The sequence below is a fragment of the Oryctolagus cuniculus genome, chromosome 2, assembly GCF_051225735.1.
Source record: "Oryctolagus cuniculus isolate XC-2025 breed Fujian yellow rabbit chromosome 2, ASM5122573v1, whole genome shotgun sequence".
NCBI lineage: Eukaryota > Metazoa > Chordata > Mammalia > Lagomorpha > Leporidae > Oryctolagus > Oryctolagus cuniculus.
In genome coordinates this window covers 663,876-730,141 of record NC_142868.1, presented here as the reverse complement: position 1 = coordinate 730,141, position 66,266 = coordinate 663,876, and the positions used below count along the sequence as shown (strand labels likewise).

Here is a 66,266-nt window from a genome sequence, read left to right as displayed (position 1 = left end):
GGCCTGCAGCCCAGGATCTGGGCCATGCGGCTGCCTTGGGCCAGCAGCAGGTGTGGGAGAGACCGGCTGAGGCCAGGACCAGCTCCGAGTTGGCGCCCTTGGTCAGCCCCGGGGAGCACAGAGCTGGGCCTGTGGCTGGACCCACGCCGAGGCTGAGCCCGCTCTCCATCTGCAGGGCTTGGGCGCTGGGGGCGGAAAGCGGGCTTCCCAGGGCAGGTCATAGCCTAGCTGGGGTCCGAGAGAGCAGAATGGCGAGTGAGGGGGCCACAGGGGGCAGGGGGCTGGGCACATGACACTGTCCAGCCCGGGCAGGGGCACAGCTGGGAGGCCCGGCAGCGTCTGTGAGCTGGCCCACGCAGGCAGCCCCTGGGGACCCTTGGGCCCACAATGCCCCAGGGAGGCAGGTGTGAGAACAGGTAAGCCAACACCGGCACACCTCTGTCCCCGTCCCGTCCGCCCCTCCCTGTGCTGACCCAGATCTGCTGTCATCCGAGCAGGTAGGGAGCTGGGATCTGAGATCGGCCCCCAGGCTCGGATGCTGAGGGCGGGCACACAGGGGCCTGTGGGACCCTCCGGGGTCCCCCTGGCTGTGGAAGCGGCTCCAGGCCCCCATCCGTATCTGGGGCAGATCAGCTGGGAAGCGACAGGGACAAGGGTGGCACTAATCTCTGTGTCCCCAGGGACGGCCCTGGCGGGGACAGGGGCAGGAGGTGGTTGGATGTCACCTTGGCCCCCTCCCAGGCGCCGACACCTGCTCGGGTTTCGCAGCCATCCTGCGGCTGTCACAGATAACACCTTGGGCGCTCACCGGCTGTCCAGGGAACAAGGGCTGGCACCATTCGGCGGCAGAGGTGGGCCCGGGGCTGGGCTCAGGGGAGGGCGGCTGGAAGGGAGAAGCTGGCCGGCCCTCCCCTGTCTCCCGTCAGCTTCTCTCTGTGCTCCGGCTGCTCCTGTCTCATGGGGCAGGCAGGCACGAGGACCTCCCCAAGCTCCAAGGCACCACAGCCCAGTGCCCTGGGGTGCAGGTGGCCCCTCACTCCATGGTGGGACCCCAGGCTGTCGGCTGCCCCGGAGGGCCCATGGGCACCCCTCGGTGACTGGGACACCTTCTGTGGCCTAGGATTTTTTTGCAGTTCAAGAAAGATTGATTGGAAAGGCAGCATGACAGAGGAGGAGGGAGACAGATTTTGTATCCACTGGTTCACTCCCCAAATGCCTGTAACAGTCAGAGCTGACGCCAGGAGCCAGGGAGCCCACCCCACCTCTCACGTGAGTGGCCAGGTCGCCCCTGTACCCCGGGAGCCCGTCCCCCAGGCTCTCCCAGCAAACTGGATCAGCATGTGCTGAGTCCCAACCCTGCCCGGGCCAGGTCTCCATCTGTGTGCACACACGGCCACACGCATGTGCACACACCCATGCCCGCAGTCTGTACGGAGGACCCTGGCACTCGGGTTCCAGGCCACGTGGAAGCAGTGACGTCGGCAACGTCGGGGGTCACGACAGGCAGTGCCGGTACCAGGAGGGAGTCCCCCACGGCCTGCCTGCGCCCCACGGCCGCCTCTGCCTGCCAAGGCCCGTTCACCCCCCTTCGAAGCCTGGGGCCCCCAAGCTGTGGTGCATAACCGGAGGGACTGTGGGGGGAAGGCACCACAAGCCAGACCTGCAGGCCCCAGCAAAACCACAAGGCCCCAGCACTGGGCAGGCGGGGGGTGGAGCAGGAGGGCCCCCTCCCCGCCTGTCGTGCCAGCCCCCCGCCCCCCGGTTCCGCACAGCCGGCAGCCAAGTGAGCAGAGAGGGGTGCTCGCAGTAGGCATGCCCGCCCCCCAGCACCCAGCCGGCGCCCTTCCTGGCCCTCTGAGCCCCCGCCCAGCTTCCCACCCAGGCTGGGGGAGGTGTGCAAAGCCCCCGGAGCCCCAGCACCCGAGAAGCTGCTGCTAAGCCCTCGGTCCTGCCCCTACCCTGCCCTAAAGCCCCCAGAGCTGCAGAGTCTGGGACCCTCTCTGCCTTTCGCCCCAGGCCGTACCTGAGAGAAATGGGAGGGGCACCCCACCCCACCCCCACCCCCGTGCCCCTGCGGGTATCCAAGCCCCAGCTGGGAGCCAGGACAGGCTGCCTGGTAGGCTCTGTCCCCTGGGTCCCCAGGACAGCTGCTGACCACTTCTGTTCAGGTGAGAGGACCTTGGCCCGGCTCCAACCCCACCCCAACCCCCTGGCCCTCACCCGGGCCCTGCCCTCCATGGGGGCGCCTGCACTGGGCAGGGGGCTTCCCCAGCCAGGTGTGCGTGTCTCCTAAGGAGGAGCTGCAGAGCCCGCGTGGCAGGTGGGCACAGAGCTGGGAGCCCTGCGGGCCTGTCCCCGGGAATGGTCCCAAGGCCCCCCCCAGCCCACTCCTCCCCCGCCCCTGCCCCCTGGCGTGGAGCCCAGCTGCCCGCAGAGCTCATTAGCGCCGCGGCAGCCCCGCTGAGCTCGCTTTAATTGGGGCCGGCGGGACGTGAGAACCCGGGGACCCCGTGCCCGGGCCGCAGGGGGAGGGGCGCCTGCCTGAGCTGCCCGCGGAGGCCCCAGATTAGCGCGAGCCTCAATGGGCCCAGCGAGCGGTAATTAAAGCTGCCCGCCCGGCCCCCGCGGGCCAAGGGAGGCCCTGGCGCTAGCCCCAGTCCCACCCCAGAGCCTGCGGGCCTGGCTTGTGCCATGCGTGCCCACTGGCCCCAGCAGTCCCACCCGCCGATGCCCGCCTCAGTTCCCCCTTCTGAAAGCTGGGCTGACCCGGCCCAGGCAGGGAGTGTCTGGGGGGATGGCCTGAGCACCGGTGGGCCTGTGGCAGGACCAGCGGCTCCAGGACCCTGGGGGCAACCCTGCAGGCCTGCCCTGGGCTGGGCCTCCGAGGCCCTGGAGCTCTAGCCCAGGAGGGGCAGGCAGCCTCGCTGGGGTGCTGAGGCTGGCCGGGCACTGAGGCAGGGCGCCCCGGGCCTGCCGCCAGCCCTGAGGTCCATTCGGAAGAGCAGGCCTGGCTGACCCGACACTCCAGGAACTTCCTGGAGGGGAGCTGGGATGGGCTGATGGGCGGGGGAGGGGGGTGAGAGGCTGGGGGCAGGGGTGGCTCGGGAGACCTGGGGGCCTGGCCCCACGAGGGTGGGGTGGCTCCCGCCCCGGCGGTCACCCCCATGCCCACCCTGTCATTATTTGATCAGGTTTCCCGCTGCAAACCTCAGGCTCCTTGTGGCTTCTTCCAGTCAGGGGATCGGCTGGGCCGTCCTCGTCCTGGCCAGGAGGGTGGGGGCCCGCGGGGGCCTGGGCCCGCAGGCTCTGCTCCTCCAGCTACCCAGGAAGGACCCCGGGACAGAGGGAATTCCTGCCTCAGGCCGGGGAAGGCCCGTGGTGGGAGCATGGGTCCTGGCACAGTGGGGGGGGGGCTTTCAGGCCCCATGGGCCCCACGCCGACCCAGGGCACGGGGCAGGGGCCCCAGGAGTCCCTGGCAGAGCGGCAGGCACACGGGGCGGGGGGCTGTGGGTGGGGCAGCCCAGGCTTCTCCCAGGAGGATGCCAGGGGTGAGGGGAGGGCACAGTGCAGCCCCAGGCCCCCTGCAGACGCCAGGCCCGGGGGTGGGGGTGGGGCACTGTCACTATTTTACCCCCAAGCTGGAGAGGCCACGCGGCTCTGGGTGGCAGCAGGCATGGGGCTGCCGGGGGCAGCCGGCTCCACACAGCCCGCCGGGGTCAGGTTTGGCCACATTTTTTTCTCCTGTTTCCTCCAATGAAGATGTTTAATGTTTACTCTCCTGGGGCGGGGGCACTGCATGCCCCATGTGCATGTGGGTGCATGCGTGTGCGTGTGCCCAGGCTGCTAGGGTGGGGGGTCCAGTCAGCCCCTGGCGGGACCTGAGGGGGACACCCAGCCCAGGACGCACCGAAGATGTGTGGGGTCCTGGAGGAGACTCCCACCTGGGTTCAGGGCACCTGGAGGGAGGCAGGAAGACCTGGTGTGGGGGTGGGGCTCCAGTGCCCTGCACCTGCGCGCCTGCGGGCAGTGTGGCCCCTCTGCCTGACGACTGAGGAGCCAGCGGTCGCTTCGAGAGAAGGGCATGGCTGGAGCCCCGAGGGGAGCGGCCTGGCGCGAGTCTGGGAGAATCCCGGAGGGCTGCTGAGAGGAGGTGGAGCTGCGAGCGGAGCAGGGTCCGCAGGAGGCCGCGCGGCGCGAGAGCGCACCGAGGGCCAGCAGCGCCCAGGACGCAGCCCGGGTCTCCCCACAGCACCTCTGGCAGCCCTGGGGCCCGCCCCCCACTGCCCCAGCGCTGCCCCCGAGCGCGCGCCCCGGGGGCGGCGGCGGGGTCCCGAGAGAGGCCCGCCGCTGGGACGCCGTCAAAGGCCGCTAATGTTCGCTAATCCCGGCCTTTCAGGCGGCCGCGGCCCGGGCTGTTGGCCCAACAACCGGCGGCTGACAAGGGGCGCGCGGGCGGGGGGCCCTGCCCTGCCCCGCGGCCCCGCCTCCGACCCCGGCGGCCTCCCCGCCCCCGCGCCCCGCCGGGACCCAGGGCCGGAGCCGAGCCGCTCCGACGCTCGGAGGGGAGGGGCGAGGGGAGGGGGCGTGGGGAGGGCAGAGGGCGTGGGGAGGGGGCATGGGGCGAGCAGGGCTTGAGGGCAGGGCAGGGGAAGGGCAGGGGTCTCAGGGCGAGCGGTGCGGGGCAGTGGGGGCGCGGGGGGCGCGGGGATCCCCGGCCGCGCTGCTGTTCCCAGGCCCGGGCGTGCGCAGTGCGCTCACGTCGCGGACCGGCCGGGGCCCCTCCGGAGCGTGACCCCGGCTTTCAGCGCCGCCTCTGGCCCGGCCCCAGCGCCTCGTTAGGGATTTAATTAAGGAGCCTCCGGGGATTTGCATAATCTCCGGGCCGCGGCTGGGAAGCCCCGGGAGGAGCCGGCGGGCGGCGGGCGGGGGTGCTGGGGGCGGGAGCCTGGCCACGCGGGCGCAGGGGTGGCCTGGAGGAGGCCGGGGTGCAGGGGGGGCGGGAAGCTCCCCAGGCTGGAGGGCCCTTCCCCCAGGCAGGCAGGCAGGCAGCCAGGAGGCAAACAGCCCTGGGGTCCCTCCTGGGGGAGGCGCTGACTGTGCCCAGGCAGGGCACCCCGGCTGCAGGCGCTGCGCTGACCGCTGAGTAGTGGGAGTAGTGGGAGTAGTAGAGACTCCCATGCCGGCCCTGTCTGTGGGGGCTGGGGCGGGGCCTGGCTCTGGGGCCGGCGGTTGGACACTGCAGGGAGGTACCAGGGGCTTCCACCCTCACATTCCCAGAGCCATTGGGGCCCAGGTGGGGCAAGCAGCGGCGTGAGGGGGTCGAGAAGGGTGGTAAACACCCCCCACTGGCATCTGACGTGGCAGAGTGACAGTGTGGCCTTGGGAGGCTGTGCAGGCCTGGGCAGCCCTCTGGGCCCCAGCCCTGGCCCCGCCCCTCCCTATGCTGGGCACCCGCCTTCCCGGGTTCCCACAGCCTTCAAAGGGCCCCATGGGGCCCGGCTCTCACCTCCTGGCGTGGGCAGGGAGGGGCCTGGATGCTGGGGGCACAGCCACCACCCAGCTCCCAGCCGGCCTGGGGTCTGTCCGCATCGGGGGCTCCCGGCACAGGCCACAGCGCCTGGGGCCCACCTTCCCCGACACAGACCCTGGCCCCAGCCCTCTGCTCAGAAGCTGCCCCGGCACCACGCCCACCTGCAGCGGCTCTTGTGGTGCCCATGAGACTGGGGGGTCCTGGGCCCTGTACCCCCAACCCCTGCCCCCTCCCTGCGGCTGGAGCCCCGCGTGCCTTGTCAGGGCTGGCTCTTCTCTGCTTGGATCTCAACCCAGGAATCCCCTCCTCTGGGAAGCCCTCCCTGCCACCCGGTTCCCACACTACCGGGATCGCAGGTGGGTGCCATCTCACGCACATCTCCGAGGGGCACCGGCCTGTCTCAGTCACAGCACCACGCCAGAGCAGGGGCAGGCCCTTGTGCCGTGGTGGGCTGTCATTCAGAACCATGTGAACTTCAGAGCCCACTTCTTCACCTTTATCCAAAAAAATTGTATTTTGAAATTTTATTTTAATTTTATTTGAAAGGCGGGGGGGGGGGGCTTCTGTCTGCTGGCTCACTCCCCACACGCCCTCAGGAGCCGGGGCTGGAACTCCATCCGGGTCTCCCACGTGGTGGCAGCGGCCCGAGCACCTGGGCCGTCACTGGCTGCTTGCCGGAGTGTTGGCAGAGAGCTGGATGGGAAGCAGAGGCCGGACTCGAACCCAGGCCCTCTGCCGAGGGATGCGATGTCTCCACCTCCCTAAGCTGTGTTTCCGCACCCCCGTACCGGGAGGGACACAGCCCTGGACCAGCTGGTTCTGTGGGGTGGCCTGGACAGGGGCTGCGGGTGGCGCCTGCCTGCTCCTTCTCCCGGAGCCCAGGGGCAAAGCAGAGGGAGACCTCAGGGCCTCGTGAGCCGGGCGGCCCCTCCGGCTGGGCGGGGTGGGCACGGCCGGGCGGCCCCGGGCCCTGGGCCTCAGGGTGGTTCCTGGAGCTTGCCCCAGAGACCCCGGGGACAGGAAGCAGCCTGGGACGCCGTGGGTCCCGAGGCCTCTCCTCGCACCAGGCCCTGACCCCTGCCCTCCGATGCCCTGGGGACATCCTTGAGCCCTAGGCCTCGGGAGAAGGGGCTGCGGGCGGCCAGGGGTGACCAGGGACAGGTCGCCGTGGCCGCAAGAGAGCAGGAGAGGGTCGTCTCCAGCACAGGAGGCTGGGTGGAAGGGGCCGGAAGCTCCTGCCACGGAAATCAGGTGTCCTGCCGGCCTGGGGTCCCTGCCCCGCCTCTACCTGTCCATGACCGTCGCTTGGTCTGGAGGGTGACTGCAGATGGATGCCAGTAGCCTGTGTGACCCCCCGTGGCCCGGGGGCAGGGACAGGCCCCAGGGACTCTGGGGGCGTGAGGGCGAGTGCTGGTGCGGGGCTGTGGGCTACCAGGGGCTCCTATAGGGGCGAGTGGGCAGCTGAAAGCCAAAAAGTCCCAGCCAAAAAGTCCCAGCCAAGCCGTCGGGGCGCACAGCCCCGCAACCTGGGCAGGCCCCAGAGCCCGTGGCCGCGTGGCTGCGTGGCCACAGGAGGAGGGGGGAGAAACTGCCTGGCTTTCGCTCACTCCCACTTGCATCGTCTGTTAGCCCAGGCAGCTCCCAACCCCCGGTCTCCCCTGACCCCAGAGTGGGCGCCGGCCAGGGCCCCGGGGGACCTTCCCTGGACCCCCGCTCTGGCCCTGACCTTCAGCCTGGAGGCTGCTGGGCAGGCCCGCCGCAGCAAGCCCCCGACCTGCCGCCCCAGTGGCCTGAGCCAGCCGCTCCTGAAGGGGCCTTTCTCTGAGCCCCCGCCTGCCCGGTGCCCAGCCCCGCTGCTGGCGCCTCCCAGCTCGGCAGCCACAGCCCCGATGTTGCTTTAATAAAACAAAGTTTTTCTTTCGTGCGCGGCCTCCAGCGGTGAAAGGGCCGATTTACGGAGCCGGCGCGCGGGCCGCCCCACCCGCCCTGCGGTGGCGCTGGCCGGGGCGCGGGTAATTTATAGCTTCAACTTCGCACACTCGCGCTGGGCCGGCCCCCGGCATGACTGGGCCCTTTATCCCGGCCGGGCCGCCAGGACGCTCACAGGCCGCTTTCAGAGAGCTCTCGCTGCCGCCTGGCCCCGTTCCCTGCGCACACCTCCGAGCCCGCGGCACCGGGCCGCCAGCACACCGGGCTGTTTGTCCTTGGTGGCAGGCCCCCGGGCCACCGAGCCACAGGGGAGGAGATCTGGGCTGGCCCCAGCAGGGGCAGTTCCAGTCCTTTCCTGCCAGGACACTGGGGACTTGGGGCGGGCGCCAGCCGGCACAGCCTGCGGGAGCCCCTGTGCCCACAGCCGGCAGTGCTGCCCGCTCCCGGGGGATCTGTGAGCAGCCAGTGGGGGTCCCGCCCCTGCCAGCAGCCCCACCCCAGAGCAGAATGGGGGTGGGGGCTCCTGGGAGAACCTCAGAAGAAATCAGCTGCAACATCACCCATGTGGCACCTACCCATGAGACCCGCCCTGGTGGCAGCCACAGGCTCACGGCACCCGTGTGGCCGCACACGCACACGTGCACAAGCACAGCACACTGGGTGCACACGCAAGGGGGTGTGGTCTGTCCTCAGCGGGGCTTCCTGACCTGGACGGATGCCCTGCCACTCTGCTCTGACCCCCAGCCACTGGGGTGGGCTCTGCCCAGGCCAGCGGAGCGGGGATCAGAGCGCCCCCTTTCCCAGAACATGTGTGTCCCCACCCCCCAGCCCCGAGGACCCCTGACCAGGGCCCGTGGCTCAGGCCTCAGCCTCTGTGTCTCGTGCTGACCTTGGGGGCTGCTGGGTCAGTCCCGGGGGAGCTCGTGGTCCCCAAGGGCCCTTTCTCTACCCCTCCCAGCCCTGCGCCGCGTCCACCTGCTGCCTCTGGGGTCTTGCACCGTCCAGTGTGGCTCTGACTGGAGCCTCTGTCTGCTGTCCTCGCACACCAGGACCCCCCAGGGAGTGAGGCTTCTAGCACCCAGAGCACCGCTAGGCCAGAGCCCAGCCCAGTGTCTCTGAGAACCAGAGGGGCTGGGGGGAGGAGCCGGGGCGGCAGGCGGGGCTGTGGGGTCACCCGGCTCCGTCCCCCCATCCCTTCACCAAGGAGCCTCAGAGGTGCCCCCAGCCCACATGCGTCCTGGAGCCAGTGAGGGGGGAGGAAGCGGCTCCAGGCCGCCTCGTGCTGCCAGCAGTGCCCTGGGCAGGCAGATCGCTGCGAGGTACTGGGGGGCGCAGAGGCCCAGCCGGCAGGCACCCGGGGCTCCCCACCCGGCCGAGGGCGACACCCCAGGCTGGGGTTCAGTCCTCGTCCAGGGTCAGGGAAAGAAATGACAAGTGCCAGGGGAAGAGACGGGGCAGGGGGGCTGCAGGCCCCCGCCTCACCCGCAGCCCCAGCAGGTCACCCGGGGGCCCCGGCCCTGTCTGTCTTCACACGGTTCCCAGGGTCTCTCGTGGGAGGCCGGGAGGGGCCCAGTGCGAGGGCCCGACAGGGTTAACACCGCTTGCTGCCACCGTTGTGTTGGCCGTCATTAAAACCCCATCTCCTGCCTGTGTCCCGGCCCTTGGGGCCTCCCGGGGCCTTTGTCTCACTTTCTAAGGCTCTGACAGGATCGGCTGGGTGGGGGCCCCAGGAAGAGCGGGGACTGCGGCATACAGGCCCCCCCACCCCCCAGTGCTGGCGCCTCCTCTGCCAGGATGCCAGCCCAGAGCCCCGCCCAGCACGCCCTGGCACGGGCCAGGCTGGGCGGGCGTCCCCTAAGCCCAGCCCAGGACAGATCCGCCCCGGCCGCACCCCGCGGCCACCCCCGTGCGGCTCCCGGGAGTGGGGCAGAGCCCCCCCACATTTGCCCACGCTCCGGTGCAGGTTGCTAGGAGCTGGGGTGGGGGTGCCGGCTGCGGAGGGCGGTGGAGGATGCCGGCAGGGGGCGGGGTGCGGGGGACAAAGCCCGCCTGTGATTAAGTCGTCTGCCCAGCAGCGCCACGCACACAGCCCTGCCGGTGGAGGGCTGCCCTGCCCACGCTCCTGGGCCGCTGCCGTCCCCGGATGCCTGTCCCAGCCAGGTCCCCCACGGCCAGGCTGTCCCCAACCCCGTGGCCTGCACTGCCTAGGCCGTCATGCTCTTGTCCCTCTGGCTCTGCCCCGGGCCTGGAGGTGACCACGGAGGACCCAGGGCCTTGGTGGCTGCAGGAGTGTCCAGCCATCCCCGCAAGCTCCTCTGCAGGCCTGTGCCCCACCCCCAAGCCCGCCAGGGCCCGGCCGCTCATCACGGCGAGGGCCGAGGTCTGCTGTCCCTCCGTCCGGGGGGAGCTGGGGCTCTGCAGCCTCCCTGCTGGCCTCCACCCTTCTGCAGGACCCTGGCCTGGCTCTCAGTCCCCTCAGCCCTGAGGTGGGGGCGTGACCCCAGTGGCTGGTCGGGGAGGGGGACTGGGGGGATGGGGCGGAGACTTCCTGGGATTTGCGGCGGGTGGGGGGCAGCCCCTATCTCTGAGCCTGTGCTCCGGGCAGAGTCCTGGGAGGCAGGGACAAGGTGCCCACCCCGCAGCGGGCAGTGTGATGGCTTGGGGGGAGCCCCCAGGCAGGACGGCGGCCAGTGGCCAGCTCCCCGGGAGGTCTCGTGTGCGGAGCCTAGCCTGCCTCCCAGGGTTCCCTGCGCCCCCTGCCCCGTGTCTTCTCTGTGGTCTTGGGCAGGCGGGCATGGACCGGACGCACAGAGAGAGCACGAGCTGGGACAGGGAGGACTTGGCCACAGCCCCTGCTCAGGAAGGAGGCACCCTGGAGTCACCCCAGCTTTCCCGCCTTTTCCCTGCGGGCCTGGGGCCTACAGGACAGCCTGCACTGGGCCCCCGTGGCCAGCACATCCAGCCTAGGCGTGCGTGCCCTGCCGGCCCCTCCCTCAGAACCCTGGCCCCCCCCCCCCCGCGGCACGGGCCACAGTCAGCTGCCCCCAGCGGACAGTAGGTGGGGCCTGTGTCTCTGCTCTCAGGTGTGAAAGGGGTCACCCCCTGGGCAGGGCAGGAGGCCAGGCCCTACCCGGCCAGGACCCTCCACTGGGCCTGTGGGGTCCGTGGCTCCCCCAGTGCCCCTGACCTCCCAGCTGGGGGCTCGCCTGGGGGTGTCCCACCCAGTGGACCTTCTGTGGCCTGTGTGCAGCTTACAGAGCTGCGCCCCTCCCTCCTGGGGCCGGTGGCTGTGGGGCTGGGGTGGGTGGGACCCTGGGTGTGCCTGCCGCCTGCCAGGCCCCCTCCCCCCAGGCCCGCCTGCTGCCTGCCCACCCTGACGCCTGCTGCCCCTGCTGGCTCCTCTTCATCCCCCCACGCCACACCCCCCAGAGGTTACGGGGACACACTGATGGGCAGTCTCCCCCTGCAGGTGGGGACTCCTGGCCCTGGGCTCGTCCCCAGCAGTGCAGGGACAGTGCTCGTGGTCAGCGTTTGCCAGATGGACAGAGGGGTGGGCGGGCAGTTCCGTGGGTGGGAGCTTACATGTTGGGCTCCTGGTCGGCTAGGGGTCCCAAGGTGACTGTGTGGGCTACACAGCTGCAGGAAGAGGGGTGGGGCCGTGGGGGGCAGAGTGGGGGAAGGGAGCGTTGTCTCCCCAAATCCCGGGAGCACCCAGAAGTGTGTGAGGGGAAACCCAAGGGCAGGTGTGGCACCCACAGGCTGACCCCTCGTGCCCGGGTGCTCCTGGCACTAGCACTGTGGGACCCCAGAGTGCAGCCCAGGGTCAGCCCCATGGGGGTGCAGCCTGGCATTGTGGGGGCAGGGAGCTGGGGCGTTAGCGCCTCGGGGAGCCTGGCGTGCACCCCCATCCCTGCTGCTTCCAGTGGGCGCGAGGCCTAAGGATGAGGTCACGTCTGCTGTGGGTGCCCCAGGCCTCCAGGGGAGCCGCAGGTGGGCACTGGGCCCGGGGTCTTGACCCTGCCAGCCCCCACCCCGTCCACCCGCTCAGGGCATCCCAGGGGCGCCCCCTATACCCCGTGGTCAGCATGGCTGTGTCTTCACGGGTCTCTCCCCTCAGGCACCTGCGGGTCTCTGGCCGTGCGGGGAGGCAGGATGGAGCCCCCCAGGAGCAGAGCCGGGAAGCAGAGAGAGCCGCCACCTGGGCGGGCAGCCGGGACGAGGTGAGCTGGCCGCCCCGGGCGCTGCCGCCTGAGGGCACTCCCATTTGCTCTGTCCTGTGCCCACTCTGCAGGTGGACACTGAGGCCAGTGTCTGCAGGCCAGGGCCAGGGTCTCTGGCCGAGCCAGGGCAGCACCAGGGGCCCGGCTGCCGGCCCGGAGCGGTGGGCTTGCTGCGGCCTGTCCTGCCCTGGGCAGGGGGAACTGGGGAGCCCAGGCGGGCGCAGAGCCGGGGATGGCCCTGTGCCCACCGCATCCCTTGCCTGCACGGGGCCGCGCCCCACCTCACCGCTCCCACGGCTGCGTGGCAGGAGTAGGCGGGTGCCGGGCAGACATCAGGCCGCCGCCGCCGCCACAGGGAAGGCCGGGAAGCCAGAGGGGCAAATCTTGTTAGCAGGCGGACTTCGGAGCCCACGCCGCTGACCGCCCGGCGACCTTCCTCCTGCCCAGCCGGGGGCACCAGCCGAGGCCCCCTCCCCTGCCCCTCCCCATGCTGCCCCCACACGCCTCCCTGTGCATCTCGGGTGCCCACCTCTCCACAGCTGTCCCTGTCCGGAATGGTGTCCACTGGCCGAGCAGGCTCCTGGGGCCCTGGCTGAAGCGGGGCGTGGCGGTCCCGTCCCCTCCCAGCTCCACTCGCAGCCTGACCCGGGGGCCTCTGGGCCAGGCCCTGGACATGACGGTGTCATGCTCACTCCTTCGCAGCCAGCGGTTCTGTCCCGTGCTGCAGGCGAGGACCTGCCGGGCCCGCACGGGGGACGCTGGGCTCCAGCTGACCTGCTCCAGAGTCCCGCCGGGCCCCCGCACAGGAGGCTCCCAGCCTGCAGGGCCCTGAGCCTCAGCCTTCAGGTCTGTAAAGTGGAGAAGTGTGAGACCAGCAGCCTCCCCCGCGGGCCACCTCCTTGGCCGCGCGCCTGTGCCCACACCCACGGTCGGCCGCGAGTGGGCCGTGGTCTGTGTGCCTGGCCCAGGCTCCGTGGGCAGCCTGCCCGCCAGCAGGGCCCCATCTGGAAACGATCGTGCTCGGCCCTGAAAGATATAATTAAAATATACTGGGCTGGAGGCTCCCGCGGCTGGAGCACGACGCTCGCTGGTGAAGAAATCGGATCACGCGGGCTGGCGGGCGGGGGCGGGGGTGGGGGTGCTGTCTTCGCGGCTTCAGGGCCCCAGGGCTCCGCAGTGCCACTGCCCCTTGTCCCCGAGTGATCCCGTTCTCAGGAGCGGGGGGTGGCGAGGGGCAAGGAGCGGTGCCCAGGGCAGCCACGCAGGCAGCCGCGTGCCTGGGGTGCCCGGGCCTGCGGTCTGGGGCTCGCACCTGGGCGGTCAGCAGGGAGACCCCGGCTTCACCCTGCTTGGCTGGGTGTCCCCACCAACCTCAGCCCTGGGTGCCAGTGAGATCCAACCTGGGGCGGGGGAGCCTCCGGATGTGGGAGCCGCGGCTGGGGGAGCCCGGGGGCTGGGACGGGGCCCGGGCAGCAGTGGTCACCTCTCCCTGCCCGGGGGTGTCCACCCTTGTCCTGCGCACCTCTCTGCACAGCACCTCCTCCTCCAGGAAGCCCTCCTACCCCTCACCCCATCCTAGGGTCAGGCTCCAAGGAGCCGCTATCCCTTCCCTATGAAAAACAGTGGCCTCCACCCTGCCCAGGACTGTCAGCCTCCCCTGGGGAGAAAGCGCCCAGGATAGGGCTGGCGCTGTGGCTCACTAGGCTAATCCTCCGCCTGCGGCGCCGGCACACCGGGTTCTAGTCCCGGTCGGGGCGCCGGATTCTGTCCCGGTTGCCCCTCTTCCAGGCCAGCTCTCTGCTGTGGCCAGGGAGTGCAGTGGAGGATGGCCCAAGTGCTTGGGCCCTGCACCCCATGGGAGACCAGGAGGAAGTGGCTGGCTCCTGGCTTTGGATCAGCGCTGTGCGCTGGCCACGGCAGCCACTGGAGGGTGAACCAACGGCAAAGGAAGACCTTTCTCCCTGTCTCTCTCTTTCTCACTGTCCACTCTGCCTGTCAAAAAAAAAAAAAAAAAAAAAAAGCGCCCAGGAGCCATCCCGAGCACCCCCCTCCCCCGACACTGCTGTTCTGGGGCCCGAGTGCCTGCTGTGACAGATCTGCTGCCCGCCCGCCTGAGTGCCCCCCTCCATGTCCTGGCAGCCTGGTCAGGACCCCCAGAGCAGGCTCCACAGCCTGTGCCACCTCGAAGTTGGAGACAGCTTCGCCGGCCGTGTCCACAGGGCCCTGGTGCCAGGCTGCCCCAGGGCTGGCCAGCCGCCACCCGAGGGCCGATGGGTGAACGGGGCTGGACTTAGCCTAGGGTTCAGAGCTCAGAAGTCACACTCCGGGGCCATGGTAGTGGCTGGGTCCCCAGCCCAGGCTCGCCCCGGCTGAGGCTGCTGCTTCTCTGGACTTGGGTCCACAGGCCAGGGCGCCCGCTCCAAAGTGGACCCATGTCCCGATGGGTGGCTGGCCCGAGAGCCTGGCTCTGGGTTCTGGTGTAGAGAGGGAGCTGGGCAGAGGGTCCCTGGGCTCGTGAATAGGAAGTGCTTGGGTGGGCATGGGGGCACTGGGCCAGACAACCAGGCTGGGGCGTGGGCACCTCCCGGCCCCCCAAGGGCCCCTGGATCGCCCAGGGCCTGCCGGGTGGCCTGAGGCAGGGCTGGGCCCCAGAGCTGTTGTCCCCTGTACTGGCGGTGGCCCCTGGGGGCAGGGTGTGCTGGTCTAGGGGCTGTGTCCTTCCACAGGTGGAGGGGTGGAACTTCGTGGGAAGTCGGGCGGGGTGGCAGGGGTGGGGCGGGTACCCTCGGCCTGGGGCCCCTCTCATCCTCTCCTTCGCCTGTGCTCAGCCCCTGCCTGGCACCCTCACCCAGCGGCCCCCCACCCCACGGCCCCAGGCCCTACTTCCTCCTCCAGGAAGCCTTTTCCAGTCTGGGCGGCTCTGGCCTCACCCAGCTGTCCCCAGCCCAGCAGGGGCGCGTCAGGCTGGGCCCGATGGGGCACCTGGGCCAGACAAGCCTGGGCTGGGAGAGGGCACATTCCTGCATGCTGGGTGTGTGGGGAGGGGGTTCCTGGGAGCACAGAGAGCCCCCGGCACTTCCTGCTTGCAGAAACAGGACAACACACATTGCCTGGGCCCCGGGGGCCGCCCTGGGCCTGGCCATCGAGGACTTGGGCTCCCTACCCAGGGATGCTGATGTGCTGCCGGCACCCTGGCTGCCCTGAGCCCCACTGTTCCATCAGAGCCAGGTGGGGGCACGGCCATGCAGGCCAGGGGACTGGGGGGGGGATGGGTGAGCTGGGCGCCACGGCTCGTGACCCCCAGGCAAATCTCGGAGCTGTGGGGCGGGGTCTGGGAGTGGCCCGCCCCGCCCTGCCCGAGGGGTGAAGTGAGCTCATGTTCCTGGCAGATCACCCGGGTTGGAGGGAGCCGACGCTCAGTGGGCACGTCGGGGCAGCACTCATCCCGCCCCAGCCCACCTGGCCGGGTGGGGCCTCTGTCGACCCCCTTGGCGGGGGAGAGGTCAGGCAGCCCTGCCGAGGGCGCCCTCCCCCTGCTCAGAGAAGTGGCTCAGGGCACACGGCACCATGGCCAGGGAGCAGGTGAGCAGCAGGGCCCGGTCCCCAGCGCTCCGGCTGCGCCTAATCTGGGCGCGGGGGCGGCGGGGGGGGCAGTGAGGGGAAGCGGCTGTGAGTCAGGTCCTGGGGGGAGGGGCGCCTTGCCTGTGAGCAGCCCTCACCTGGTGGGGGCATGATGCAGGGGCTGTCCCTGGCAGGCTGCGGGGCAGGGCCCCCTGGCATCTGGGTCGCCCTGGCTGCCTGGACTGGTGCAGGACCCCGTGTGGCCTCTGTGTCCCAGCAGGGGTCCTGCTCAGCCACTGACCTCTGGAGGGTCGTGTGTCCCCCGAGCAGCTGAGCCTTGGGCAGATGCTGGCACAAGGGAGGCCCTGAGCTCTCCAGCCCAGGGGCATAGCAGAGGGGGCTGGGCCGCCCAGGGGGCCGTGCAGATAGGGGTGAGAGGGCACGAGACCCGCACAGGATGCCCCCGGCCCGCCTCCCCTCGCCAAGCCCCAGGCCTGCTCTGTGCCACCCCAGCAGATGGCCTGTCCACAGCCACACCCCAGGGGTCTTCGCGCCTCTGGGTCCTGTCCTTTACTGAGTGGCGGGAACCCTGGGACCGGGCTGGTGGGGCTCTGCCCTTGCCTTCCGCAGTCAGCTCTGGGCCCTGGGTGTGCCTCAGTGCTGGGGCCTGGCCCAGGGGCGGGGCGTAGGGAGGAGGGGTGCAGGGCTCTGGGCAGGGGCAGGCAGCTCTGAGCTCACTGGACACCCCAGGCAGAAATGCTGGGGCTTGCCGGGCTCCGCGGGACCCTCAGGTTCCAGCTCAGGGCGATGTCCAGCGCAGGCCCCCAGCTGTGCTGGCCGAGGGTCCGTGTGTCCCACACTCCATGAGCAGCCCTGTTCTCGCCATCTCTTTCATCAAAACCAAACACAAGGGGGTCCTGCAGGAACCTAGCTGCACCCCAGCCCCCTCTTCCGTTGTGTGTGGGGCTCTGGAGTTCCCTGGGACCACAGCCAGGGGTCAGCAGCGGGGGCAGGCAGGGAGGACAGACGGCAAGGGCCACGCAGGGGACGTGGGGTAGGCAATGATGGCCTCGTGGCCGCCGACACTGCTGGCCTGGAGGAAGCCGCGGTGGGGCCAAGTCTTGCAGGGACCCCTTGCAGATCCCCACCCCCAGGCCGGCCTTGCTGGGGCGGTGAGTGGTGTGACCACGTGGCCATGGAGGGTGGCTGGGGCGGTGAAGCTGTGTGGGGACAGACACGGCCCCTCAGCACCCCAGGGTGTGTCCTGGAAACCTGGGTGAGGACCCAGGGTTGGCCATCCCAGTCAGGCCAGCAGGAAGGGTTCAGGCTGTTCCAATGGCGCCCCCTGCGGGCCGCCTGTCTCAGCAGCCTGGCTGGGTCAGGGCGACAGCAGGGAGCACACGGACAGAAGCTTTGGCCGGCTGTCCCCAGGCACACCTACTTCTCGGGGGGCTGCCCGCTGGGCCCCGAGGCTCCAGTGATGGGGGTCAGCCTGGGCTGGGGGCAGCACCTGATGGCTGGGAGGAGAGAGCTGGGCCTGCATTTGGGGGAGCACTCACGCTGTGGCCAGCCTGCAGGCTGGGCCCTGGGCAGCCACGTGGCCCCTGGTGTCCACTCACCCACAGCTGGTGGACCCTCAGAAGGGTACGGGGTGGGCTTCTTTGAACGTGGCTGCAGCTGCCTGTCCAAGCCGTGGGGGCTGGGGTCAGGGGGTCGAGTCCCAGGAGGCCCCTCCTGGTATCACTCTGCAGCTCGGCCCTGGGGTCTTTTTTTTTAAGACGTTTTTATTGTTTCCATTTGTAAGCAGAGTGAGCCCCTCAGTGCACTGGTTCACTTCCCAAGGGCGGCAACCTTGTAGCCAGGCCAGGCCAGGCCAGGCCCCAGGAGGGGCTGAGCACTCGGGCCGCCTCTGCCGCCTCCCAGAGGAATTAGCAGGGAGCTGGAGCTGGCGCTCACCCTAAGCAGCCACCGGGCCCCCCCACCTCGGGGAACTCATTCAGGCAGCCGCTGGCATCACAGGGCAGGCTGGCAAGGCCCGATGCTGGCCCACGGCTCCACGGCACAGGGTGGGTGGTTCAGGGACCCTGTCTCTGGCTGCAGGAAGGGGCTGCCCCCCAGCACCCCAGGCCCTGCCGCTGTGCGCCTCCAGGAGACACCCACTCAGCCACACAAGGCCCTTCTGTGCGGCCAGCGTCCTCGGGCCAGGCTCCTGCCCAGACACGTCCTGCTGTCCCACGGGGCCTTCCGCATGGACTCCAGGCACAGCTCAGGAGGCCCCGGCAGCTTGGGGCGGGGCGGGAGGAGGCCCAGCCCTGCCCCCTGGCTGGACAGGTGAGGGTGCCGAGGACCCACCGCCTGCCCGAGGCTCTCGAGCCACGGGGGCCAGGCACCCCGACTGCAGCAGCAGACACAGCCCACCTATGGCGGCTCCGGCTCTCCCCTGCTAGTGGCCACTGGTCGCGCACCCGTGAGGTGGGTGCCCAGCTCCCCAGCGCCTCCTGGGGGTACTGAGCAGGCCGGCTGCGAGGTGCCGGGCTGGGACCGGGGGCTGAGGGGGAAGGGGAGAGGCCTGAGGCCTGGGCAGGGTCCTCCCAGCACAGCTGCCAACAGCTCGGCTCCTGTCCCCGCTCAGGCCGAGCGCCTGCTGCTGGCGGCTCGGCTGTCCCGAGCTCCTGGCCCACTCCTGCCTCCTGGCAGCCACCAGATGACCCCGTCCCCGCGCCACGGCCTCCGGAGGCAGCAGGGTCACCGTGGGGCTGTGAGGCACGTCCAGGGCCCCTCCCAGTGCTGGGCCCTCACCACGGCCATCAAAGCCTGCTGTGGCCCATGGTCCCTCCCCAGGCTGCGTGGACAGCGAAGCCCCCGCTGGCCTCGCCCATTTCACTGGCCGCTGCCTTTGCCTGCTTCTTGGGGATGTGGGGTCCAGGCCGGCAGCACCAGCCCCCAGCACGGGGCGAAGGCCCGTTCTCAGCCTCGCCCCGGCCAAGGGGAGTCAGGGCTGAGCCGCCACCTGCTGGGAAGGGCTCCTGGGGCTGCCGAGCCCCCTGCACCTGTCCCTGGGGCTCAGCGGAACCCCCTCAGTGCCCCCAGGAGCAGGGCTGCTCCGGGGTGAGGCACGAGCGGGGGCCTTGTCTGCAGCCAGCCCCGACTATCACTCGGAGACGCTGCCGCTTGTCTACACTGGGCTTTGGGCAGCAGTTCTACCTCCTGCTTCTCTGGGGACAGCAGAGAGCCGGGCCGCGCTGGGGGCAGGGGCGGCCACGGGGCTGCTTCTGCAGGGACACACTGCTCTGGGTCCTCCCCGCCACCCAAGTGCCGCACGCGCTGGCCGCCGGGTGCCGTGGCCGCACCATGTCCAGCGTCTGGGGCTCCCCTGGCCTCCCGGGGCCACCAGCTTGCCCTGCCCGCCCAGCGGTGCCCTCACTGCTGGGGACACTGCACAGTCCAGACGGCGACAGCCCACGGCAGCCTAAGGGGAACTTTATTCAGCAGCCAAAGAGAGCGGCTGAAAGCAGCAGCGAGCTCAGATCTTCTCCATCTTGGAGATGAGGTCGTCGCAGATCCGCGTCAGCTCCTCGTTCTCCTTCACCTGGGAGGAGGGAAGCGGCCGTGGCTGGGGGCGGGCGGGTGGCGGCTAGGCGGGTGGCGGCTGGGGGCGGCCGGGGGCCCGGGCCTCACCTTCTGCTCCACGGTCTTCTCCAGCGACTGGATCTGCATCTGCGCCTTCCTCATGCTCGCCTGGAAGGCCAGGGCCTCCGCCTGGGCCTTGCTGCGGACCTGGGCGATCTCCTCGCTCGCCCTGGGCGGACAGAGGGCAGCGGCTAAGCCCCGCCCTTCCGCCCGGCCCCGCCCTTCCACCCGGTGCCCCCCCCCCCCCCCCGGCACTCACAGCTTGAGCTTCTCCTCCGCGTGGGCCTTCAGCGCCTGGTACCTCTGGGCCTCCTTCTCCACCCGCGCCGCGTAGTCCTCCACGCACTTCTTCAGCGACTCCTCGTTCTGGGGGGAGCACCCACAGCTGCCCTCTCTCACGCCACCCAGCCACCCCTGCGAGCTGACAAGGGGTGACGGCAAGGCCTGCCTGGTGCCTGGGCACGGTAGAGGGGACGGGCTGCAGGCTGGCAGCTGACACCAGCATGGTGGCCCCGGCGTGGGGGCCGCCTCCCCCAGGCTCAGCAGGGCCCAGCGCCTGCCACCCGAGCTCCCCTGGCTGCCCCGCCCACTGCACCGACACTGACACGCTCGCCTCTGCACAGGTGCTGCCCCTCGCTGGCTGGGAAGTCGCCACTGTGCGCAGCGGGCGTCCCCGCGGGGGTCCCCTCCCCGCCACCTGCTGCCCGCAGCCATGGGCAGCACCCGGTTCCACGCCCCCTGACCCGAGCTCCTCCCTGCCCCCGGCGTCCAGCCCAGCGCTGCCTCTGCACACAGGACAGTGGCTTCTCAGTGTGCCGTGGAGCTCCCCGACACGGACACGGGCACGGGCACGGGCGAGGCAAGGGAGGCAGCGTCTCCGGGGCAGACGGCCCTGTCGGAGGGCCCCGTCTCCGGCCCCCGCCAGGACAGCCGATAGCGCGTCACGTGCCGACAGGGCTGGGGGCTGCTGCGGCCCCTGGGGGTGTCTCCTGCCCGGCTCTGTGCTCACGACCCTCCCCGACTCGCTCTGCAGAGCTGCCCCCATGGAGTACCCACTTTACTTCTGTGGGCGGCTGGGGACCAGCCACTGGCCTGAGGATGGACACAGGCAGCTCACCCTGACCCCAGGCACCCACGGAGGCCCCCAGGCCAGCGGTCAGCCTCGCTGTCCTTGCAGCCGGCAGAGCCGCCCCCGTCTCCGACCCCGCGCTGCGGCCCCCCGGGCACGGCTGCCCCAGGCCGGGCCGAGGAGCGGGCAGCCCTACCTTGCGGTAGCCGCCGATCACCTCCTTCTGCTTCTCGAAGCGCTTGAAGAGGTCGGAGAAGGACTTCTCCGTGGAGCTCAGGTCCGCGGCGAGCTGCTCCCTGTCCTTCAGGACCTTCTGCACTTCCGCTCTGGCAGCCTCCTTCTGCCTCTGGACCTCCTCTGCAGAGCGAGCAGCCGGGTCGGGGTGCCGGCATGCCAGGCACCAGGGCGCTGGCAAGCGCGGGCCCGCCAGATGGCCCTCCCACCGCATGGGCCAGGCCGGCACGGGGCCAGCGGACACCCGCCCTCACGCAGTCCCATAGGGGCGAGTGCAGCGGCCCGAGCCCAGCCACCACAGGAGCTGCTGGACGCACTCAGCCGGTGGGGACAGGACGGGGCCCAGCACAGCTCTGCCCAGAGCCCCGTGGCCGTGGGCGGACGAGGCACGCGGGGCACTTACCCATCGCCTGGTACACGATCCCCTCAAACCCGTCCATGATCTTCCTGCGGGGGAGGGCGGTCAGTGCTGCGCCCCGCCGGCCCCACGAGCCCCGGGCCCCGCCAGCCCCGCCGGCCCCACGAGCCCCGGGCCCCGCCAGCCCCGCCGGCCCGCGGCCTTACCCCATCTCCAGGTTCTTGGTGTGGAGCTCCTCACACCGGCTCCTCAGCTCCAGGTTCTCCTGCTGTGCCGCCTGCACCTGGGAATCACACACACGCGGGAGCTGCACGCCCCGCCCCTCCCCACAGCAACGTCAGGAGTCACGGGCTCCACGGGGCTTCAGGGGACCCCGGGGGCCCTGGCCAGGCCGAGGCCACCTGCCTCACATGCCTCACACGCTGGATCGTGACACCCGCCACGGCACAGCCCAGCAGAGGCCCCGCAGCGCCCATCCTCCCGGTGTGCCCGTCAGCCCCACGTGACTCTAGCCGGGCACACCAGGTGCCAACGGCCAAGGCCCTGCGTGTCTGAGGGCAGAGGCTGGGGTCCTAACCCAGAGGATGGTGCAGATGGACTTTGGCCTGGAGGAGGCTCGGAATGGCACAGGGCAGGGTGGTAAAGGGACAGAGCTGCCCTCCACGCCCCAGACGGACACCAGGCCCCACTGCCACCTGCTCAGGTGTGCCCCGCGGCTGCGCCCGCCCCGCCGAGCCCCAGGGCGGCCTGCCCCTTACTGCGGCGTCCAGGTCTCGCTGGCTGTACCGCAGCACGTCCACGATGGGCCCCACGGGCAGGGGTGGACAGCTGGGCTCCAGGACACACAGGGGTTGGGCCGGCACCTGCAGGGATGAGAGACGCGTCACAAGGCTCTCAGCCTCGCCTCCTCCCACCCAGCACCAGCGAGCAGCCCCCACCATCAGCGACCTGCGGCTCCAGGGGGCCCGACGCGCTCACAGGGACAGGCAGGGCTCCCCCGAGGTCCAGGTCCACGAGCAGCGTGTCCAGGGGGCCCCCCGAGGGCTCAGCGGCGACCTGCGTGCTGGGGGCCGAGGAGCGAGGCGGCTGGGTCAGCCCACACGCGTCTGCTCGCACGGGGCCCCCCCGTGCTGCTGCCTGCCCGCCCCTGTCCACCCCGCCCGCACCTGTCCGCCTCAGCGGCCGTGGCCAGCGGCACGAGTCGCACAGGACTGTCTCTCAGGAGAGGATCGAACTTCAGGTACAAGGACTGCTTCCTCAGGGCCGACTCCTTGAACTGGGGGAGGCGGGGCACTCAGCGGGTTCCACGCGGCCCGGGGACGCCCTGGCCACACCGGACAGCCCCGGCAGCACAGGGAGGGCTGGAGCACGGGCGTGGCCAGGGTGCCGGGGGACACACACTGGGGGGCGTGGCCAGGGTGCCGCGGGACACACACTGGGGGGGGCGTGGCCAGGGTGCCGCGGGACACACACTGGGGGGGGGGCATGGCCAGGGTGCCGCGGGACACACACTGGGGGGGGGGCATGGCCAGGGTGCCGCGGGACACACACGGGGGGGGGCGTGGCCAGGGTGCCGCGGGACACTCACCGAGGAGGTCCCGAACTGCTCCAGGTAATCGATCTCGGCCCCCGTGCCTAGGACTGAGGGGCAGAGGTCAGGGGGCCCGGCTGGGCCCTGGGAGCCAACCCTCCTCCCGCCCTCCGCCCAGCCCAGCACCGGAGCTTTGGCCCACGGCTCAGGCCTCTGCCACTTGGGAGCCGACTGCTCTCACGGGGCGGGGGCACCGAGCGCGGCACCCGAGGCACTGCTGGGGTGAGCACCCGTCTACAGCTGTTCCAGAACAAACACCTGTCACGTCATCCGAGGCTGGAAAACCTCGAGGGGCCTAAACCATTCACAAAATCAACTTATCGGGGCCGGCGCTCTGATGTAGCAGATAAAGCCCCAGCCTGCAGGGCCGGCATCCCACATGGGCGCCGGTTCGAGTCCCGCTGCTCCACTTCCCACCCAGCTCCCTGCTGTGGCCTGGGAAGGCAGTGGAAGATGCCCAAGTCCTTGGGTCCTGCACCCACGTGCGAGACCTGGAAAAAGCTCCTGGCTCCTGTTTCTACCTGGCCCAGCTCCGGCTGCTGTGGCCATCTGGGGACTGACCCAGCGGATGGAGGACCTCTGTCACTCAGCCTCTCGAGTAAGTAAACGAGTCTCTGAGGAGGGAGACAAGTGGGATGGCACCCACACCAGGAGCTCCTGCGGGGGCCGGGGTGCAGACCGCCGACTCCAGAAACGGCACCGTGCCTCCCGGTGTGCAGCACCGGCCATCAGGGACTGCCGAGGACAACGCGTGCACACATTCCGTGCGAGCGCCCCTCTCCCCGGGCGTTCAGCCAGCAGGCGATGACCACGGAGAAACCGACGCCACATCGCTCTGCACACGGTGCACAGATGGCCCCAGGACAGCAGACCACGGCTCTGCCCACGAACACACACAGACAGACAGACAGACACGGCTCTGCACACGCACACACACACACAGATACCGTTCTGTGCATGCGCACACAGACAGCTCTGCACACACACACACACACACACAAGGACACGGCTCTGCACACACACACACACAGAGACATGGCTCTGCACACAAACACACAGACATGGCTCTGCACATTCACGCACAGATGGCCCTGGAGCACGTGACGCCCACGTGTGTCAGGGAGGGGCAGCTGCACCACAGGCAGCCCCGCCACACCACTGGGCCGGTGCAGGGACGTGGGGACGCAGCACTGTGAAGGCCCCCAGCCCTCAGGAGGGAGGCAGTCGCCCCCAGCCCGGGCGCGGGCAGGACAGGCAGGGCGCGGGGCTGCCCAGGGCCCACGGGGTGGGGGGCCTCTCCAGCTGAGGCCCCTCCGTTCCACTCCCAGCCTTCCACGACCGAGTTTCTAAGTGACCAAAACCGAGATGACGCCTTCTCAGCCCCAAAGGTCACCGCATGCCTGCCGGCTTCCGGGGCAGCCTTCTGGGACCTCAGGTCTGCACTGCCACCGCCCGTACCCGGGGGCGAGCTGTGCGCTCGGCAGGGCTCCCGCCACCAGGGTCCCCGCTCCCTCCACTCCTGCCCGTGACACTGTGGCCACAGCGTTAGCCTGTGAGCGCGGCCCAGGACGCACCCTCGGCGGGGTCTCTGAAGCTCTCCTCCTCCAGCTCCAGGGCCACAGGCCCCCTGCCCGGACAGCTCCTGGGCGTCGGCGTGCTGGGGGACTCCCGGGTTCCCTGCTGGAGAGGAGGTCGGAGTGGGCGGTGTGCCCCAGCCGCCAGCGACAGCGCCTGTGGCCTCTCCCGCCCCGCTCCCCCTCACAGGGCACATGGCAGGCGGCACGGGGTGGGCGCCACACCTCGTCTCCTGGTCCTGGGGTCTCGGCCACCGTCTGTACCTCAGGTGCGTCGCCCACCGAAGCCACACACGGCTGCCTGGAGAGGGGCAGCAGAGGGCTCCGGCACGGCCGCCACCTGCCAGGCCGAGCCGGCTCCGGGGAGGCGGCCGGGGAGGTGACCCAAGGAAGCCCCCCGGGGAGCGGCTGCCCCCACCCAACCGCCCCATACTTACTGGCTCGGGGGCGAGGGCTCGGCAGCCACAGGCCCCACACCCGGCTGGCCAGCCTCAGGGCTTTCTTGGGGCAGGGCCTCTGTGCCATCAGCCTTGGGGCCAGCATCACGCGGGCTGAGGTTCGGGCCAGGCGGCTCCTCCCGGCCGAGGTGGGGAGAGCCCGGGGGTGCAGGCTCGGCCTGCCCCTGCCTCCCCTCGGGCCTCTCTCCTTGCAAGGGCACCATGCTGCTGGCCTCGCCAGGGAGGTTCCGTCCCAGTGCGCCAAGTGCAGTCCCAGGGGCCTGTCCCTTCTGAGGACTTGGGGCTGCGGCCCCGCTGGCCTGCAGGGGGTCCACCGGGGTGGAGCCCACAGGGGGAGGGGCTCCGTCTTCTTGGTGAGCCGGGGCCCCCCCAGGCAGGCCTGTGGGGGAGACGAGCAGCACCCCGTGTGGTTCTCTAGGACCTGTGCCGAGAGGCGAGGCAGCTGTGGGCCGCGGCGTGCAGAGAGCGTCGTGGGAGCCTCCCTGTGAGGCCCTGGGCGGAGTCTCTGGCGCGGGTTGGGCCGCCACCCCCGGAGGCTGGCCTGGGATGCTGCTGGGTCCCGGCCCTGGGGACAGTGTCTGGCTTTCGGAACGTCCCGGGCTGCGGGGGGGGCTCGAGGCACTGCCCCGCAGGACGGCTGAGCTCACGTGCCCCGCAGGAGTGGCTGTCGCGGCTGTGGCGGCCACTGCTTGCCTCTGGAGAGGTCCGCTGGCTGTGCCGGGGCCCGCCTCCTTGGGGAGCTGCTGGCTGCCCAGAAACAGTCGCGGTCACCACTCGGGAGCCTGCCAGCCCCGCACCCCCGCACCCCCGCGGACAGCCTGCCGCGGGCCCCCCTCCGAGAGCCCTGGGGCGGGAGTGGAGTGGGCCACGCTCACCGCCCTGCTCCGCCGACTCTCCGAGTCTGAGCGTGGCAGGGGAGGGGCTCTGTGCCCAAGCGCTCTGCTCCCCCTCGCCGACACCCGGCCACACGCGCCTCACAGGGTGACGCGCAGGGCCCCCCACCCCAGGCAGGAGGTCAGGCCCACAGCAGCTGGGAGCCTCCTTCCCCGAGCCGCCCCACGCCCTCCTGGGCTGTCGTAACAACAGCGGTGGCCTCTGCTCCCTCGGCCAGTTCCCCCAGAGGACAGGGAGGCTGCAGGGCAGCAAGGCGGGGGTGGGTGCTTACTGGGGGCGCTTCCCTCTGCACACCCCAGATCTGCTCAAGAGAACGCTCTGGCCCCTTGGGCCAGCCACAGCCGGCACGAACCACGCCAGGGAGACCCCGTCCTGGGCCCTGGTGTCTAGACAGCACACGCCGGCACACAGAGCCCCGGCGGCCACCGTCTGGGCGGTGAAGCTTCGAGCCGCCCCCCCACCCCCGACGGTCACACGCCAGCCGCTCTCCGCCTCCACCCGCTCAGAGCGTGGCGGGCGGGGCGCAGACCCAGGAGCCAAGTGAGCACGGGAGACCGGAAGGCCCAGAGGTGGGGCCGGGACAGCCCGCCACGCAAGGAGCGAGGGCTGAGGTGGCCAGGGCATGGCCACCCAGCCAGCCAGCAACTGCCATGGACCAGTGTCCACACGCGCTGGACCACGCCGGGCAGGGGCCACGCGAGGCAGGCAGGGCCGCGGTGGACGGCACCCACACTCACTTCTCTTTCTGCGTCCCACTGAGAGGGTTCTCAGGTCCAGCGCCGCCATCCAGGGCAGAAAGGGCCTCCAGCTTACTGGTCACACTAGGCGTCAGGACCCTGTGCGTCTGTGGGTCCCGCGCAGGTGTCTGGAACGTCACCTGGGGGAGCGGGCAGTGAGGAGAGGCCCCCAGCCCAGAGAGCTGAGAGCAGACCCCGGGTGACCCCCAGCCCAGAGAACAGGCCCCCGGGTGACCCCCAGCCCAGAGAGCAGACCCCGGGTGACCCCCAGCCCAGAGAGCAGACCCCGGGTGACCCCCAGCCCAGAGAACAGAGAGCAGACCCCGGGTGACCCCCAGCCCAGAGAGCAGAGAGCAGACCCCCAGGTGACCCTCTGCCCAGAGAACAGAGAGCAGACCCCCAGGTGACCCCCAGCCCAGAGAGCCGAGAGCAGACCCTGGGTGACCCCCAGCCCAGAGAGCAGAGAGCAGACCCCGGGTGACCCCCAGCCCAGAGAGCCGAGAGCAGACCCCCAGGTGACCCTCTGCCCAGAGAACAGAGAGCAGACCCCGGGTGACCCCCAGCCCAGAGAGCCGAGAGCAAACCCCGGGTGACCCCCAGCCCAGAGAGCAGACCCCCAGGTGACCCTCTGCCCAGAGAACAGAGAGCAGACCCCGGGTGACCCCCAGCCCAGAGAACAGAGAGCAGACCCCGGGTGACCCCCAGCCCAGAGAGCAGAGAGCAGACTCCCGGGTGACCCCCAGCCCAGAGAGCAGAGAGCAGACCCCGGGTGACCCCTACCCCAGGGTCAGCAGAGAGCAGACCCCCCAGCGACCCCCAGCCTCGCACGCCAGCGCCCGCCCCGACCTTCGCGGCCTTGGCCAGGCTCTTGGGCGGCACATTCTCCTTCTGGGACAGGCGGAGAACGGACGACCTGCCGGTAACTTCCGGAGACGAAAACAGGAAGTGGCAGTTTTCTGGGCTTTTGTCGCCGGCGACGTTCTCGTCAGCTAAGATCTGCAGACTCATTCTGGAAAAGCAGAGCGTGCCACGTCGGGGAGGACAACCACGGACGGGCAGACACGGGCCTGGACGCCCCTGCTGCTCGGGCGTGCCCACGGCCCAGCGGCCCCTTCCGGGGGGCTCCGAGCCCGAGCCCCACGGCCCGGGGTGGGGACACAGCTGCTGCAGAGGCCGGGGAAACCCTGCCAGGAGGCCCCAGGCTCCCTCAGAGCTGCCAGTGGGGCTGCACCGGGCGCTTGCAGGGCCCCGGGCAAAGCAGACCCAGCTGCCGGGAGGGTGTCCCGGCGTTCACACACGCGGACCTTCAGAGGCCAGAAGGTTCTAGAAGACTCCGCTCCTACCAGCTCCATGCGGGTCACCAAGAGGACACACTTTTTACTTTTTTTTTTAAAGATTTATTTGCTTGAAAGTCAGAGTTGTACAGAGAGGAGAGGCAGAGAGAGAGAGAGAGAGAGAGAGGGAGGGAGGGAGGGAGGGAGGGGAGGCAGAGGCAGAGAGAGAGAGGTCTTCCATCCGCGGGTTCACTCCTCAACTGGCTGCAATGGCCGGAACTGTGCCAATCTGAAGCCAAGAGCCAGGAGCTTCCTCTGGGTCTCCCACACGGGTGCAGGGCCCAAGGACCCAGGCCATCCTCCACTGCCCTCCCAGGCCACAGCAGAGCCGGAGGGGAAGTGGAGCAGCCGGACCTGAACTGGTTGCCATTGAGGGTTGCCGGTGTTGTAGCGAGGCTGCCAGAGACCAGGGCATCACCGGCCCCACCGGACACCTGGGACGGGGTGGGGGCGGGGCCGGAGCAGGCGCTCACGGTGGTGCTGAGTGGACGGCCGGGGCTGCTGGACCTGGCCTGGCCAGCGGGCTCAGGTAGGCAGAGCAGCTGGGGGCAGGGGGCCCAGCCTCTCTGGGGGGCCGTGGGAGGGGCACTGCATTTTTAAAAGGAAGATGTACTGGGGACAGGGTTAAGCCACAGCCCACATGGAGTCCCTGCTGATGGCCTGGAGCGCAGTGAAGACGGCCCCAGCGCCTGCCCCGCGCGGCCCCGCCCGGGGGGTTACGGTCCCCTGGGGAGTGAAGCCGCGCAGACGACCCCTCTCTCTCTGCCCAGATCACCTGCTGGCGCACCCGATGCCGGCAGTGGCCAGGGCAGGCACAGGGCAGGGCCAAAGCTCCAGCCTCGGCTCCCACGGGTAGGGGGCGGGGCCGAGCGCTGAGGCGCGTTAGCCAGCAGCTGAGCCGTGGGGCCTGCAGGCTGACCAGCTTCCCCGTGGGAGCGCCGCGCAGGCAGGGCAGGGCTGGGGGCTCCGCTTTACCCAGCTGCCCTCCCGCCCATGCGGCCAAGGCGCAGTCACCTTGGAGTCAGGGCGCAGTCCCTGGGGAGACCGGGCACAGCCCCCCGTGGGGGGGGAGACCAGGATGCAGCCCCGGGGGGAGACCAGGGCGCAGCCCCGGGGGGAGGAGACCAAGGCGCAGCCCCGGGGGGGAGGCCAGGGTGCAGTCCCGGGGGGGGGGGGAGACCAGGGCGCAGTCCCGGGGGGGGGAGACCAGGGCGCAGCCCCGGGGGGAGGAGACCAAGGCGCAGCCCCCCGGGAGGGGGGAAACCAGGATGCAGCCCCCAGGGGGGGAACCAGGATGCAGCCCCCAGGGGGGGAACCAGGATGCAGCCCCCAGGGGGGGAACCAGGATGCAGTCCCCGGGGGGGGGGAGACCAGGGCACAGCCACCAGCACCCGCCGGGCTGCTCTGGCCATCGGGGGGCGCCCCGGCTGTCGGGGGCCCTGTCTCTAACCCAGCCCGAGACACCCCGGGCGCCAGGCGCGTCGCCCTGCGGGGGCGCGGAGCCGAGGACACGGGCCTGCGGGAAGCGGCAGGGGTCGGGAAGGCGTCTCGGAGGCGGAGGCGGAGGCGCAGGACGCGGCGGGAGGAGCGAGGCTGCGGGAGCGCGCGCCCCGCCCCCAGCCAGCCCGCCCGCGCAGGGCCCCGGCGAAGCCCCCGGGCCGGGCCCACGGCCCCCTCAGCCCGGCCGCACGCCGTGCGGGGCCCGGCAGCCGCAACCTACCTGCCCGCTCGCTGCCGGGCGCCAGGCCCGCGCCGCCGCCGCTAGCTCCGCGCCGAGGACTCGGATCAGACGCCGAGGCCGCCGCGCTCCCGCCCGCCGCGCCGGCGGATTCAAATACTGACTGTTGGCTCCACGCGGCCAATCAGCGCGCGGCCGGGGGCGGGACCGCAGGGCAGCGGCGGCCAATGGAAGGCCCCGCCGCACGCCCCGCCCCCGAGCGGCGGCAGTTCCGCTGTGGGCGCGGCGCGCGGGGCTCTGGGGCCTTGGGGCGCTGACGAGGCTGGGCAGGCCTCGGGTCACCTTCGGGGGGACAGTGACTGTGGGGCCCGCCATCGCCTGCGAAGCCGCCTGGGCCTAGGTTCCTCCAGCGGTACAGCGGGACCGGGAGCAGCGCCACGTCCGGGGTCTGAGGTTGAACGTGGCCGCACCCCGGGGCGCCGTCGCTGCGGCCCCCCACTTCCGTCTGGGCGCGGAGCGCCGAGTCCGCCTCCCAGGGTGCCCCGCGGGAGGGCCGAGTGAGGACTGCATCTCCCATAGTGCCCCGCGGGCGGCCCGATTGGGGCTCCATCTCCCAGAGTGCCTCGCGGGCAGGCCTGGCCGCGGACTCCATCCCCCAGAGGGCCTTGCGGGAGACGCGGCCTGGGACTCCATCTCCCAGACTGCCCCGCAGGCGGCCTGGTCACGGACTCCATTTCCCAGAGGGCCCTGCGGGCGACCCAGTCTGGGACTCCATCTCCTAGGGGCCGCCGCCGCGGACGTCCGGCTTGTGTTGGCCACGACCGAGTGGCCGGGTTACCGGACTCGGCAGCGGCGCCCGTCCGTGGCCGCTGCGCGCCGGCGGCACGATGGACAGCCCCGAGGTGACCTTCACGCTAGCTTACCTGGTCTTCGCCGTGTGTTTCGTGTTCACGCCCAACGAGTTCCACTCGGCCGGGCTCACGGTGCAGAACCTGCTGTCCGGCTGGCTGGGCAGCGAGGACGCCGCCTTCGTGCCCTACCACCTGCGCCGCACGGCCGCCACGCTGCTGTGCCACTCGCTGCTGCCGCTGGGTGAGCGCCCCGCCCCGGCCAGGCCGAGCCCGCACCCCGGGGCCCGCGGGGGGCCCAGGCGATCGGCCCAGCCCCGGCCCCTGCCCAGCCCGGGCCGGGCCGCTTGTGGAGCGCGCTCGGCTGGCACCGGGGTGCCGGCTGGACGGGATGGGCAGCGGTTAGCGCGTGGAGACGGCGGCCTTGCCGCGGGCCCTGAAGGCAGGCGTGGGGTGCACGGTGGGCACTGGGGGAGGGGAGGCCCTGGGGGTCGGGCGGGTGGCGGGCAGGTGCGCGCGTCCTCCCAGCCCAGGGCTGCGCCTCGGACACCTGTAGGCTTGCGAACCTGCCCGCTGCTGGAGCGCGCTGCGCACGGCCCTGCGGCTGGCCAACCAGAGGCCTTTAGCCACCGCTTTGCGGACCGGAACCTGCCCGTGCGGCCCATGCAGGACTCACGTGTTTCCCTTTCGTGAGAGCGACAGAGCCTCGTTTGCTGGTTCGCCCACAGCAGCCGGGAGCCGGGGACGCCCACGCAGTGGCCCCGCCGTCCGCTCCCGGTCCGGTCAGTCTCAGGTCTGTGGCCAGGGCCGCGAGACCGGGGGTCAGCGCCGTGCGTCTCTGGGTTTTTGCGGCGTTAGGCCTGCGGAGGTGACCAGGGCGCAGGGCCAGGCCGAGCCGCGCGGCTCCCCTACCCGAGCGCAGTCCCCTGAGCGCGTGCCCCCTGCAGGCTACTACGTGGGCATGTGCTTCGCGGCCTGGGACAAGCGGCTGCACTCCCCGAGCCAGGCCCCCGAGGCCTGGCGGCTCTTCCTGCTGCTGGCCGTCGCCCTGCCCTCCGCCGCCTGCGCCGTGGTGTGCTACTGGTCCCGGGACCGCTGGGCGCGCCACCCCCTGGCCCGCTCCTTGGCGCGGTACGCGCTCCCGCGCTCGGGCTGGGGTGCCGTCGCCGCCTCCGTCGACACCGAGTTCCGGCGCATCGACAAGTTCGCCACCGGGGCGCCGGGCGCGCGCGTGATCGTGACGGACACGTGGGTGATGAAGGTGACCACGTACCGCGTGCACGTGGCGCGGCAGCAGGACGTGCACCTGACCGTGACCGAGTCCCGGCAGCACGAGCTGTCCCCGGACTCCAACCTGCCGGTGCAGCTGCTCACCATCCGCGTGGCCAGCGCCAGCCCCGCCGTGCCGCCCTTCGACATCCGGTAAGCGCGCGGGGCCCCGGGGTCCCCGCCCTGCCCCTCCGCGGGCCGCTCTGCCGCCGCCCCCGGCCCAGCAGGCCTGGCCTCCCGCAGGCTGAACTCGGCCGAGTACGGGGAGCTGTGCGAGAAGCTGCGCGCGCCCATCCGCAGCGCCGCGCACGTGGTCATCCGCCAGAGCCTGGGCGACCTGTTCCTGGAGACCTTCGCCTCGCTGGTGGAGGTGAACCCGGCCTACGCGGTGCCCAGCAGCCAGGTGGGCGGCGCGGGCGCGGGCGGGCGCGGGCGGGGGCGGCGCGGCGCGGCGGCCCGGGCTCCCTGCCACCCCCGTGTCCCCAGGAGCTGGAGGCCTGCATCGGCTGCATGCAGGCGCGCGCGGCCGTGAAGCTGGTGAAGACGTGTCAGGACGCGGCGGCCGGCGAGTGCCAGCAGTGCTCCTGCCGCCCCATGTGGTGCCTCACCTGCATGGGCAAGTGGTTCGCCAGCCGCCAGGACCCGCAGCGCCCCGACACCTGGCTGGCCAGCCGCGCGCCCTGCCCCACCTGCCGCGCGCGCTTCTGCATCCTGGACGTGTGCTGCGTGCGCTGAGCGCCGCGGGGCGCCCGGGGCTGGCGCAGGCCGGTTCTCGGGCCTGGGGGAGGGGCGCGGGCGCTGCGGGTCCCCGCTGGGTGGGGAGGGGCGGCGCTGCTGCCGCAGGGCCTGGGACCCTCACAGCCCGGCCCCCGGCTCCGGCTCCAGCGGGGCGAGCTCGGGGACCGGGACGCGGCTGCCCAGGGGCACTCTTTCTAGAGAGTTCGCTGGTTGTACGCGGCAGGGCACGGCCTAATAAACCCTTAGCCGGAGGTGGCTGTTCGTCTCTCTCCGACGGAACGCGGCTCGGGGACCCCCGCCCACCAGTGCGCCCGGGCGAGGGTGCGGGACGCGGGGACACTGCCCCGGGCGAGGGTGCGGGACGCGGCGACACGGGGCCCAGCGCTGCGTGCGGGGTGGCCGGAGGTGCCGAGCGCAGCCGGGGACACGGGGGGGGCGTCTGAGGTGGCCGCCGCGCGGTCGACGGTCGCCGCTCCGAGACGCCCCGTCAAGACGCCCGACACCGCGCCGAGAGGGCGCTGTCCGTGCCTTCCGGGTTCCCGGTTCCCGCCGGTGCCGGGACACGCCCCCCGCGAAGACAAGCCAATCGGCAACACGCCTCGCCCGGGTCCGGACCAATCAAAGGGGCGTCCACGCCCAGGGGGGGACCAATAGGAAGCGCGTTCTCCTGCCCCCCCTTCCATGGGGGGGGCCCTCGTCGCGCACGCTACTGAATCTCCCGCCAATAACACTGCGCCCGCGAAGGCGCGACCAATCAACGTCCGAGGGGTCCGCGGCGGCCGGCCGCCTCCATGTCGTGGCGGGGCAAGCTGCTCCTCAGGGTTCTCCTCAGTGGCCGGGCCGACGCGTCTGTCCAGGTGGCGGTGCCCAGCCGCGAGGTCTCCAGGCTCCCCGCTGTCCGGGGTCCGCAGCCCAAGCAGTGGGCCCGCGAGGCTCCCCCGCCGGCGGGCCCGATGGTTTCGCCCGTCCGGCGCGCGCGGGAGCGCCGAGGGGCGGGGCCAGCGGCCCCTTAAAGGCGGTTGGGGGCGGGGCGCGCGCAGAGTGTCAGCGCCGCCGCGGGAGAGGCCGGCCGTGCCGTTCCCGCCGCCGCCGCCCCGCGCGCCGCCCGCCCGCCGCCGCCGCCGCCGCCGCCGCCGCCGCCGCCATGGCCTGCCAGCCGCGAACGCCCCCCAGGTACGGCGGCCGCTGCGACGGGGGCGCCAGGTGAGGCAGGCCGCGCGGCCGCGGGGCTGGGGGCTCGGGCGGCCGGGCCGGGGCCCTGCGTGCTGACCGCAGCCTGTGTCCGCAGCCCGCCGTCCCCCGCGAGGTGGAGCCTCGGACGGAAGCGCAGAGCCGACGGGAGGCGCTGGAGGCCCGAGGACGCCGACGAGGGCGAGCGCCGGGGCGCCGACCGCAGACCCGAGAGGTGCGGCCTGGGGGCGCGGCGCGCCGGGGTCGGGGCCGGGGCGCGGCCCGAGGCGGAAGCCCCCCGGCCCCCGTGCGCGCCCCACGCCTGGGGCTGCTTCCGGGCGGAGGGCGAGGCCGGGGGCCGCGGTGCCTCGGGGGCCCTGGGAGGCTGGGGTGACGCGGAAGCCGTGAGGCCCTCGGGCGGGGCGGGGGCGCGGGGGGCGTCACGCCCCTGCCAGCGCGCGGGGCCCGTGGAGCCGTTCGCCCGGGGCCGGGCGGGGCAAAGCGGCTTTAGCCTCGGTCCCCTGAGAGCTGGCGGGGCGCGGTGCCCCTGCGCCCCCCGTCTCGCTCCGCGAGAGGCCGGGGCGGGCCCTCGGGCGGCTGCAGCTGCTCTCCCAGGCCCGCGGCGCCCTCGGGATGCCGGGTCGCAGGAGGCTCCGTGGGCCGTCGGACTCCGGGCGCTGGGGGTCGTGGCTGCAGGACCCAGAGCTGAGCCTGAGCACACGGCGGCGGGGATGCGTGTGCCCCGCTTCCCGCAAGCCTCCCCGCATCGTGCCTGCGGCGGAGCTCCCTTTTTTTCTTCCTGAAGCGTTTTGTCTCAAAGGCAGGGCAGCGCAGGGGTCGGGTGGCCGGCGGGAGCACCTCATGGGGGCGCCGATCAGGCCCGGCTCCCTGCTGTGGCCTGGGGGGGCAGTGGAGGACGGCCCACCTACAGGGACCCCTGGCGAGGGCGTGGAGACCCAGGAAAGCTCCTGGCTCTGGCCTGGCCCAGCCCCGGCTGCACGGCCGTTTGGGGGGCGAGCTACTGGACAGGAGATCTTTCAAGTAAGGCGAGGGGTGGGTGCTGTGGCGTGGTAGGTGGGCTTCCGCCTGCGGCACCGCCGTCCCCTGTGGGTGCCGGTTTGAGTCCCGGCTGCGCCACTTCCGACCCGGCTCCCTGCTGTGGCCTGGGAGAGCAGCGGAGGATCCAGGTGCTTGGGCGGGAGGCGGGAAGAAGCCTGGCTCAGGTAGCCAGCGGGGGCAGTGGCCCAGCGCAGGGGAGGCCTGTCAGTGACTCCCCTCTCCAGTGAACGAGCAAGTCTTTATAAAAGGGGCGAAGTGAAGAAGCAGAGAGACGTGCTCACCCCCAGATGCCTGCGCCAGCCCTGCGTGGGTCAGGCCGGAGCCAGCTGCCCGCGTGGACGGCGCAGCCCTGTGCTGCCTCCCAGAGCCCTGGGCGTTTGGATGGGGAGCGGCCAGGCCCAGGCCCAGGCCCTCTGGCGCGGGGACGCGGGCTCCTGAGTGGCCGGCTGGGCGCGTCCCCAGTTCCGCCGCCAGTAAGTCCCGAATTTGATGCCAGGCCTTTCCCGCCGTGTTGGGACCTGGAGTTGGACTTGTGGAAATTCCGTTTCGGTGTGTGGTGAGGGGAGACGTTGCTACGTGAAGGGGTTGTCCGCCGCTTGAGTCGAAGCTTGAGGCACAGCGGCAGAGGTCGGAGCTTCCTGGTCACGCGCGAAACGACGCCAGCAGCCAGGCCTGGGCCAGGCTGAGCGGGGAGACCGGGTCTCCCGGATGGGCGGAGATAGGCAGAATGACAAAGCTCTCCCGTCCACCAGGTCTCCCCAGATGCCACAGGAGCCAGGACTGGGCCCCCCTGCAAGTCGGAGCCGGGAACCCAAACCCTTGGCTCTTAGCTGCTTCTGGGCGTGTTGGCAGGAGGCTGGGGGAAGCAGGGGTGGGGCTCGGTCCTGGGCACCCACGGTGCCCCCTGCCCACCCGTGGCGGCAGGTGTTGGGTCGCTAGTGGCCATAGAAGAAAGAGGAGGAATACAGAAGTGCGCGGTCACCCCTGCTCTGGGATCTGTGAGGACACACGTGGCGATTCCACCCGCCAAGACTTGACCCGTCGAGGCTTTTTTTTTTTAAAGATTTATTTATTTATTTGAGAGGCAGAGTTACACAGAGGAGAGGCAGAGAGAGAGAGAGAGAGAGGTCTTCCATGCACTGGTTCACTCCTCAATTGGCCACAACGGCTGGAGCTGGGCCGATCCGGAGCCAGGAGCCCCTTCCAGGTCTCCCACGTGGGTGCAGGGGCCCAAGGACTTGGCCGTCTTCTACTGCTTTCCCAGGCCACAGCAGAGAGCTGGATGGGAAGCGGAGCAGCCAGGACTCGAACCGGCCCCATATGGGATGCTGGCACGGCAGGTGGCGGCCTTACCCGCTCCACCACAGCGCCGGCCCCTCCGTCAAGTGTTGTTTTCAGGTTGTCTGACCTTGGCTAAATGTTTCCTTGAGGTCAGGGTAAACCTGAGCTCCTGGGGGAGGCTGAGCCCGGCGGCCGCGGCGCCTCTTCCAGGGGAGCGAGGGAGGCACAAGGAATGGCTGTGCGGCCCCGCCCCGCCCCTCACGCCCCGCGACGCATCTGACCCCTGCTTCCAGGCTTCCAGGCGGTCGCTCTGCGTACCCGGGGTCTCAGGAGTCACATATCTGCGTATCACGGAAAACTGCCTGGGTGTCACGATATTTGCATGACACGGAACTTAGTCTTTTTTTTTTTTTTTGGAATATTATTTGAAAGGGAAAGTTACAGTGAGAGGCAGAGACAGAAGGTCTTCCATCCGCTGGTTCACTCCCCAAATGGCCTCAGCCAGAGCTGAGCCAATCAGGAGAGCCAGGAGCTTCTTCTGGGTCTCCCATGTGTACACGGGCCCAAGCACGTGGCCGTCTTCTGCGGCTTTGCCGGGCGCGTTACTTAGCAGGGAACCAGGTCACGTGGAACCCTGGGGCTCGCGGATGCTGGTGCTGCGGGCAGCAGCTTACCCTGCGGTGCCACAGTGCCGACCCCGCATCCTCACCGCGTGCTGCCAAGCGAGGAGGAGTTCCAGAGAGAGAGAAAGCTTCCGTTCACTGGTTCACTCCCCAGACGCTGCAGCAGCTGGGGCTGGGCAGAAGTCAGGAGCTTCATCCGGGTCTCTGACGGGGGTGCAGGGACCCAAGTTCTCGGGCCACCACCTGCTGCTTTACCCAGGCCATTAGCAGGGAGCTGGATCCGACTGGAGCAGCCGGGAGTCGAACTGGCGCCCAGATGGGACGGTGGTATCACAGGCAGTGTCTTGGTGCTGCCCCCCCCCCCGAAATCTGTTATAGAAAACTGAAAATAGGCCGGCGCCGCGGCTCACTAGGCTAATCCTCCGCCTAGCGGCGCCGGCACACCAGGTTCTAGTCCCGGTCGGGGTGCCGGATTCTGTCCCAGTTGCCCCTCTTCCAGGCCAGCTCTCTGCTGTGGCCAGGGAGTGCAGTGGAGGATGGCCCAGGTGCTTGGGCCCTGCACCCCATGGGAGACCAGGAGAAGCACCTGGATCCTGGCTCCTGCCATCGGATCAGCGTGGTGCGCCGGCCGCAGCGGCCATTGGAGGGTAAACCAACAGCAAAGGAAGATCTTTCTCTCTGTCTCTCTCTCTCACTGTCCACTCTGCCTGTCAAAAAAAAAAAAAAAAAACCTGAAAATAGTTGTTCACTTTGAGTAAGAGAACAAGTGGTGTCGGGTGCCGACAGCGCGGTTGCTGTTGTCTGCCTTTGCTGTCGTGGGCACAGGCTGAGGCCGGGAGCAGAGATTCTCTCAAAGTCTTCCCTGGACCTCTGCCCAGCAGCCTCTGCGTGAGTCCTGACGCTGATTCTGCAGGGAAGGTGGGTCCTGTTTCCATTTTTTTTTTTTAAAGCGTGTTTCTCTTTTAAAGATTTATTTATTCAAGAGACAGAGGTGGAGAGACAAAGAGGTCTTCCATCTTCTGGTTCACTCCCCAGATGGCCCCCATGGCCGCAATGGCCAGAGCTGTGCTGATCCCGAGCCAGGAGCTTCTTCCAGGTCTCCCACGTGGGTGCAGGGGCCCAAGGACCTGGGCCATCTTCTACTGCTCTCCCAGGCCACAGCAGAGAGCTGGGTCGGAAGAGGAGCAGCTGGGACCCAAACTGGTGCCCACATGGGATGCCAGTGCCACAGGGAGAAGTCTAACCCACTGCACCACAGTGCTAGGCCCCCCCCCCCTTAGGGATTTTTAAATTTATTTATAAAGATTTGTTTATTTGAAAGAGTTGGAGAGGTAGAGACAGAGGTCTTCCATCCCCTGGTTCACTCCTCAATTGGCCACAACAGACAGAGCTGAGCCAATCAGAGCCAGGAGCCAGGAGCTTCTTCTGGGTCTCCCACACTGGTTCAGGGGCCCAAGCACTTGGGCCATCTTCTACTGCTCTCCCAGGCCAGAGCAGAGCTGGATCGGAAGAGGGGCAGCCAGGACTCTAACCGGTGCCCATATGGGATGCCGGCACCAAGGCTGCGGCTTTACCCGCTGTGCCGCAGTGTCGCACTCCCCCTCCCCCTTTAAGTTCTGTTTGAGAGGCAGAGTTACTAACAGGCAGAGAGAAGGGTCTCCCATCTGCTGGTTCACTCCCTAAATGGCTGGATCTGGGCTGATCCAAAACCAGGAGCTTCACCCAGGCCTCCCACGTGGGTGCAGGGCCCCAAGCACTGGGCCGTCCTCCGCTGCTTTCCCAGGCCGTTAGCGGGGAGCTGGCCGGGAAGTGCAGCAGCCCGGACCCAAGCTGGCCCGTTTGGGAGGTGGGTGCCGCAGGTGAGGCCTAACCTGCGCCACGGCGCCGGCCCGTGAGCCGCGCTTGAACCGCGCGTTCTCGTTGGCTTGCAGCTTTACTACCCCTGAAGGCCCCAAACCCCACCCTAGATGCTCGGACTGGGCAGACGCAGTGGAAGAGGATGAAATGAGGACCAGAGTCAACAAGGAGATGGCAAGGTAACCTGCGGGTCTGCCTGGGGGCGTGTCGGGGGCCAGCCGTGCCGCCGGCGGCCCTGGGGGCGTCTGTCCCCTGCGTGTCCTGGGTGGTCCTTGGGTGTGGGAGGGGCCGCCAGGCGGGCAGCGTGTGCAGAGCGGAGCTCTGAGCTGTGTGACCCGTTACCAGGCAGCCCAGTCCTTGTCTGGGTCCCTTCCCCCGACTGAGACGCGGCTGGGTGAGCTCTGCGATGGGCCACACTGAGGTTGTGAGCTGCTGGACAGTGAGGGTCTTAGCCGGGTTCTCACTTTGGGAAAAGTGTCCTCGTGCCCGGCAGGCGGGGCTGTGCTCCTGTTGTCACCTCGGAGAGCTGGGACTTGGTCACGGGACCTACAGGGCCACTCTAAGTGTCAGCACGTGGACGTGGCCGGGGTGACGGAGTTGTTGTGTTGGTGCAGGGCTCAGCTGCACAGCCAGGATGTCCGGCTGTCTGCGGGTTCTGTGTTCTCACGTGGAGCTGTCTGCAGCCCCCACCCCCGCCGCCAGGGGCTGTCTGCAGCCTCTCCCTGGACTCACTGATCTGAAAGACACTTCCACCTGCTTCCTCACGCCAGGTGACTGCAGCGGCCTGGGCTGAGCCCAAGCTAGGAGCCAGGAAAACTTTTTTTCGGGGCCAGCACCGTGGCACAGTTGGTAAAGCCGCTGCCTGTGGCGCCGGCATCCCATGTGGGCATTGGTTCGAGTCCCAGCTGCTCCGCTTCCCATCCAGCTTCCTGCTAAAGCACCTGGGAAAGAGTAGAAGATGGCCCAGGTGCTTGGGCCCCTGCACCCACGGGAGACCTGGGAGAAGCTCCTGGCTCCCAGTTTTGGACTGGCCCAGCTCCGACCACTGTGTGGCCATCTGGGGAGTGACCAGCGGGTGGAGGTTCTGTGTCATCTCTCCCTCTAACTCTGCGTTTTTCAAGATTGACTTGAAAGGCAGGATGACGGGAGAGACAGACGTCTTCCACCTGCTGGCTCACTCCCCAGAGGGCCGCAGTCGCTGGGCCTGGGCCAGGCTGAAGCCAGGAGCCAGGAACTCCATCCTGGTCTCCACGTGGGTGCAGGGACCAGGAACTTGGGCCGGCGTCTGCTGCTTTCCCGGGCGCGTCAGCAGGGAGCTGGGCTGGAAGTGGAGCAGCCGGGACCACGGTGTGGGAGGCGGGTGTGGGACGGGGAGCTTAACCCGCCGCGGGGCCGCTGCCGGCCTGCACAGCCTCCAGGAGTTCCCTGCCGAGGACCTCCGTGCCTCGGTGGAAGCCGCAGTGTGTGTTTTTCTCTCAGGTATAAGAGGAAACTCCTCATCAATGACTTCGGAAGAGAGAGGAAGTCGTCCTCCGGGAGGTGAGTGCCGCGTCTGCCGCTCTGGTGGGCGGAGGCAGCCGGGGCGGTGGTGGCGGCGGCGGTGCCACCGTGAGGCTGGGGGGGCCTGCATTGCCGCGCGCCAGTTCCGGGCTCGGCTCGCACAGTCCCCACAGCGAGGCTTCCTCTGCTCTCAGCTCTGACTCGAAGGAGTCCGTGTCCGCGGTGCCGGCCGACCTGGAGACCGACGAGAGCGTCCTCATGAGGAGGCAGAAGCAGATCAACTACGGGAAGAACACGATCGCCTACGACCGCTACGTGAAAGAGGTGCCGAGGTAGGAGCCGGCGCCGCCTGGCCCTGCGGCTGCCCAGACAGAGCCCCTGCCGGGGAGGGCGAGGGACGCGCGAGTGCAGGCCAAGAAGGGCTGGGAGTTCACGTTCGGCACCGCAGAGGTCTGGCCCTGGAGCGACATCACCGCCTCGTCCACACAGCTGGTCTCGCCGCCCCTGCCCTGCAGGCACGGAGGCCCAAGGAGAGCTCCGCTCCTGGCGGGTTGGGCGAGAAAGTGAGACTCGGGCAGACTGCTTTTCACGTGCGGTGCTCCTCGGGCTGTAGGTGTGTCCCTCCCCGCGTGCTGCCGCGATTGGCAGGTCCTGGCACGCGCTCTCTTTCCTGTAGACACCTGCGGCAGCCTGGCGTTCATCCCAAGACCCCCAACAAGTTCAAGAAGTACAGCCGACGGTCGTGGGACCAGCAGATCAGACTCTGGAAGGTGGCGCTGCATTTCTGGGACCCCCCGGCTGAAGAAGGCTGTGACCTGCAGGAAATGTGTGTGTCCGTCGCCTTGTTCGGGCGGCTCGCTGCCTCGCTGGGGTCCTGGGAGTCCTCAGGGCGGAAGCCTGGGGTCGGGCTCACGTCGTGGGGCTGGAATAGAGCACTTGGCGTGTCTAGGAACATGTGGCCGCGCTGCTTTCTGCCGAATGGGAAGGGGCAGCCGGGGCTTGAACCTGCCTGACACAGCAGGGCTTGGGCCAGGTCAGATCCGAAGCCCAGGACTCTGCGGGTCTCGGGTGGTCAGAAAAGGGCAGGAGCGGAGCCAGCCTCTGACGCAGGACGAGGCCCAGGGCTGGCCCGCTCGATGTCGTGGTGTTCCCAGCGAGAGAAACGTGTGTATGATTGGTTAGGACGCCGACTGACTGATGTGAAAGGCAGAGCTGCAGGGTGAGGGAGGCGGGCATGGCTGTGCTCGCTGCCCTCTTCTCGCTCGCCCACGAAGCGCGTTGCCTGCTGGGAGCTCGGTGAGGAGCTCGCGGGTTGAAGCTGTTTCTGCTCGATGGGGCTGCTGTGGCGCCGTGGGCGAGGCGACTCCGGGTGTGCCACAGCTGGCCCTGGCCTCGCAGCTCGTGCTCACCGGTGTTTGGGTTCTTGCCGGTTCCTCAGCGGCTGCCCGCGGAACCAGAACTCCCATCATCACGTGCGCCACTGGAGGCCGTGTGGTGCCGCCACGCCTCGGGCAGGGTCTGGTGTGCCGCGCGGCTGAGAGCCGGCGCCTCGGGACGCGTGATGGCGCAGGTGCACCGGTCGGACGGCAGCTGACGCGCCTGTTGGTTTCTCTTGGCAGACACCCCGTAGACCTCGGGGACGTGGAGACGGGATCTGCAGAGAGCTCCGGGTCCCAGTCAAGCTCCCAGGCTGACTCTGTACGTATGTCCTGGCTCCGTCCGCGGCCTGGAGACTGATGAGGGCGCCCCGTCTCCCGCCACTGAGGCGGCAGGTGGCACCGCAGGCTCAGCTCTTACGGGGCGGCCTCTGTAGGCTTCACTGTCCAGTCTGTTCCGCTGTTGTCATGGGGGGGTCCTTGCGTCTGGTCCAGCGTCTTCGCCTCTTCGCGCGCGCTGTCACTGGGCTGTGTCCGGAGCCACCTGCAGGTCCTGACAGCGGGGGTGTGTTTGTGCCTGAGATTTTCCCTGCGTTGTCAGGGTTTCTTTGAAGATTTTATTTACTTGAGAGGCAGAGTTAGAGAGAGAGAGAGGTCTTCTGTCCATCTGCTAACTCCCCAGGTGGCCGCAGCGGTCAGAGCTGAGCCGATCAGGAGCCTCTGGGTCTCCCGCGTGGTGCAGGGCCGCCATCTGCTCTCCCAGGCCGCAGCAGCTCCGCTGGTGCCCGTGTGGGCCGACGGCAGCTTTCCCCGCTCCCGTTGAAGGACAGGTGGCTTGCTGCTCACGCGGGGTGGGGTGGGGTGAGCGTGGCTGCAGTCCCGGGATGTCTGGGTGCCGTGGACGCTTGGGCAGTGGTACCCCCGCAGAAGTGTCCCGAGAGGTCCGCGCCCTGCTGCGTGTCCGGGCGTGCGCCTGCGGCCACTGGGCAGAGGTCTGCGCCCTGCTGCGTGTCCGGGCGTGCGCCTGCGGCCACTGGGCAGAGGTCTGCGCCCTGCTGCGTGTCCGGGCGTGCGCCCACTGGGCGGTGCCGCGGCTTCGGTGCTGTTGTCTCGGGCTAAGGATGCTCTCGGGCGGGTCCCGGCGCTGTGGTCTGGCTCAGTCGGGGACCGCGTGTGACTCACCTCCAGGCTGGTTCTGTGGAGGTGTGTGCGTCGCCTTGGAGCTGCTGGGCTGGGCGAGAGTGGGGGTTTCAGGCTGCTTCAGCGGTGGGGGAGGGTTGGAGCTTTTTCTGGTGGTTCCACCAGATTTCTCTCGTGCAGAACAGGAACTTTGTTGTTCGCATTCATAGTGAAACCTGGGTTTTGGTTGGCAAAACATTGACCTTCAAGATTATCTGAACCCCCTGCTTGTAAACCTTGATGTTTGAGTGTGTGGCTTTTCAGGGTTTTAATTAGATATGCAAAAGTCTGTTGACGGAAGCAGCGCAGGAATAGTTCAGTTTAAACGGTCGCGCCCAAGAGAGCTGTTCGTGGTTTTCCTGGCCCTGTGGGATTCCGCATCCAGAACTGTGTGCACCGGAACTTTGTCTTGGACCCAAGCTTGTGTGCGCGGTGGGCGTGGCCCCAGTGTCAGCTCAGGGGAGCACACTGGATGCTGGCCTCCTCGGTGTCCCCCGGGTGTGAGGTGTTGAGAAGGCGCCAGAGCTGGGCTGGTCCCCTGGGCTGAGCCCACTTGTGATTCTGCCCCCGACCCCTGGAGGTGTCTTGTCACACCCTCGTCACACCCTCATGTTGGCTCCTGCTGGGGGAGGTGGCTGTGGCTCAGTGAGTGGCCCTGGGGGGAGGGGAGGAGAGTGGTGGCCCTGGGGGGAGGGGAGCTGGGGTGGAGTGGGGTGGCGTTTCCCTCTGGCGCGCCGTCACCCGGCTCTGTCTTCCAGGACACGTACCGCGGCACGCCCACCAAGGTCCGGCACGTGGACCGCCAGCTGGAGGACGAGTTTGACCTGGAGGCCTGCCTCACGGAGCCCCTGAGGGACTTCTCCACCATGAGCTGAGCGCCAGCCCGCTGCGCACTGGCTGCTGGGCTCCGTCTAGGTGACTCATGAATCTTTTTTCTTCAGACCCGTTCATTGTGTGTGTGGTGCGTTCCGCGTGTTCCCACTGCAAGTGCGGCAGAGCCGGGGGTCGTCTCAACGGAACTGCTGCTGTCTGCTCTCCCAGGCTGAGCTGGCGAGTGGGTCCACCGCGGCCACCGCGGCTGCGGCCTGTCGGGCGGGTGGGGGCGGGGCTGTTGCCGGGCTCACAGGACCAGCCGAGCGCAGTGTCCGCCCCGGGATCTGGCAGTGCAGACGCCGCGAGCATCCCCTTGGCACCGCGCGCCTGCGAGTGCCCGCGTCCAGGCCTGAGGGCCGGGCCTGTGTGAGCCGCAGTCCTCCCTTGGTACTGGTACGCAGTGCTCGGGTACTGGTACCGGTGCTCGGCCAGCTCTCGACCCTGTGCTCCAAGAGTTGAGGCAGCAGAGGGACTCGGAACTCCTGACGGTCGTTGGCCTTGCAAGTCGCTGTGAGTGACGCCGTGTACAGTTTCCGTTCAGGTATTGAGTTGTAAACTTGCTGTTCGGATGTTATGTTTCTGTTGCTTTTGTATGGACTGATACTGCAGAAATAAAAGAGCCTTCGTGGCCTCGCTGGTGCCGCTGCCTGCTCCCCACCTGGGGTCACGGCCCGTCTGGATCCCCAGGCCGCCTTTCCGCACCCGGACCCCCAGGTCCTGGCCGCTGCCCGCGGACGTGGCCCCCAGCCCAGGCGTCCCTGGGACTCGCGGGGCTTGTCACAGTGTGTGGGAGACGGGGGTCGGGGGTCGGGTTAAGGTCCACGAGTGAGGGTGCAACAGTGGCGTGTTGGTTGCCCTGAGCGCACAGGGGGGAGCTGCGGGAGGTGCAGGAACGAGCGGGAGGGGCTCCTTCAGCCGGGGACGTGGGGCTGGCGGCTGGTTTAAAGCTGTGACCCCTCCGCCAGGGATCTGTGGGGTGGTTCCCACGAGCCGAGCCCGGCAGGATTCCTGGGCATCTCAGCTTTTATTTTTTTAAAGATTTATTTATTTGAAAGGTGAGGTGAAGGGGACACAGCTCTTCCATCTGCTGGTTCACTCCCCATGTGGCTGCGACAGCTGAAGCCAGGAGCCTCTTCCCGGTCTCCCAGGCACACGAGCAGGGGCGGGATGGGAAGTGGAGCAGCCGGGACCCAAGTTGGTGCCCATGTGGGATGCGGGCAGCACACGGGGGTGAGGCAGCCGAGGGGGCTGGAGCAGGGTGTGATAGATGAGGGGTGGGGAGGGGCGTCTGTGTTGGTCCGGTGGAAGTGGGCGGCCAGGGAGGTCTCAGCAAGGGGTATGCACATGCACCGGGGGGCTGGGAGCTGGCGGCCAGCGCTGTGGTGTAGAAGGTAAGTGCCTGCAGCGCCGACATCCCACAGGGGCACCGGTTCAAGTCCTGGCTGCTCCACTTCTATCCAGCTCCCTGCTAATGGCCTGGGAAAGCAGTGGAAGATGGCCCCACCGTTGTGGCCATTTGGAGAGTGAACCGGTAGATGGATGATCTCTCCTGTTTCTGCTTGTGTGGCCAGCGTCCCATGTCGGTGCTGGGTTCAAGTCCCAGCTGCTCCACTTCTCCAGTCCAGCTCCCTGGGAAGGCAGCAGAAGGTGGCCCAAGTACCTGAGCCCCTGCACCCACGAAGGGGCGTCTGGCCTCAGCCTGGCCCCACCCTGGCCATTGTGGCTGTTTGGGGAGTGGATCAGCGGACGGAAAAGGTCTCTGCTGACCTTTCTCCCTGCCTCTCCCCGTCACTCTGCCTTTCAAACAAGATACAGATCTTTAAAATAATTTGAAACAAGACAGCGATCCTGCTGTTAGTGCATAAATACAGGCCCTAAGTATTCCACACGCGAGGCCCGGAGGCCTTGAACAGGGTTCCGTCTTCCTGTCTGGGGGAGGGCGTGTCCATTCCAGCAGCAGCTTTGCCTTCAGGGAATTCAATTATTTTGTTTTTTATTTTTAGTTTTTTCAGCTTTATTTAGATGCCAGCGCTGTGGTATAGCAAGTTAGGCTGGCGCCTGCAGTGCCAGCATCCCACATGGGCACCAGGTTGAGTCCCGGCTGCCCCTCTTCCGATCCAGCCCCTGCTGTGGCCTGGGAAGGCAGCAGAAGATGGCCCAAGTGCTTGGGCCCCTGCACGCGCGTGGGAGACCCGGAGGAGCTCCTGGCTCCCGGCTCCCCGTCTTGGCCTGGCCATGGCAGCCATCTGGAGAGTGAGCCAGCCGATCTCCGTGTCTCCTGTGACTGCCTTTCAAATAAAAATCTTTCATTCTTTTAAGATTTATTTATTTGAAAGAGACAGGAGAGACTGAGAGATCCCGACCTCAGCCTCCAGCACAGCCCACAGGGGGACCCCCGACTTCAGCTTCCCAGCCAGGCCCACAGGGGGACCCCCAGAAATGTCTTCGGGGTGGGCAGCCGCCCTGCCCTGGTGCCCAGCACTCTGCGCCACACCCCAGGGTCTCAGCAGGGGGCGCACAAGTCCCGTCAGGACTGGCGACAAGGTGCTCTCCAGGCCCACTCCCAGCACAGAACTCCCACTGAGCCAGAGGCCGGAGGCGGGCACGGCGGTCAAGTCTCATGCCTTGGGAAATGCTGATCGCCAGAGTGGACGAGACACACGCACGCCCGGGCGCAGCGGGCAGGGCCGCGCGCGAGAGTCCCGGACGATTGACCTGGAAACTTTGGAAGTACCACGTCCGGAACCTTGGAAGCGGTGGAGGATGGCCCAGGTGCTGGGGCCCTCTAACTGCTTTTCAAATAATACTTTTCTCAAGATTTAGTTATTTATTTGAAAGGCAGTTACAAAGAAGAGAGGCAGAGAGAGGGGTCTTCCATCCGCTGGTTCACTCCCTAAACAGCCACAACAGCCGGAGCTGCGCCCATCCAAAGCCAGGAGCTTCCGTGGGTGCAGGGGCCCAGGACCTGGGCCATCTTCCACTGCTCTCCCAGGCCATAGCAGAGAGCTGGGTCGGAAGTGGAGCAGCTGCGACTTGAACTGGCGCCCGTATAGACTACAGCACTGCCCCCATAATTCCTTGAACATTTGAAAGGCAGAATTAGACCTTCCATCCACTGGTTCTTTCCCCAAATGGCCACAACAGTTGGGGCTGTCCCAGGAGGCCTTGGGGAGACGCCACAGCCCAGGTGGCTCACGCACGCGCACACTCACGACCTGCCACTCACAGCTCTGAAGCTGTGTCCCAGGGCACCAGCAGCAGGTGGGGGCGGGCTCTGCTGAGGGCTGTGGCCAGGCCCAGGCACCATCTCTAGGGTCACTCGCGAGGGCTCTGCTCCCAGGACCTGTCCCAAGGCCCACCATGCCTGCCGCAGGTCTCCGTGGGCAGTGGCCCTACTGCAGCCTGGTCTCTGTGAGGTTCCGGGTCTGAGCCACTGCACTGCACACCCAGCCAGCGCAGCCCCGCGGCAGCTGGGCAGCCTGGAGTGTGCTGACCACCACTGCCCACAGCTGGCCCGCGGGATGGGGGCTTTGCTCGCCTTCCTGGGGCGATGGCTGTCACACCTGCCACTCTCCTTAACCCACCCATCCCAATAGCCGTGGCGGGGGCATCGGGTATTCACAGCATCACACGGGACCCACAGAGAATCCGCACTGACTTAGCCTGATGCACACTTGTGATGTCCGCCTGCCGCTGCCTCCCCGGGGTTTCTTGGCCTCAGGCCACGTTCCCTGCCACTGCCCGCCCTGGGGTCTGCACGGAGCTCCTGGATGTGCAGAGCACACAGCAACTGCGGAGACAGCCACAGCCACAACCCACCCGAGAAACCCCCGACTCTGGGGGCACCTCTGGGGTGGGGTTCTGAGCCGGGTGACCTGCCGGGGCCCGGATGGCAGAGGGAATACTGGCGCTGAGAGCCCCGAGTGGAGGCCAACGCTGTGACTGGGGGCCGGAGCCTGGGACGCCGGTTCAAGTCCCGGCGGCTCCGCTTCCGGTCCGGCTCCCTGCCCACACGCCTGGGAAGGCTGCGGAGGACGGCTCAGGCTCATGGCCCCGCACCCAAGCAGGAGATCCTGGCGGGCCCCACAGCGGGGGCTGCTGATGGGACCCCCCCCTCCCCGTACCTGGGGGGCGGTGTTGGTGGGAGGCGGGCGCAAGCTGCAGAGGCCGTGTGGCTCCTACCCAGGGAGCCCCGCCCTGGCCACAGCCCTGGCCCTGGGGACCCCAGTGTGCCTGGGCAGGGCCAGGTGGTTTTGTTCAAGGATGGAGGGGGCCTCGTGGCCCAGTGCACCCTGTTTGCTCCCTGGACTGGGCGAGGGGCAGCCGCCTGCTGCCAGTTCACACATGTTGGCCAGGCAGGTGCCAGCCCAGACCCAGGCACGCGGCAGGCGCATGGTGCTGGGAAGCAGAGAGGAGGGCTAGAAGATGGGGGCCTGCAGTGACCCCCGGCAGAGGACCGGGGAGGGGGCCGTCCAGGGCTGGGTGGAGGTGGGAGGGATGACCCTCACCTGTCACCAGGAAGCCACAGGGGACCGTGTCGGTCCTGCGGGCCCCCTCCTCCTGGTGGCCCTGGGACCTGGGCCTGTGCAGGCAGGGAGCTGACCAGGTCCCGCGTGAGGGTGCCTTCCCGGGCCTTCTGGGAGGCTACTGCGAATGTGGTGGCTACTGTGGGCATTTGGGGAGAAGCGCCAGGCGGAAGATGTTTCTCTCTGCCTTTCACATGAATTTTAAAATTTAAAAAAGAGTAGAGATTTATTTCTATTTCAAAGGCAGTTAGAGACCAAGAGGTCGTCCATCCACTGGTTCACCTCCCAGACGACCACAGCGGCCAGGGCTGGGACCGGCAGGAGCCAGCAGCTTCTCCCAGGGTCCCCACGCGGGTGCAGGGCCCAAGCACTTGGCCCATCTTCCACTGCTTTCTCAGGCCACAGCAGGGAGCTGGAAGGAAGTGGAGCAGCCGGGACTCGATCTGGCGCCCATGGGAGATGCAGCGTTGCAGGCGGAGCCAAGAATTTGAAATCTTAGAAACAAAGGTTGATAGAACGGACAACTTGAAGAGCCATCCACGGAGGAGGCACCCAGAGCCCTGGCAGCCACCGGGGAACAGCGCTGGCTGGGACCCGTGGGGGGAGGCGGGGATGGCACGCACACGGAGGGACAGGCCATGAGCTCATGGTGACATCTGGGTGACAGCTGTCCCCTCCCTTAGCTGATCGGTGCTAAGACTTTCACAAGAGGCGGCTGCTGGTGACCAATACGCTTGGGTCCACACGGAGGCTGCCCATCAGCAGACACTGGGGCAGCAGCAGGCGGGCCCTGGCGCTGACCATGACCGCTGGGACCCTGTGCACCCCAGGGAGGATGGCCGTCCTCGGAGAGCCCCTGTGGCCCCGACTACCAAGGCGTCTGCTGGCAGGAGGCGGGCGCAAGCCGCAGAGGCCGTGTGGCTCCTACCCACGGCCCAGCTGCCACCCCACAGCCGGCCCTGCTCAGGGAAGACAGCAGGTGGCAGAGGCCTACTGCTGCGACGGACGGATGGGACAGAGCAGGCCCTTGGGGTGTTGGAGGCATCACACACACACGCGTGCACAGGCGCTGGCAGGCACCAGAAGGCGGCGGAATGGCCAAAAGCCCGGGGGTGGCACCTGCAGACGCCCAGTGCCCAGAACGGGGTCTGAACGCTCGCATGGGGGCCTCCACGGCATCACTCAAGTCAGAAGGCAGAGGCGGACGAGGGCTCCCAAGGAGCAGACAGCAGGGCGTGGTCTAGGGGCTGGCGCCATGGCACAGTGGGTAAAGCTGCCACTTGTGACCTCGGCACCCCTGCACAAGTGCTGGTTCCTGTCCTGGCTGCTCCACTCCGATCCAGCTCCCTGCAAAGGCTCCTGGGAAAGCAGCAGAAGATGGTCCACGTGCTTGGGCTCCTAAACCCACCTGGGAGATCCAGGAGAAGCTCCTGGCTTCAGCCTGGCCCAGCTCCAACCATTGTGGCCATTTGTGGGGGTCCCCCTGTGGGCTGGAGGCTGAGGTTGGGGTCCCCCTGTGGGCTGGAGGCTGAGGTCGGGGTCCCCCTGTGGACTGGAGGCTGATGTCGGGGTCCCCCTGTGGGATGGAGGCTGAGGTCGGGGTCCCCCTGTGGACTGGAGGCTGAGGTCGGGGTCCCCCTGTGGACTGGAGGCTGAGGTCGGGGTCCCCCTGCGGGCTGTGCTGGAGGCTGACGTCGGCGTCCCCCTGTGGGCTGGAGGCTGAGCCTGTCCCCCAGGGGCCCCCAGTTGGTGAGGGACGCTCTGGGAACAGGCTGTGATGAGAAACGGAGAGCCGTCAGCCCCCCAGCTCTGCCTGCCTGGCCCTGCCCACGCTGTGCCCGGCGGCCACTGGGGGGCAGCAAAGATCGCCGTGTGGCCATGGCTGCGGCAGGGCCTGCCCGAGGGGGCAGCCCAGCAGGGAGCCCCGGGCCTGAGGGGTGGAGGACGGGGGACTCCTCCCACTTCCCCGCCAGGCCGTGTCGCTCAGGGGGGCGACGTGGGGGAGAGACCGCGCCATCGAGGGGGTGGCGGGGGGAGTTCCCTCAAGGGCCGTCTGGAGCCAGCGGGCAGCGGCTGGGGTCTCTGTACCCGTGCGGTGGCCTCGCCTGGGCCACCCTCTGCTGCCCAGGCGGGACCCCAGGGCCACTGGTGGACACTCGAGTACGGAGAGGTGGGGTGCCCGTCCCAGCCACGCAGCTCCAGCATGGCGGGCTCTCCCGGGGTCCTCGGGTGGACGATGGGGAGCCCTGAGGTGCAGCCCAGGCCCCAACCGGCCGAGCGAGGGCCGCCCCACTGTCCCCCAGGCTGGCCTCGGCTCCCGGCTGTGGGGCCCTGTGGACACGGGGGACAGTCTCTGGCCTCGCAAAGGGTCCAGGTGTCGAGAGAACAAGGTCAGGACCACTCCAGCTCCTGGGGAGGGCGGGCTGCCTGGCTGGACCCCGGGCGTCTGTGATGGGCACTGCAGCGGTGGGGGCTCTGCAGGGGTGGGGCTGGGCCGGCCCTCGGAGGCCACGGCTGGGGGAGGAGGGGCCGTGGCACGCGTCTGCCTGAGCAGCTCACGGTGGCAGCCGGGCCGCCCTCAGGGACTGGCAGGACCAGGCAGGGTGCTGGGCCTGTCCTGTCCCCCGCTGAGCCTGGGGACCAGAATCGGAGACCCTGGTAGGGAGTCCACGGGCAGATCTGCCCGGCGCCCGCTGGCCGCCCAGCCGCACAAGACTGTGTGCAGCCACAGCAGCGGCCGCCCTCCCACACCCCGACCCCACCCCATCAGCTCTGTCTGCCCATCAAGTCCCACCCCCAGCTCTCTCCACCCAGTCCATCACTGGGACTCAGCCAGTCCCCGGCCGCACCCCCACCTGTTCCCTGCCCCCTGCTGCTAATCTGAGTTGTGATGGAGAGCTGAGGCCTGACCTGGGGGCCGCAGGACTGGGGCAGAGTGGGGGGGGTCATGGCCCCTGGGGCCCCTCCTGGGCCTGCACCCTGCCCTCTGGTGGCTGCTCCCTGTCCTGCAGCCCCTGCCCGCCTGGAGGCCTGAGGCTGGCGGCTGGGCCCCCTCATGTCCAGTGGGGACCTGAGCCCTGCCCGGGGGGGGGGGGGGGGGGCGGCTCAGCTGGTCTTGGACGAGGATGTGATTGGCGGTGGAGGCCCACGGGTGGCCCTGCTCACGCCACGGCCCCCAGCGCCCGAGCCGGAGGGCCAAGTCAGCAGGTGAGCTCCCCGCAGGACGAGGGCCCAGGGCCTCCTCGTGCACGCCGGGCTCTTCTGGGCACCCAGGCGGGACCCCCGGCTCCCCCCGCCCCGCCCGGCCACACGGCCTCTGTGCTCACCTGGCCTGCTCCCGGGCAGCCCCCAGCAGGGGACAGGTCTCACTGCTCCTGCGGAGGCAAGACGGTCCCGGGGGGGCCCTGGGGTGGAAATCCAGGCCTGCCTCCCACTGCCTGGATTCCTGTCTCTCTCTGCGGCCGCTGGTGACCAGGACGGTGTGTCCTGGGCCTCCGTGTCTGCATCGTGACGTGGGGACTCTCGAGGACAGCTCCCATGCACTCCCTGTCGGCTGGGGGCCGTGGACACTTCCCCTGGCGGGAGCAGCCCCATAGCCGTCACAGACACCCTGCCTGCTGCGGCTGCCGTGGGGGGACCCCAGGGTGGGGAACACCCCGCCAGGGAGGGGCTCAGCAGGAGCTCAGCGGCCCCTCTGGGTGGAGAGGCCGAGTCTGGGGCAGACAGGCCATCAGGAAGCGGGGGCCCCTTCCCGGCCGGCGCCCGGGACCCCTGGGGAGGGGGCTACTCCCTCAGGGCCTGGGGGCTGTGCCCGGCCGGGCCGAGCGCCTCCTCGCCTGCCGGAGCGGGAGCCCATCAGCGCCGCCCTCCTCAACTTTTTTCTCCTCCCCAATTAATTAATTTAAATTGACCATTAAGTCAGCCGCGTTTTTGATTGATATTTTCATTAGCGGCCCTGTCCGACGCCCCAGGAATGTATGGCAGTGTCCAATCTGCGGCGCCCGCGCCTCCTCGCGCGCTGACTTATGGCTGGCACCGTGGCGCGCTCGGGGTAATTTGAATTCAGATGAGCTGCCGCAGTGTTCCGGAGCCGGGCGGCCGGCCGCTGACGGATGGCACTCGGGTTACCACAAGGTCACGGTGCAGCCGCCGCCTGCGGGGGAGGGGGGGCTCACGGCTTCCTCTGCGGAGAGACAGGCCTGGGGGCCGCCGGGCAGCCCTGTTCTCCAGGGAGCCGCCTGTCGCTGGCGCCCCTGGCCCCATGGTGGCCAGGCAGGGCACGGGCCTCCCCTAACCTCCAACTGGAGGCCCCACCGCCCAGCTGCGTGCGTGCCTCAGTTTCCCCACCTGGTTGGGGTGAGGAACAAACGGAGCTGTGTGGCCAGGGACCTGCAGGAGGCGGCGGCAGCCCCGGCCTGCTGTGGGCACAGCAGAGGGAAGCAGGGGCTCCTGCCCTCCCTGCCCCTGGCTCTGGGCCCCTCGTTGCCAACCTCAGGGGCTCCTGGGAACCCTGGGGTCCTTGGACGTGGGAAGCCCACCATGGAGAGCCAGGGCACCTGGCTGGGAGTCCCCAGGGAGGTGCCTAGCAGGCCAGGGATGTGTCCGGCTCCGGGGGTGGTGCCCCTTTGCCCCCAGCCCTGTCCTTGTGCCTGCCTGGGGCAGTCTGGGCTCTGAGCGTGACCCCGGGTGGACAGTGTGACCCTGGGGCTGTCCTGGTCCCTCTGTGCGGCTGTGATGGGTGTCATGGGACGGGGACCACATGCCGTTGCCCCCTACCCACTGTGGTTCCCGTCTCCGATGGTGCGCCACAGTCAGGGAACGTTGAGTGGAAAGTTCCAGAAGCAAGCAGTTCAGAGGTTTGAAGTCCAAGCCGTTCTGAGCAGCGGGACGAAGTCTCGTGTGACGTGAGTCATCCCTTTGTCCAGTGGGTCGGAGCTGCCCAGCTGTGGGGGAAGAGAGAGCTCCCCCCCAGCTCACTCCCCAGTGCTCGGGGTGGCCGAGGCTGGGCCAGTGCCGAGCCCCAGTCCACGTCTCCCCACTGAGAGGCAGAAACCCACGAGCGGGGGCGTCGGCAGGAGGCCGGAGCCTGGAGCCAGAGCGAGGATGCACCCCAGGCACGCGGGGCGGGGCCGTCCCAGGTGGTGGCTCAGCTGCCCTTCGGGGCCACCGTCCACCCCAGATCCTGTTCCCAGGCCTGGGGCCTGGCCCCTCCTGCTGGGGGGCCTCCCGTGTCCCCTCCAGCCCTGCCGCAGGCTGTGGCCCTGTGACCACGTTCTGGCCGGGCAGCGCAGTGGACGGGAAAGCCTGCCCTGCCCTGTGTGCCAATTCTGTCCTGCGTCCTGGGACAGAGGTGTGAGTGCTGGGGCCCCGGCAGCTGGCAGGAAGCCATGTGCAAGGCCACAAGGGAGCTGCCTGGTATCCGCTGGACGCCTGGCCGGCCAGCTCCTCTCACTTCCGGCTGCCGTGTGGAGGCGCGGGAGCCGCTGCTGTTTTCCGTGGTGTTGGGTCGCTGTGGCTCTCTGGTGGTGTCGTTGTTGAGGGTGTTGATGTTTTAAAGTTTATTTGTTTGAAAGGCAGAGCGACAGCAACAGAGAGGACAGAGGCAGAGAGAGACTTTTTTTTAAAAGATTTATTTACTTATTTATTCATAAGTCAAAATTAGAGAGAGATCTTAATCCGTAGCCAAGGCTGGGCTGGGCCAGAGCCAGGAGCTTCTTCCCGCGTGGGTGCGGGGCCCAAGGACTTGGGTCGTCTTCCACTGCTCTCCCAGGTACATCAGCAGAGAGCTGGATCGGAGGTGGGGCAGCCGGGACTTGAACCGGCGCCCATGTGGGATGCCAGCGCTGCAGGCATTGGCTTTACCCACTACACCACAGCGCCGGCCCCAAGAGGAACTCTCAGCTGCTGGTTCACTCCCCAAATGACGGCAAAGCCAGGGCAGCGAGAGCCAGGAGCAGGGCCGAGCATGGCTGCCTCTGGGGTGCGCGTTAGCCAGGGCTGGGCCGGCGCCGGGTGCAGGAGCGGGATGGGGCTTCCCCTCCGCACCGGGCGCCGGCCCAGGAGCGTCCTGGTGGCCCTGGTGTTGGTCTCCTTGCTGGTGACGTATGGCAGGAACCCCGGGCAATCCACTGCGCATGGGAGCCGTTCCCTGAGAGGCTTCCTCTGTCCCAGGATGCGGTGAGCGGAGCTCGGGGTGGGGCCCTGAGCGGTGGCCGTGCCGGGAGAGCTGTGCCGTGGGAACAGCGACTGGGCTGTGACGGCGGGCGGGGAGCACAGGACCCGCCTCGCCCCAGGTCGTCCCCAGCCCAGAGGCCCTGCCAGGCGGCCGTCATCACGCAGACGCCATCCCCACCCGGCCACACCATGCTGCCCAGGAGGCCAGCAACGTGACGTCACTCCCTGCCCCTCCCCGCCACCAGCCCTCCCTCCTCGGCCACTGCCTCCTTCCTCCTGTCACTGTGCGCAGTGAGCCCCTGCCCGCCATGGCGCAGCCCTGGCCCAGACCCCTGGCCGTGGCGCAGCAGGGCGGGGGGACGCTAGCCTCCTGCCTGGGCCGTGTCTGGGCCGCCCTGTTTCGTCCCGGTTTTCCTCTGGATCTGGCCCCGCCCGACAGGGCTCCCTCAGCCGTTGGCTCAGCAGGTGGCCACACCCTGACACCGCTCCCTCCACGCCCCCCAGTCTCTCTGGGGAGGGTGGCCCAAGTGCTTGGGAGACCCGGACGGAGGCCCAGGCTCCTGGCTTTGGCCTGGCACAGCCCCGTGGGCAGGGAACCTGTGGGTGGCATCTCTCTCTCTCTCTCCCTTTCAAACAGAAAATAAACCGTTCAGAAGTCTGGGTATAGAAGATGGTCCTCCCCCGTGTGGGAACACTGGTAACCTGTGCAGTCCATCCTGTCCCTGGCCATGCCCCCGTGGCCGCCGTGGCTCTGTGGCTCTGAGCCGGCCTGGGTCAGGGTGTGGGTCCTCGGGTCCCCTCGGCAGTCACAGCCGCCCCAGAGTCGGTGCCGGCCGAGCAGTAGCTCGAGGTGTGAAGCCGGCCTGGGGGTCTTCTCAGGGGCTGCCTGGTCTCCCGCGCCGACACCCGTGCATCTGTGTCCCGTGTCCCGTGCACCCATTGCCCCCTCTTGGCTGTCAGTCGGAGCCGTGCCCGGGGGGTTTCTTCAATGCACTCCCAGGCCTCTTGGTCCCATCCTTGAGGGAGCTGATGGAATTTGTGTGCCGTGTTGCATGTCCTGTGTCTGTGTCCTGTGTCCGTGTACCATGTCCCATGTCTGTGTCCTGTGTCCATGTACCATGTCCCGTGTCTGTGTGTCCTGTGTCTGTGTATGTGTACCATGTCCCGTGTCTGTGTGTCCTGTGTCTGTGTCCTGTGTCCATGTACCATGTCCCGTGTCTGTGTGTCCTGTGTCTGTGTCCTGTGTCCGTGTGCCATGTCCCGTGTCTGTGTGGGTGTACCATGTCCCGTATTGCATGTCCCGTGTCTGTGTCCTTGTCTGTGTCCTGTGTCCATGTGCCATGTCCTGTATTGCATGTCCTGTGTCTGTGTCCTGTGTCCGTGTACCATGTCCCGTGTCTGTGTGTCCTGTGTGTCCTGTGTCCGTCTACCATGTCCCATGTCTGTGTGTCCTGTGTCTGTGTCCTGTGTCCGTGTACCATGTCCCGTGTCTGTGTGTCCTGTGTGTCCTGTGTCCGTCTACCATGTCCCATGTCTGTGTGTCCTGTGTCTGTGTCCTGTGTCCGTGTACCATGTCCCGTGTCTGTGTGTCCTGTGTGTCCTGTGTCCGTCTACCATGTCCCATGTCTGTGTGTCCTGTGTCTGTGTCCTGTGTCCATGTTCCATGTCCTGTGTCTGTGTGGGTGTACCATGTCCCATGTCTGTGTGTCCTGTGTCCTGTGTCCATGTCCCATGTCCCGTGTCTGTGTCCTGTGCTGGTGTTCCATGGCCCATGTCCATTCCTCTGTCCCATGTCCCGTGTCCGTGCTTGTGCGTGTGTCCGTATCTGCTGCCTCCCACTCCGCCCCAGAGCTGTTGGCTGAGAACTGGCCTAGGGTGCTCCGGCCAATCTGTGGTCTCATCAATGGACGGGCGGCCCTGGCCGTGTCAGCAGCCTGGAGAGGAGGGGCAGGGGCCACAGCGCTGGTGAGGGGGAGGCGGACACGGACATCACGTGGCGACAGCAAGGCCTCGGCCACGGTGGGCATGAGGGCGGGGCAGGGGCCAGTGTTTCCCGGGAACATGCGTGTGCACGGCGCTCAGCCGACGTCTGTGCTGCTCTCGTGGTGACCATGTGGGCGCGTCTGATGCCTTGGTCACCCCGCTCCCTCGTGCAGCCCTGCCCTTGCCCCAGCCTTACGTGTGCCTCCCATGACTGCCCCAGAGCCCCACACGCATGTGCCTCCCATGACTGCCCCAGAGCCCCACACGCGTGTGCCTCCCATGACTGCCCCAGAGCCCCACACGCGTGTGCCTCCCATGGCCTCCCCTCAGCCCCACACGCGTGTGCCTCCCATGGCCTCCCCTCAGCCCCACACGTGTGTGCCTCCCATGACGGCCCCAGAGCCCCACACGCGTGTGCCTCCCATGACTGCCCCAGAGCCCCACACGTGTGTGCCTCCCATGGCCTCCCCTCAGCCCCACACGCGTGTGCCTCCCATGACGGCCCCAGCCTGCCCCCTCTCTGCACCCAGGCCCCTGCTGCCCCTCTAATCTCTGGCTCTGCCCACCTTGGCCCACATCTGACCACACATGTGGGAGCCGCTCTGCATCTCCATGGGTGGGGGCGGGGAGTTGGGGAGGACCTGGGCTGTGTGGGGAGGACCTTCCTCAGCCGGCACTGGCCCCTGGAGGCGGAGACAATGCGGAAGATCCCCCGACCTGGCACAGGCCCCTGGGGGCGGGGAGACTGGGGAGGACCTGGGCTGTGTGGGGAGGACCTCCCTCATCTGGCACGGGCCCCTGGGGGTGGGGAGACTGGGGAGGACCTGGGCTGTGTGGGGAGGACCCCCGACCTGGCACGGGCCCCTGGAGGTGGAGGAGCCACCTGTGCAGCCTCCAGGAAGCAGCCCCCGGGGGGCAGGGGCGGCGTGGCGGCGCCTGTGGGCCAGTGCTCCAGGCATCCAGGCAGGGTACTAATCCTACGGGCTGGTGAGCGAGGCCCAGCCCTGGTGAGCACCTCCCCCTGCAGTCTCGTCTCTAGCTCTCCACAACGCCCCTGCGGCCCACGCAGCCGGTGGAGGATGGGCCCCGTGGCACAGGGTGGGCTGTGGCCGTGGGGCTGTGCTGGGGCATCTGGGGTAGTTGGCCCTGCCCTGCGTGAGTGGCCCGGCCACACGTGCCCGCCGCCCAACCTGGGCTGCCGGTGCCTCCTCAGGACTCTGTGGAGTGGCTCCCCCCGCAGGACGGCCCGGGTGCAGGCTGGTGGGGGTGGCACCCTTGCACTGCGGCCGGGCGGGTGCCGAGGGGCTGCTGCTGCTGCAGCTGGGATGCGGCCTGTGTGTGTTGCACCGCGTGTGCGCGCCGCCTGAGCGCCTGCCAGGGAGCGTGCGTGTGTGTGCGTGTGTGCAGTCTTGTGTTGGCACGTTTGTGCAGAGGCGGCCGTGTGTGCGTCTGCCACCTACCTGTGTGTTTGCCATGCATGTCGTTGCATGTGGGTGCTGTGTGCGCGTGTGTGCGGGTTGTGAACCCACTGGATGTGCATGTGTGCATGTGTGCATGTCCATGCGGATGCATGTGCACGAGAGCAGGTGCAGGGGTGTCTGCGGTGTGTACACAGATGTGCGTGCACGTGAGAGCAGCTGTGCCTGTGTGCCTGGGGAGGGCGGGGGAGGACATTGGGGTGCCTGGGCTCAGCCTCCCCTCGCCTGCCCCACGCCTGGCCAGCGGGACCTCAGTGCCCGGCCACTTTAACCTTCACTGCCCGGCGCCGTCAGGGGCTCCCACGACCCGGTGTAAATACAGCAATCTGCACTGGAGATAAACACAAGATGCATCGGAAGATTTAAAGCACCTGTTGTGTATTTAAAAGAATTATATCTTGTTTATGGTTTGGTATAAAACACACAGCTGATTTATACGGTGGCTGGCCCCTCGTGCAGGAAACCTCATTTCAATCATAAATGGCACAGTTTGATTTAAGAATTCATTCTTTAATGGGTCTGCAATGTTCAAATTTAAACCCATTCAATTCATCAGCCAAATATTCAATATGGGCGCAGGGAACTCATTTAGGCAAACAGAGACTTTTAATATAAATTTTCCGGGAGATTTCTTCATCGATTCCGCAGTTTAGTGCAAAATGATTTGTGCGATACATTCTTGGGGATCAATGCCGCCGGTCAATGGCTCCCATAAAACCGGCCCCCTGCCCGGCGCGGGTCAAGGCACCGGGCTCCCTGCTGCCCGCTGTCCACGACGAGGAGCTCGGCCCGGCCGGGGCCCGCGGCCACCCAGCAGACCGGGGCTGTGGACGCAGACCGGGCCTTCGCAGGGGCCCCAGCTCAGGGCTGCCCTGGGAGCTGGACCCAACCTGCATGGCCCGCGGGCTGGTCTCTGGGACAGGCAAGGGGCGGGGTCTCGGCTGCAGGGACCAGAGGCCTCCTGGGGGTGGGGCAGGATGAGCCGAGCAGGGGAGCCGGAGGCCGTGGCCAGGCCAGCACGGCGCCACCATGGCCAGGGAAGAGGCCGTGACCTGCCTCATGGTTCCTGCGTGCCCAGCGGGGCTGAGCGACGGGGACTCTGTCCTCAGGGCGGCCAGGGGCCTGGAGGGGTCCCAGTTCCCAGACAAGGTCCTGGGGACGGGATCCTGGGGGACTGGGCTGTCCCCAGGGAGCTCGGTGCGGGGGGGCAGTCCCACAGCCCCTCCTCCCCACAGACCCAGGAGCAGGGCAGGGCGCTAAGGGGCAGTTGGCTGAGGGGGCGGCAGCAGGGCAGCCCCAGCCCCCAACAGGCCGGGTGGGGTGGGTGTGGTCAGGCTGCTCTGTGCCCACCGTGGGGGTGTGGGGAACGTGGGGGCCTCTCTGGCCGGTCTCCCCTCCCTGCCCCGCTTACTCTGGGTACCTCCCTCCGGCCCTCCCCTGCCGCCTGCCCTGTGCCCCCGAGAACTTCCCTTCAGGCGCTTGGTCTGAGTCTTTGTTCGCCCCTTCACTGGTTCCTTGCTTCACCCCTTCGTTCGTTGGTGATGGACTGGGCGGGTCAGGGGTGACTGCTCAGGGCAGCCGCAGTGGGCGTGGCTGAGCCCAGGGCGGGATGGGGGCCCCCAGGCAGGGCAGACGGCCACGCCAAGTCTACAGTCTACATGGCCTGCACCTGCCTCCAGGGAGTCGCTGGGCCCAGCCAGGGCTGGGTGCACCCCACCCAGCTCCCGTGTCCCCCTCCCGCAGGCCAGCCAAGCCCTCGGGCCGCTGGGCGCAGGCCCCAGGGAGTGAGAAGCAGAGCCCTTATTGATCTCATTTCTGATTATTAATCAACATCACAGCGCAGCAGGAGGACGGCCTCGTTCAGCCTGGGTGGGCCTGAGGGCCCCTCGGCAGCGAGTGGGCGCTGGTGATGGACGGGGTGACAGGCGGGGCACCCTGGGGAGCGGGGGCCCAGGTGCCCCACCAGGCCACGCGGCGTGGGGGCCAGCTGAGCTGAAGCCGGAGGGGCAACAAGTGCTGGCCCCTCCCCTGCCCGCCGTGCCCCGCCCACTGCCTGCCACCCCTCCCCTGCCTGCCCCCTCCCCCGCCCACTGCCCGCCTGCCCTCCCCGAGGGCTCCCCGTGCCTGAGGACAGGAAGTGCTGGGCTGGGTGTGTTGGGGGGTCTCATCTCCTGCGGTTGCTCCGAGCCCCAGTCAAAGCCCCTGGGTTCCCAGCCGCGGACGCAGCCTTGATTGAGCACCTGCTGTATGCAGTGAGTGTCTCCTGCTCGGCCTCCCTGGGGGTGGACGCCCCCTCAGCCACTGAGCCCCCATCACTGAGCCGGGAAGGGGGAGTGGCACTGCGGGGCCGAGTGGCGAGGGGGCCTGCGGGGTGAGACCCCCGGGAAGGGGGAGTGGCACTGCGGGGTGAGACCCCTGGGCTCAGGGTTGGGGGCAGGCACCCGGGCCCTGGATGCACAGGGGTGGGCACCAGGGGGGCCTGGGTGGGGACCTGGTGGCCAGGGCATGGCGGACCCCTTCGTAAGCCCCCTGGGCTCTTGGGAGCAAGGCCGGGGGTCTGCAGGCAGAGCCGGCGAGTGCTGCCCTGGTGTCCAGAGTGAGGCCTCCCTGTTTTCCGGGATGCCTGAATGTCCCAGAACAACTCGGATAAAACACGGGGAGGGGAGGCAGCCGCCCCAATGCCCCCGCAGGACCTCGAAACCCGCAGGTGCCATGGAGAGGACGCAGGGTGCAGGGGCTGGGGGCAAGAGGGCGGCGTCCACCCGCGCCCGGATGGACCCTGCAGGCCCCCAGTGTCCGCGGGTGTGCTGGCGGCGTGGCGGGCAGAGGTTCCTGCAGGGTCTTCCTCAAGGGAACCCAGGCAGGAGAGGCTCCTGGCTGGGCTGGCTCCCAGCTGATGCCCGCAGCTGGACATCTGTCCCCATCCTGCGACAGCTGGGAGCCCAGGGACAGCAGGCTGTCAGGGTGAGCCTGCCGCCAGGCGCTGCTCACCATGCCGCCCAGCTCCTGCCCTCGCCTCTGCCCGGGCCCCTCCTCCCCAGCGGGGCCGAGACCCCCCGGGGCTGCAGGGAGGAGGCGGTGCCACAGCCGCATCCGGTGCCGGGGGCCCTACACGGCGGGGTCTCCTCACCCAGGCTGGCCTGGCGCAGAAGGGGCGGGCTGATGGCTCGGACCGGTGGCCCGAAATAATTCACTCTCTGGCCGCGCGGCGTGGAGGCGAGTCCATCTCTCCTGAGCGCGTTTGCTCGCTTATTGTTTATTTTCGGGTGGCAGCAGCAATTTTCGAGGCCAGCCGATCCCCGCGGCAGATCCCGCGCGGGTCACCTGTCATTCCCCAGGGGTCAGCGACTCATTTAAAGTTTCATCACTCTTCCCGCAAGCAGGCAGACACCGTTTCATTTGCCGCTGCCTCGCGCAGGCCGAGACCCGTCCACCGGCCCCGCGCCCACCGCGGCCCACCCCTGGCCGCAGCCACCTAAACACACTTCCATTTGGAGGCCATTCCCGGGGCCGGGGGCTCGGCCCCAGCAGGCCCTCCTGGCCCTGGGCTCTTAAGATGGAATTATCCAATTACTCGACCCCTGCCCTGCCTCCCCCCCAGCACCCGCCACAGCCCGCCTGGGCTCTGCAGACCTCGCCGCGTCCCCCCAGCCTCTCAGGAGCCGGCCTGTGGGGCATCTTGGAGCAGGTGGCCCCTGCCCGGCCCTGCCAGAGCCCACGCTGCCCAGAGCAGGGCGGGGAGTGAGCAGCCGGTGCCCCGGGGTGGGTTCTGTGGAGTTCCCAGGATGGCCTGGGCAGGCCTGGGGCACGGATGGGAGCCGGCCGCCCGGGGCGCTGGCAACGGCGTGCAGGGTCATCAGGTATACGGGACCCAGGAAGCGCAGTGCCGGGGGCAGGGCATGCCCGAGGTCCTGGATGTCACGGGAGGCTGACATAGGAGGGGGCTGGGGCCAGGGTGCGCCCCCACCCCAGCACTCTGGCAGCTGGGGCATAGCAGAGGAGGGAGGGGCCTCAGGTCCCGCTGGACGAAGGCCCAGAGCGGCCCCCCAGCCCAGAGACCCGGAAGGCCTTTGGCCAGTGCCGGGCCTGGTGCTGGGGTCTTGGGCCTCTGGGGGCCTCTGCCCGCGGCCTGGAGCCTGCGTCCCCTCTGCTCCTTGCTCAGGGGCAGGACGGGGCCTGGGGCCCTGGGGCCTGCCCCACCCCCACACGGCAGCCCTGGCTCTGCAGGGGTGCAGGCCTGGGGGGGGGGGCTGAGGAGGGGCGCAGCCCAGCCCAGTGAGCCCACCCTCCTGGGCTCCTCTGCCAGAGGCTCTGGACTCAGGAGACTGAGAGCCCGAGGGCAGGTGCGTGTCTTCACGTGTGTGGTGAATGTGGCATGTGTGTGATGTGTGGTCTATGTGTCTGTGTGTGTCTGAGAGGACACAGCTTCCCAAGTGAGGCCGGGAGGCGGGGCAGAGGCAGCGGTGGGGAGGGGCTGAGGGGAGGAGTCTCTCTGATTGGCCACTGAAGGATTCTCTCTGGCCCAGCTCTGCCCCCAAGGGGAGGGGCCTGGGTCACTCGGCCTCCATGGGGGTGGAGCTTCCAGAATATTCCAGTCTCCCCGTGTCTAGGGGAGTGCTGAGGCCAGCTGCTCCCTTGTCCCCTTCCTCTGCCGCCGCGTCCAGCTGGGCCCTCCTCCACCCATCCCTGCAAAGGCACCCCGGAGCCCTGGCCCCTCCCTGAGTCCCCTGTCCTTGCCAGGCCCTGTCCAGTCCTCCCGTGGCCCCCTCTTCACTGCTGCAGGCTCCAGGGGTCTGCACGGAGCCCAGGCCCTGACCCCAGCAAGACAGGAGGGGCTGGAGGACAGGCTGGGTTGAGAGCCCCAGAGGGGGAGGGGCCCTGGGGAGAGAAGGCCCCTCCTGTCCTGGGCTGAATCCGGAGTCGCCCGCAGCCCTCCCCACATCCACACAGAAGTCAAACCAGCCTGTTGCTCAAGGCTGAGCCCCCCACATCTACCCACCCACCCACCCACTCATCCACCCACCCATACATCCCCCCATCCATCCACCCACCCATCCATCCCCCCACCCATCCATCCCCCCAGCCATACATTGACCCATCCACCCATCTATCTACCCACCTATCTACCCACCCACCCATCCACTCACCCATCCACCCACCCACCCATCCACCCACCTATCTATCTACCCACCCACCCATCCACTCACCCTTCCACCCACCCACTCATCCATCCACCCATCCACCCACCTATCTACCCACCCATCCATCCACCCATCCACCCACCTATCTATCTACCCACCCACCCATCCATCCATCATCCACCCACCCATCCACTCATCCCCCCACCCATCCCCCCAGCCACCCATCCACCCACCCACCCACTCATCCCCCCCACCTATCTACCCACCCACCCATCCATCCACCCATCCATCCCCCCACCTATCTATCTACCCATTCATCCACCCATCCACCCATCCCCCCAGCCACCTATCTATCTACGCACCCATCCACTCACCCATCCACTCATCCACCCACCCATCCATCCACCCATCCACCCACCCATCCATCCACCCATCCACCCACCTATCTATCTACCCACCTATCCATCCACCCACCCACTCATCCCCCCATCCATCCATCCCCCCAGCCATACATCGACCCATCCACCCACCTATCTATCTACCCACTCATCCACCCATCCATCCATCCCCCAGCCATACACCGACCCATCCACCCCCCCATCTATCTACCCATCCACCCATCCACTCACCCTTCCACCCACCCACCCATCCACCCACCTATCTATCTACCCATCCACCCATCCACTCACCCTTCCACCCACCCACCCATCCACCCACCTATCTATCTACCCATCCACCCATCCACTCACCCTTCCACCCACCCACCCATCCATCCCCCCAGCCATCCACCCACCTATCTACCCACCCACCCATCCATCCATCATCCACCCACCCATCCACCCACCTATCTATCTACTCACCCACCCATCCATCCATCCATCCATCCATCCACCCACCTATCTACCCACCCACCCATCCATCCATCATCCACCCACCCATCCACCCATCCATCCACCCACCCACTCATCCACCCATCCATCCATCCCCCCAGCCATACATCGACCCATCCACCCACCTATCTATCTACCCACCCACCCATCCACTCACCCATCCACCCACCCACCCATCCACCCACCTATCTATCTACCCACCCATCCATCCATCATCCACCCACCCATCCACCCACCCACCCATCCACCCACCCACCTATCTATCTACCCACCCACCCATCCATCCATCATCCACCCACCCACCCCCTCACTCACCAGTCGACCCACCCATCCATCCACCCACCCATGTGTATCCATCATCCACTCACCCATCGATCATCCTTCTATCCACCCATATCACTCACTCAGCCCATCCGTCATCCTTCTATCAATGTCTACACACACCCATCCACCCATCCATCCATCTACTCACCCATCATCCATCCATCCGTCATTCCATCTGTCATCTTTCCATCCATGTATCCATCATCCAGCCAGCCACTCATCTGTCCATCCACTCACCTACCAGTCCATCCGTCATTCTATCCGTATATCCATCCATCACCCTTCTATTCGATACATACCCACCCATCCATCTATCCATCCACACACCTTTCAGCCTATCCATCATCATCACCCATCATCCATCCATCACCCTTCTGTCCACTATCTGTCCCTCCATCCACTCACCCATTGGCTCATCTATCTCCCATCCTCCCTCCCCCCTCCCTCCCCCTGTCCGCTCAGTGAGTCTGCAGACGTGAACCAGACACTGGTGGGTGCCCAGCCGTCATCCAGGTCTCCATGCTTCTCAGGGGACGAGGTGGGCACGGCAGATTAGGGGCAGAGCTGGTCTGGTGGCCTCGTCCTGAGATCCCTCAGTGCATGCCGTTGGTGCTGTCCCGTCGGCCATGGCCACAGCCCGCCCCTTGCTGTCACTGCCTCATCCCTCTTCCTGGTGACACCATATCTGCTGGACAGGTGCCCCCAGGACAGACGTGGAGGCTACCTCCAGCCCTCTCCCAAGACCACATGGGGCAAGAGCGAGGTCACCGCCCACCCCTTCCCACCCTTGGCGTCCCCTGGGGAGCGTGCCCAGCTTCCTGCCTTCCAGGTCACCAGGGCTGTGCCGGGCAGGGACTGGTGGGCAGCAGGGGGCACCATGCCCGCCGTGCACACCCCTGGGCCCGCCGCCGCGGAGAGCACAGAGGGAGATAACTGATGGGCAGTATTTTAAGGCATATTAACCCAATTACAAGTATATTTTTACAATCGCGGCTCCGGCATTTATCACGCGGCGTTTATTAGCCTGGTGCTGGGCTGTGTCACACACAGGCTGGGGAACGGGAGCGCTCCATCACGCACTGCCCGCGCCCGCTCCATCCCCCGACTTAAACCGCATGATTTTATCAAAATCTTCGGAAATTGAAGCAATCACTAAAAGGTGTCGGGGAATTAAAATGTTCTGTCTCGGTGAGAGAGATACACTCCTTGTAACATACATCAGCGCTCCTTCTTTAAAAGACACATTACCGTGCCCAGACGGCCGCACGGGAGGGGCCGCGCCGCGGGGGCTGCCACGCGCCGGCACGCGTGAACACCGCTGGCCGCTCATGGGAGGCTGGTGGGGCCCCCCCGCCGCGTTTCTCTCGTTCTCTCCCCCCCTCCCTCCCTCCCTCTCTCTACTCTCTCTCTCCCTCCTCTCTTCCTCTCTCCCCCTCCCCCTCTCCTCCCTCCTCTCCCTCTCTCTACTCTCTCTCTCCCCCTCCCCCTCCTCTCCCTCCTCTCCCCCCCCCCGTGTCCCCTCCCCCCCCATCACCCACTGGTCGGGAAAGGAAGCTTGGGGAAGGTGAATCTGGAGCCTTCTGCCTGCACTCGGCTCCTCTGCCTGGGGGCTGCTTCCTGGTTCCTGAGCTGATCCTGCGCCCGTGGTGCAGGGGGCCGCCGGACAGGGCCCCTTCCGGGTCTTTCTGTGGGAGGGGTCGTCCCTGCCCCCCCCCCCACGCCTGCCAGCCCAGGTCCCTCAGCGTGTTCAGAACAAAAGGTCTTGGGCTTCCCAGGCCGTGTCCGCAGCCACGCAAGGCACCGCTGGTGGACGCTGATGGACAGAGCCTCTGGGGAGTGAAGGCCCTGGGGGCTGGGGGCTTGCAGGGCTCTGTGCAGTGGGTGCAGGGGCCAGGGCGGCCGGGCGGGGCCTGTGGCCAGTGCTGTCCGTGCCCCTCCTGCCTGACTGCGGTCCCACTGTTCTCCGTGGGGCCGCCAGGGCTGAGCCGGAGCCTACAGCACTTGGACCAGGGGCTCCCACCCTGGCGGAAGTCCCTGAGAGTGGCTCAGGTTCCCTCCCCTCACCCCACCCCTGCCGGCAGGCGCTGGGACCTCTATGGGAGCCCTGGCCAGGGTGGGTGAGCCATAGTCGGCTGCTCCTAGCCAGGACCGGGGCTGGTTTACAGCATGGGGACAGCACACAGCCTCCTGGAGCTGGGACCACCTCACCTCCTCAGTAGGTGGCCCCCAGAGTGCACCCCATCCCACCTGGGAGACCCCCAGAGCTGCCCACCCTGCCCCACCCCTGGCAGCCCCTCACCTGTCTCAGGGTTCCTGGGGGGCTGCTGCAGTGCAGGAGATAGCCCCCCCCAGTAACGCCAGGCTCCTGCCCCGCCCACCTCTTTCTCAGCCCTGATGGACAGAAGCTGCAGCCTATCCCGGCCAGGGGAGGGGCATTAGGGCAGCCCTGGAGCCCCGGCCTCCCACGTGTCTTGTCCATCCTCAGCCTTGGGGACCCTGCAGGAGTGCCCCTCTCTTTCCTGCTCGGGGAGGGGGCGCAGGTGGCGTCTCCCGGGTGGCCACTGGCAGAGGGACCAGACCCTGCCCTGGAAGCCTAGTGCCCCGGCCTGGCATGGGTGTGCGTTTGTGAAGAACTCTCTAGAACAGGGACTTGGGTGAGTCTGGGAGGCAAGGGCCCAAAGAGAGGAACGCGGCCGCCAGCCACCCTCGCCCGGCTGTCTGTGCCCCCCGCCCCGTCCAGGCTGGCCTGCCCAACTCCCCCTCCAGGAAGCCCTCCAGGCTGTGGGTTTGGGGGCCGCTCCCCCAACGGGGGCTGGCCTGGGGGGCCCCGGACCCCGGGCGAGTGCCGGCCGGCTTCCGCTATGGCCGTCTTGCCCGGGCCGTATTTCCTGCTTGTTGGTGTCACCGACTTTGCCACGTGGGGTCAAGAGTTATCCCGCGGCGTCTTTTGTGTTCTAAATTTAATTGTTGGCGCCGCTGCTCCCCTAAAAAGATCAGTAAAAACTGTTAATTTGATCAATACTTAATTTTTCCTGCGGAGCGTGTCTCTCCTGCTGGCCCGTGATAAGCGGGCGTCGGGGCAGGGGACAAGGGAGTTGTCAGGCATCTGTCCGCCGGCCCGGCCACTGCGCCACTTAGAGCCGTGTAATTTATACCCCAGCAGCCGCTCCGCAATTACC

General features: G+C 68.2%; 3 protein-coding genes across 11 annotated transcripts; 2 read left to right on the top strand and 1 right to left on the bottom strand.

Annotated features, from left to right (window-relative positions):
* Window positions 1-18,705: 18,705 nt before the first annotated feature.
* TACC3 (transforming acidic coiled-coil containing protein 3) lies at window positions 18,706-28,980 on the bottom strand. Of its 6 annotated transcripts, none has more exons than XR_016228003.1 (16): window positions 28,841-28,980; window positions 26,633-26,795; window positions 25,787-25,926; window positions 24,135-24,902; window positions 23,923-23,998; window positions 23,698-23,803; window positions 22,121-22,173; window positions 21,699-21,808; window positions 21,481-21,595; window positions 21,291-21,395; window positions 20,739-20,815; window positions 20,578-20,621; window positions 20,137-20,297; window positions 19,131-19,326; window positions 18,920-19,040; window positions 18,706-18,830 (listed from the first exon to the last, which is right to left on the bottom strand). XR_016228003.1 is itself a non-coding variant. In XM_070067822.2 (16 exons), the coding sequence occupies exons 2-16, from the start codon at window positions 26,792-26,794 to the stop codon at window positions 18,765-18,767; spliced, it is 2,211 nt and encodes a 736-aa protein (XP_069923923.2). In that variant the 5' UTR covers window position 26,795; window positions 28,841-28,980; the 3' UTR covers window positions 18,706-18,764.
* Window positions 28,981-29,548: 568 nt separating this feature from the next.
* TMEM129 (transmembrane protein 129, E3 ubiquitin ligase) lies at window positions 29,549-31,904 on the top strand. Its single transcript, XM_051830469.3, has 4 exons — window positions 29,549-29,890; window positions 30,594-31,068; window positions 31,159-31,318; window positions 31,402-31,904. The coding sequence occupies exons 1-4, from the start codon at window positions 29,686-29,688 to the stop codon at window positions 31,648-31,650; spliced, it is 1,089 nt and encodes a 362-aa protein (XP_051686429.1). The 5' UTR covers window positions 29,549-29,685; the 3' UTR covers window positions 31,651-31,904.
* A 762-nt stretch (window positions 31,905-32,666) lies between these two features.
* Window positions 32,667-43,201, top strand: SLBP (stem-loop histone mRNA binding protein). 4 transcript variants are annotated; one of them, XM_051830473.3, is made up of 8 exons: window positions 32,667-32,826; window positions 32,942-33,058; window positions 37,754-37,822; window positions 39,123-39,182; window positions 39,338-39,475; window positions 39,820-39,969; window positions 40,763-40,841; window positions 42,457-43,201. In XM_051830473.3, exons 1-8 carry the CDS (start codon window positions 32,798-32,800, stop codon window positions 42,571-42,573), a joined length of 759 nt encoding a protein of 252 aa, XP_051686433.1. In that variant the 5' UTR covers window positions 32,667-32,797; the 3' UTR covers window positions 42,574-43,201. The 4 variants fall into 4 exon arrangements, with proteins under 4 accessions (XP_051686433.1, XP_051686431.2, XP_051686432.1 ...); XM_051830471.3 differs by having other exon boundaries at window positions 37,718-37,822; XM_051830472.3 differs by having other exon boundaries at window positions 32,684-32,856.
* Window positions 43,202-66,266: the final 23,065 nt, after the last annotated feature.

What these genes read in the sequence shown, in the direction of transcription:
- TACC3 (XM_070067822.2), bottom strand. Translation starts at nt 26,794, where the DNA reads ATGAGTCTGCAGATCTTAGCTGACGAGAACGTCGCCGGCGACAAAAGC. An exon ending in AGTGGGACGCAGAAAGAGAA is followed by an intron (nt 24,903 to 25,786) that starts GTGAGTGTGGGT and finishes GTTTCTGGGCAG; the next exon opens with CCAGCAGCTCCCCAAGGAGG. An exon ending in ACCAAGAACCTGGAGATGGG is followed by an intron (nt 20,622 to 20,738) that starts GTAAGGCCGCGG and finishes CCTCCCCCGCAG; the next exon opens with GAAGATCATGGACGGGTTTG.
- TMEM129 (XM_051830469.3), top strand. Translation starts at nt 29,686, where the DNA reads ATGGACAGCCCCGAGGTGACCTTCACGCTAGCTTACCTGGTCTTCGCC. An exon ending in GTGCCGCCCTTCGACATCCG is followed by an intron (nt 31,069 to 31,158) that starts GTAAGCGCGCGG and finishes GGCCTCCCGCAG; the next exon opens with GCTGAACTCGGCCGAGTACG. An exon ending in ACGCGGTGCCCAGCAGCCAG is followed by an intron (nt 31,319 to 31,401) that starts GTGGGCGGCGCG and finishes CCGTGTCCCCAG; the next exon opens with GAGCTGGAGGCCTGCATCGG.
- SLBP (XM_051830470.3), top strand. Translation starts at nt 32,798, where the DNA reads ATGGCCTGCCAGCCGCGAACGCCCCCCAGGTACGGCGGCCGCTGCGAC. An exon ending in GTCAACAAGGAGATGGCAAG is followed by an intron (nt 37,823 to 39,122) that starts GTAACCTGCGGG and finishes TTTTTCTCTCAG; the next exon opens with GTATAAGAGGAAACTCCTCA. An exon ending in AGGAAGTCGTCCTCCGGGAG is followed by an intron (nt 39,183 to 39,337) that starts GTGAGTGCCGCG and finishes CTCTGCTCTCAG; the next exon opens with CTCTGACTCGAAGGAGTCCG.